Source organism: Tupaia chinensis, unplaced genomic scaffold, assembly GCF_000334495.1.
Source record: "Tupaia chinensis unplaced genomic scaffold, TupChi_1.0 Scaffold147665_1, whole genome shotgun sequence".
Taxonomy (NCBI): domain Eukaryota; kingdom Metazoa; phylum Chordata; class Mammalia; order Scandentia; family Tupaiidae; genus Tupaia; species Tupaia belangeri.
The window spans coordinates 766,069-838,157 of record NW_006207517.1 but is presented as its reverse complement, the minus strand read 5'-3'; positions in this window follow the sequence as shown (position 1 = coordinate 838,157).

The window sequence follows — 72,089 nt, the reverse complement described above, 5'->3', positions numbered from 1 at the left end:
TCTCCTACAAAGTACAGAACTCTGAGTACAACTCAATTTTCCTGATTCATTCTAAATTCCCTTTATATTTCAATGTGTGTGATTTATAGGCATGTTTTTCAAAGAAAATGAGATAATAGCAAAAATGTGTAAGTCTTTGTAACTGCTCTCAGACAGCTATGAAGGAAAGACAGTGCAGCATCTGTTGATTGAGGAAGTATTCAACCCTTGAAACTGCACATCAGGCTCTCTTAAATCATATTTAATACATACTGATACATAGTCTTCACATAGAATAATAAAGTTAAAATTCATGGGGATAGGCTTAGGCATTTGTATTTTTAAAATGTCTTAGGTTAGTATGATATATATATCCATTTTATAATGAGCCCATTTGTTAAATTACAAAAAAAAGAAACCTTGTATTTTAAGAAAAAAATTCACAACTTATTATTCAATAAATTTATATTTAAATACTGCTTATGAACTAAGATTTACTTATTGGGTAGAACTGAGTATAAGCTGACTTCCACTGCTTTCACTCCTGCACCAAAAAAGTTGAGTAACACATTATTGTAACATTGAATATTATTACTCTAATCAGAGGGAGAACTCCAGAGAGTTCTCCTTTTCTCTGTAATGATATTGATTAATATCTATTTTACCATTCAAAAATGTCTGTCTCAGGACCACGATGGTGTAGCACATTATGTCCCTGGACTCCCACATGGCCAACACACGCTGGGCATGTGTGCATGGATATTGATGATCCCAAGAGAGTGGAGAAGAAGGGATTGCAGTGTGGCCATGCCTTCAGGAGCTGATTTCTCATTTTTCCTCTCACTGTCTCTATTTATCTCTCTCTCTCACTCTCTCTCTATCTCTCTCTCTCTCATGAGTACATGTGCCATAAGGCAAAAGACTATCTCAAAAAAAAAAATTATCTCTCTGCCTTAGTTTTCCATTGCTACATCTGAATAACATAGACTGGAAAATGTTTAAGGAATAAAGGCTTATTCAACTCAAGGTCCAACGTGGAGGGATAACAACCAACTTGATAAGGGACTCCTTGCTGGTGGGGACTCTCCACAGAATCCCAATAATGTGCAGTTATTACCTAGCAAGAGGGCAAGAGTGTGTGTCAACTCTGGTTTCTCTCTTTCGCTAGTAAAAACACCAATGTCTAATCATGGTGCATACCCTGATGATTTATTATTCAGTCCTCATTACCTCCCAAAGTCCCACCTTACAATTCCACAGTCAGAGAAATTTTCTAGGCCTTTAAACTTTTACAATAGCAACAAATTTCACCACATAGATTTTGAGGGGACACTTTTCAGTTTTAGTAAGATGTCAATTTTAAGATCTTTCTTCATTAAGGAGTAACATCTATTTGTATGCACTATACTGTATCAAGAAAATCTAACGCAGTATATATCACAGGGTTCTTTTGCTTCTTATTGTTATTCTAAAAGGATATAGACTAATTAGAAATGACTTACTAATTGTGTGAAGATCACCTTTATAACAATCTCCTGGGGTTCTACTTAAAACTATATATTCTATGCCTCCACACAGTTATTGAATAAAAGTCTTTGATGGTTATATTTTTGAATCTATACTTTTGCTAAACTCAAGCACTTACATTTATATTCTTAAAATTAAGAATCACTTACTTAGAATCACTGAAGTAAAAACTCTAGCAAGTTTTTGTTATCTCCCATTTTAGCATTGTGTGTACTTCAACAAAATATTAAGTCATGGTCAGCAAACTAAACTTGATATTATTCTCTATGATCATAAAGCTCTCTCTTAAGTAGAGTAATAAAACAGCTTATTAAAAACATCGCTAGCTGAAGAGAAAGACAATAATGAAATTGGATCTTCAGATTCTCTATACATGTACATCATTAGACACTAGAATATATATTGTTTCCTTACAGCTGTCAAGTTATTCTTTTTTTTTCTTTTTTTTTGAGAGGTTTTTGCTATAGGGTGTGTGTGTGTGCTCACCAGACAGACAGAGACAGAGAGACAGAAACCGAGAAATCACCCCCAAAGGGGAATGGCCATGCCACAATCCCTTCTCCTCCATTCTCCTCTCAGGATCTTGGGCATGTACGCACACACGCTCAGCGTGACTTTAAGTCACTGGGTCCAGGACTTGAACTGTAGTGGACTACATGGGAATCCAGCAACATAGCCATTACACTGACTGCTGGTCCCCCAAGTTATTCTTTACAATATATTTTTAAAGGTTATTATACCATGTAGTATGTGCTGATTCTCCATCATACAACAGACTGCTTGAATCACCAGAGACACAGAGCCTTCCACGTAGTCACAGGGCTTATCCTTCCTCAACCTCAGTGGGGACAGGGTAAGTGAACAAGTTAAGGGTTAATTGCAATGCCATCTTAGAAAGCCTATAGGGAAACAAAAGTATTATGAGCACAGATGAGGTTTACTTAACTCTGATTTACTTAACTCTGATTTACATCCAAAAAAGCTTTTTTTTTTTTTTTTGAGAGGTTTTTGCCATAGGGAGCATGCGCTCACCAGACAGAGAGAGAAAAGAGAAGTGAGAAATAAGTGAGAAATCACCCCCCCCCCAGAGGGGATGGCCACGCCACAATTCCTTCTTCTCCATTCTCCTCTCGGGATCTTGGGCACACACGCACATGTGCCCAGCGTGGGTTTTAAGCCACCAGGTCCGGGACACGAACTGTGGTCGACCACGTGGGAGTCCAGCAACATAGTCATTATGCTAACTGCTGGTTCAAAAAAAAGCTTTTTTGGAAAAAAAATCACTAAATTTAGATATGAAAAAGTCTACCTTGTTGAGTAGAATGTTGAGAATATAGAAGAATAATTTTCATAAAATACTTTGACATAGATATTTTTATTTCCATTTATCCTCCATTTACACATAAGACACAGGGTAAATAAAGCAGTCAAGATCTTATACTTATTAACTGGTAAACTAGAAGCTAAACCTATACAATCTGCTTCTTATCATTACCAAACTACTTCCAGCAAAGCACTAGACAAGAGCAATGACACAGAATAATATGTATATATACTCACTGAGCTACCATGTTGGTTAAGGTGCTGGACTCTCATATGGCCGATCACAGCATGAGTCCCAGACCAGAAAGCTTGCTTTCTCACTTTCCCTCTCTCTACCTTAGGTCAAATTTTTAAATAAATAAATAAAATTAAATAATTAAAAAAGAAGATCAGATGGGACCAGCAGATGGCATAATGGCTCCATAGCTAGACTGCCACAGAGTCAACTGTGGTTCATGTCCCTAAAACCAAACAGCTTAAAACTCACACTGGGCATGTTTGCTTTTATGCCCAAGATCCCAAGAGGAGAATGAAGCAGAAGGGATTGAAGCATGGCCATCTCCCCTGGGGAGTGATTTCTTGCTTTCTATTTGTCTCTCCAGCAAGTACACATGCCCTATAGTAAAAATCTCTCTCTCTCTCTCAAAAAAAAAAAAAAAAAGCTTAATCAGAAACTATTTATTGTTTTTATTAATCTTGTGGGATATTTCACTGCCCAAATATTGGTTTATTTATATTGAGAATTGACTCTAAGTTCTCACATTCTTTAATAGGAGATTTAAAGATAAGTATGCTAGACAGCTTCTTGTTTTAGAACATGGGGTTTGTAAACTAACAATTATATTACTAATTATCATTGTGCTCTTTGTTGTATATTTTATCTTAGCCGAAGGGCCAAGAAATTATTCTTTGTATTATTTGTTCTGATGTGAGTACCAGAGTCACTGTTCTCTGTAGCACTTTTTTTTTCTTTTTTTGGTAGCACTTTTGAACTCTGTAACGATTTTCTGAATCTTGAACTCTACATTCATACTGAGAGGAGACTTTGCTCAACTTAAAGTTTAAATGACAGCTTATGAAATATAATTTTCAGTCTTATCTATTATGATTCTATCTATTTTGTCATAATAATTTAGAATTAATTATAATTTTCGAGAAACTCTGAAATAGATGCAATTTTCTCTAGACTCTGCTAGCATTGTTATAGTATTTATATTGTTTGTAAATTGTAGGATCACTGATAGACTTTTAACCTTTGCCCTTTTCTAGGTTCTCTATTGTGTTGCTTAAAGAAATATCTGAGACTGGATAATTTATAAAGAATATGTGTTTATTTGGCTTATGGTATTAGGGCAGGAAAATCCAAAACTGTGGACTAGCCTCATAATGAAAAGTAGAGAAGCTGAGGCATGTGCAGTCTGTGTTGTATGTAGATTTCTCACTACCTCATTTCTTCTTATAAACCACCAGAAACCATGGCCCCTGTTGAACCACCCAATCACTGTCTCTTCCCTAAGCCCACTGTTCGACACCAAAATCAGATCAAATTTCCATTCTCTTTATCTCATTACAATGGTTCAATGCATGTTTTTTTATAGTGAACATATTTAAACTCCAGCAGCTGCAGTTCCTAGAATTCAACTAAGAAAGTATCTAACTTCCCAAATATACTGTTACATTTTCTACCCTCACAACTCGCTCAGTTTGAAGAATACTTCAGGTATTTTTGCCCAAAGTAGCAATCAATGCCTTTGTTTACAAAATAATTAATGTTGGCTATACCTATATGATGATAAGACAAGTTTTTATAGGCTGAATTTTGTTCATTCTCTTCCTTCCATATTATGGATGTCCTAACCTCCAGAATCTCAGTGACTATATTTAAAAACAAGGTCTTTAAAAAGGTAATTATGATAAAATGAGTTCATTAGGTTCTGGCCTTCATCCTATATGAAAGGTGTTCCCGCAAGAAGAGGAAACCAAAATACACATACGTAATACAAAGGAAGTAGACCATGTGAACACACATGGAGAAGGTGGTTATCTGGCAAGCCAGAGAGAGAGGCCTCAGAGGAGACCAATCTCACCGACAACTTGATCTGTGATTTCTATCCTCTAGAACTGTGAAAAAATAAATTTCTATTGTTTAAATCACTCATTCTGTACTTGGCTATGACAGCCTTACACATATCAATCCTATAGCCATGCCTCAACTCACCATTCATGTCAAATTGAAACATCACTAGTAGCATCTATTACTGTTCTTATTAATTTCTTCACAAAGCTAACACGTGTTAAAAAGATTTAAAACTGGGTATATAGAAGACATTGAAATTTTCTAATATCTTTCACTTGTCCATCTCTCGGCCATACTTGTAATAACCAATGATCATCTAAATTAAGAAAAATAATGATTGACTAAAAGATATAGAAACACAATAAATGGATGTAAATACCAGATATAGTGTGTGTGAAAGAGTAGAGTCTGAAGAAGGACATTTAGAAGAAAAATAGAGAGGCCAAGCATTCATGGGACAAAGAAATGTGGTATTATCTGTTGAAGATACTTTTATAGTTTTATCAATTGGAATAGGGAGAAATGTTCACATGTTGAAATATTCAGTTTGTAAGCTAAATAACGTGATTGAATATAAAAGAGAAAATGAAATAAAAAATAAAAGAAAAAGAAAAATAATGACTCTTAAAATGGTTAATTTTGAGGGACCAGCAGATGGGGTAATGGTTATGTCACTGGACTACCATGTAGTCAATCACAGTTTGAGCCCTGGACTGAGCAGCTTAAATTCATGCCAGGCATGTGTGTGTGTGCGTGCCCACGATCTTGAAAGGAGAATGGAGGAAAAGGGATTGCGGCATGGCCATCCCCCCGGGGGCTGATTTCTCACTCTCTGTCTCTCTGTCTCTCTCTGCCTTCTTGGTGAATGCAAGCATTCTATAACAGAAACCTCTCAAAGAAAACAAAAAGGTTAATTTTGTGCAATGCAGAAGATAACCTGGTGCTTTAGGTATTTTCACTTTGATGTGATCACATTTGTAGGTATGTTTATGTGACCACACTTTTGGTATATTCACTTTGATGTGACCACACTTTGTTTGCAAAGTAAACAAAAATTTTATTTATTGTTCTTTAGTTCTTTTTTTGAGTACTCTTTATATACTTTTCAAAAATTCCTTTGAAATGTCATAGTCTAGGGGAGGCATGTAGACAGGAAGGTAGAAAAGAAAATTAGGCCCATAGGGACACAAGTTCCAACATTTCTTATTGAGTCTACCACTGGTAGGTTTTTTTAATTCTCATGTTCATATTATACTGATAAAACCTACTATTATTACACACTGATATGAGGGAGAAAAACTATAATGATCTTAATACTTCAATTAAATGCATAACAAGTATAAGTTTTAGTATATCTTTTACCCTGAAGTTGCTATTTAGTATAATAAATAACTAAAAATAATGTTACAAAATATATCTTACATCTGGAAAGTGATCAAATGTGTTATAAAATCTCAGATATTTATGAAAGTCATACTGTTTTAAGTATTTATAAGTAGAGATAAAATAAAGATAAATGCAATTCTATAGTTTTTTGCAAAATGTAAATTATTGAATAGTAACCAAGTATTTCTAAAACACTAATATAAATAGCTAATTATGACATTTTGTAAACATGTCATTTCAGAAGAAAGGCATGTTTGTGTATTTTACTAAAATATATGGATTTCAAATATATTGCTCAGAGATACTAGAACTGTGAGATTATGATATCCTAGTGCATATAAATAATTTTGATATTGTTTAAATATAGGGTATCTATTAAAATATATACTGTCTAGAAATAGAAGATGGTTTTATTATTTCACATAATACTTTTGAGGGAGGTTTTGATTTCCTCTATCAAAGTCTTCAACTCTAACAACTCCATTTGATTCTTTTTTATGGTATATATTTTTCCCCTCAAATATCATTGTTAATAAAACTGATGTAAAATTCATATGATAAAATCAACTTACAAAAATCTATAGCATGTTTTAATACAAACAACAAGCAGACAGAAGAACTGAGGAAAGAAATCTTATATACCATAGCCTCAAAAAGTATAAGATACTTAGGAATAAATCTAACCAAGGAAGTCAAAAACCTCTACAAAAAAAAACTTTGAAAATCTGTGAAAGGAAATTGAAAATGACACAAAAAAGTGGGAGGACATCCCATGTTCCTGGATTGGGAGAATTAATATAATCAAACTGGCAATCCTACCCAAGTTAATCTACATATTTAATGCAATTCCTAAAAATTTACAAGAGATATTCTTCACAGATCTAGAAAAGACAATTATATAATTTGTCTGGAATCTTTAAAGATCCCATATTGCCGAAGAAATCCTACACAAAAAGAGTAGAGTGGGTGGCATCTCACTCCCTGGCCCAAGAATTTATTATAAAAAGTATCTGCATTCAGAAAGATAAATCTGAACCCTTATCTGTCACCATTAACAAAAATCAACTCAAAATGAGTTAACAATCTAAATCTAAAACCTCAAACTATAAAACTACTGCTGAAAAACTGGGGAAAGTCTGGGAGACATAGGGATAGGTAAAAACTTCTAAAAAAAGAAAAAAAAAAAGGCAAAGAGAATAATCCCAAAAATAAACAAGTGGGATTGCATCAGATTAAGAAGTTTCTGCATGACAAAAGAAACAATAACTAGTGAGAATCAACAACCCTAAGAACTGAAGAATATTTTTGTAAACTATGCCTCAGATGAGGGACTGATAACCAGAATACATAGGGAACTCAAGCAGTTTATCCAAGGAAAAAAAGAGATTAACCTAACTAAAAGATGGAAAATGGAGCTGAATAAATAACTCTCTAAGGAAAACACGCAAACAGTCAAAGAGAATGTGAAAAACTGCTCACTACCCCTCATCATAAGGGAGATGCAGATCAACACCACAGTAAGATACCACCTAACCTTGGTCAGAATGGCAAAGATTAAAAAAAAAAAAAAAAAAAAGATAAATGCTGGCAGGGATGTGGTGCTAGGGGTATTCTCCAGACACTGTTAGTGGGAATGCAGCTTGCACAAGCTACTGTGGAGAACAATAAGGAGGTTCCTCAAAGACCTACAAATAGATCTACCATTTGATACAGCAATTCCACTTTTAGATATCTAAGCAAAGGATAGGAAAATGCTCAGATGAGAAAGTGCTTACACATCTATGTTTATTGTGGCATTATTCACGATTGCTAAAACATGGAACCAACCCCAATGTCTACAAACAGATGAATGGATTGAAAAATTGTAAAAGAATACTCTGTGGAATACTATTCAGCCATAAAAATCAAGACCCATTTGATTGATATGAAAGAGTTATTGCTGAGTGAAGAGAGTTGGGCTATGAAAGAGAGACATTATATCTCCACTTTATGTATACTGACTGTCTGCCCTGTATGGTAGAGACTGAAAGACTGGAGGATATAAAAGCGTTGATAATAGTTATGGACACTGGAGAGTGTGTAGAAGGAGGGCGGGAGAGGTGTAGGGAAGGAAATTAGGGATTAAAAATAGAGAGGTAGGACATTTGTTAGACACAAAAATGTTTTATTACCTGTTGATGAAGACATGTATAGTATTTTCAACTGGACTGGTCTGAGATGTGTTTCATATTGGGTAAATTCTCTATACAAGCTAACTGATGTATAGTGACTGAATGTATACAAATTAATTGTTATTATAATAAAAAACAAATAATACTAAAGATTATAATTCACAAACTGAAACTTAAATGGAAAATAAATTTCCAATTAAAAAAGTAAAAAAAAAAAACATGGAATTAGTGTATGAGTTTATTTTAATAACAAAAAATAAAATTGATGCATACTTTTTTCTTAATACACATTTTCTTTCCTTTTATGAAATATTTTTGATATAGGGCAAATGGGCTCACCAGAGAGACAGAGAGAGACAGAGAGATAGAAAGCAAGAAATCACCCCCTAGGAAGAATGGCTACACCACGATTCTTATTCTTCCATTCTCCTCTTGGGATTCTGGCACACAAGCAAACATGCCTGGCATAAGTTTTAAGCAGCTAGGTTTGTGATCAAACCATGATCGATTATGAGGGAGTACAGTGACATAACTATTATGATGTCCACTGCTCCCATTTAATACATATTTTCTATGAACTTTTTAAAGACCTTCATATAAATTTAGAAAATAAAAAATATATATCTATCATTCAAGATTTACTCACTTTTCATAAACTATTCAATAGACACTTTGAATACAGAGATGAACAAAATCCCACTTTAACCATTTAGATTTCTTCTATAAAATAATGGTGACAAATATCTAAGCATATATAAGCATATAAATTACAGTATAGTATGAAACTGAAAACACTAGAAATATTCAAATTACACAACATAAAAACACAAAGGGAATTATCTTTGGATTTAATTTGAGTAGAATATTTGTAAGAGTATTACTTAGGCATTTCTTAAAAAATATGTTGACTACCAACTTTAACAGTCTGGGGATATATCCAGGTCTCCTTCAATTTACATTGACATGTTTTCTTTGTGAAAAAGGTCTTGTGTGCAATGCAATCTTGGAAGTTTGAATGGTGACTCTAAAATTAAAAAGTTTTATAATCAGAGCGTTTACAAGCTTCCATGATTGGATGATTTTTGAAGGCTTCAAAAGTGGTTCCAGTGAGATCGACAGTCTATTCATTGATTAAATTCAGCAAAATGACTAACTATATAGGAAATAAAGGGATTTTTTTCAATAATAACATGTAGACAGGGTTAGCGTGGTGTTTAAGGCACTGGACACTCACATGGTGAATCGCAGTTTGAATCCTGGAACTGTCAACTTGCTTTCTCACTTTCCCTTTCTCTTTCTCTCTCTCTCTCTGGTCATACTAAATAATAATAATAATAAAATGAGATAAATAATTAATTTTTAAAATAATGACATGTAGTTGGGAACCAGCAGTTAGCGTAATGGCTATGTCACTGGACTCCCACGTAGTCGACCGCAGTTCGCGTCCCGGACCTGGTGGCTTAAAACTCATGCCGGGCGTGTGTGCGTGCATGCCCAAGATTCCAAGAGGAGAATGGAAGAGAAGGGGTTGCAGTGTGACCATCCTCTCTAGGGGGTGATTTCTCCCTTTCTGTCTCTATGTCTCTCTCTGTCTGGCAAGTGCACGCGCCCTATAGTGAAAAAATCTCTCCAAAAAAAATAATAATAAAATAAAATAATGACATGTAGGATAATGAGAATGAATAACCCAAAGTATCAGACCCCTGAAAAAATTAGAAATGTATTAGATAAAAAGGAATAGGTGAAACACCTATTAACATTATATTAATATTATTGACTAAATTATTTTTATATATGAATATCTGAACATCAGGTTTATTTTGCAGTTTGAAAAACTATTTTTGGTGTCCTTTTCTCTTGACTTCTATTTTACACATAAATGTGAATTGAGAGTAAAACAGAGTTGAGCAGTTCTTGTGATTGAAGAGAGCAGAAAATATTTTGTTACTGTGGAAAATAGAAGAAAGAATAAAGTAGAGAAATCTCTTGAGTGGATAAAAAGAGAAGCTGGAGAGACCAGCAGATAGCATAATGATTATGTCCCTGGAACCCAATCACAGTTCACATCCCAGACACAGTGGCTTAAAACTCAAGACAGGTACGTGTGTGTGTGTGTGCCCCAAATCCCGAGAGAAAAATGGAGAAGGGATTGTAGCATGGCCAACCCCCGTGGGGGGTGATTTCTCACTTTCTGCTCACTCTGTCTCTCTGGTGAGCTCATGAACCCTAAAATAAAAATCTTAAAAAAAAAAGCTAGTTCTCCCCGTTATGCTACTTGTGACCTTATAAGAATATTATTATTTCTTACCAGGAAATATAAAACATTATAAACTTGGTCTTTACAATATAGGTAGAGGTAATTTCATATGGACGTATGTCCCTCTTCAATCCTTAGGTGACATGATCCTTTCTGAGAGTTATTCAATGTCAATCTTCCCTCTAAGAGGGCTCCCTTTGTTTTTCATCACAGTACCCCATATAAATCCTTTTTAGTTTAAGCCAAATTGTAATTAGTTTTTATTAATTTATGTATTTGACACAAATTCCATAAACGGAGGAACATCATTCTCTCCTATTTTATGTTGTCTCAGCATTTATCTGAGGGCTTGAACATTTAAGAGTTTAATTTGATATATACTTGACATAATTAATGTGTGTGGTAGTTAAGGTAAATAAATTAATGTATAGTAAATCCTAGTGTGGGTCTAAACATTGTCCATTTATAAATTCAGCTGTAAATAGGCAAGACAGGCACTTTATTGAGTAGACAATCAGGTGAATTCTTGTTGAAGATTTGAGGAACATGAATGTTTTCATTAATTCAGTAAATATTGAGCGTAAGTCCAACCAAAATAATACACTACACACTGGATGCTGCTGATCATTAGACCAAGGTCACATGAGAGGCCAGGGTTTAATTCCTGGTTTATCTTTAAAGATAAGGTACAGTGGTATGTACTGGTAGTACTAGACAAAAGAGAGGGACCAAAGCAGGAGGGGATTGCAATACAGTGAGACCCTGCCTAAAACATAACACACACACACACACACACACACACACACACAAAACCATATAGGCACACACACACAATATATATATATGTATGTCTCAGTGACTATAAAATGTATAACAGAAAGTTGAACAAAGTAAGATGAGCCTTCATTAAATTTACACTCTAATTAGTGCATACAAAATTAAGAAATACAACAAATAAGCAAATTATATTATATAATGATTGTGGTATGGTAGTAACAAAGCAAAAGAAACAAAAGTAGCATGACCAGAGATTCAATGCAATTTCTTTCAAAATATCAATCAAATTCTTCAAAAAATATTTTTTAAAAATCTTAAAATTAATAGGAAATCACAAATGATACAGAATAGCCAAAGGAATCTTGAGTAAAATGAACAAAATTAGAGGAATCACAAAACCTGACTTCAAAATATTCTTGAAAGATATAGTAACCAAGACATTAAAACAAGAGAGTTTTATATAGAACTGACTAGAGAGCCTAGAGATCAATAGATGCTACCTGATTTTCTACAAAAGTGCCAAGAGCATGCAGTGTGGAAAAAATAGTGTCTTTGATAAATGTTTAGGAAAACTGGATATCCACATGCAAAAGAATAAAAATAGGCACATATATCTCACTATATATAAAAATTTCTTCAAATTGAATTAATGAATATGTGTAAGACCTGAAATTATAAAACTACTAGAAGAGAACATAGGAGGAATAATTTCATGATATTGGCCGGACCAATGACTTTTAAGAAAGAAGACCTCAAAATCACAGGCAACAAAAGCAAAAGTGAACAAAAAAATTTTTATTTTGGCAAAAAAATTAAATCCATACATAGTTTTTTATAGTATCATTTTATACATAAATTACATATTAAGAAATATTCTTGTCTTTTATGTTGCTTGTAACAGAAAATATCTGTGTCTGGGTAATCTATAACAATAGAATTTTATTCATCTGATAAAGGTTTACATGCAAACAATGTAAAAAACTCAAATTACTCAATAGTAAGCAATTGATCTTATTAAAAATCAGCAAAGTTGTGAATAGATATTTCTTAAAAGAATACATACATATGTCCAACAGGTATATGAAAAAAGTGCTCAATATCACTAATTATTAGAAACATGAAAAGAAAAACCACAATGATAAAAGCAAAACCACTCTAATTAGACTTAAAAAAAAAGATAAGTGTTGCTAAGGATATGGAGAAAAGTAAACTTGTATACACCATTGGTGGATTAGTATAGTCAATATGAAAAACAATATGGAGGTTCTTCAAAAAATTTAATCTAGAGCTACCATTTGATCCATCAATCTCCCCACAGCCTATCTATTCAAAGGAAATATAATCAGTATTTCAAAGAGTTATCTTCACTACTATATTTATTAAAGCATTATTCTCAACCACCAAGATATACAATCAACCTAAGATACCATTGATAAGTTAACAGTTTAAGAAAATGTGATATACATAAAAAGGGAACTCTCCCACACTTTTGGTGGGAATGTAAATTAGTACAACCTCTGTGGAGAGCAATATGGAGATTCTTCGAAGACCTACAAATAGAACTATTATATGATTTAGCAATTCCACTCCAACAGATAGGAAGGCACACAGTCAGAAAAACACTTGCACATCCATGTTTATTGTGGCATTATTCACAATAGTTAAAATGTGGAATCACATTGCAGCCAGGAACAGAAGAATGGATTGAAAAAGGGTGGCATATTACTCTGCCATTAAAAAATACAAAACGATGAGACCCTGGCATTAGATAGAACATAGGCAAATATGGATGATTTACTGCTAAGCAAAGCAAGCCAGAGTATAAAAGAGAAGCATTCTATGTTCCTGCTAAATATATACTGAATATCTGCCCTCTGTAGCAGAAACTGAAGAACTAGACAGTATAAAAACCTGGAGAACAACTGTGGCTACCAGAGACAGTGTGGGAGGAGGGTGGGAAATGGTAGAAGTTGAGAGGGAGGGAATCAAGTGGGTGGGGGGATAAAATATATAAGAAACTACAAAAAAAGATAAAATTTTGTCATTTACTATAACATAGTTAAACATGGAGGGCATTATATGAAATTAACTAGGAACAAAAAGAAAACACTCATGAGCCCAGTCATATTTGGAATCTGAGCAAGTTGATCTCAAGGAGACTAGAATGGTAGTTGGAGTGCATTGTGGTGGGAGAGGGGGAGGATATGTTGGTCAGAGGATACATAACTGCAGCCAGATAGAAAGAATAAATGGAAGAGATCTACCATATAGAGCAAGTTGACTGTGGTTAATGGTGATAATGTTGCACTCTTCAACAATGCAGAGTAGATATAAAGTGTTCTTACCATAAAACTAATTGCTATGTGAGATAGAACACCTGTTAATTAGCTCGATTTAACTATTGCACAACATACATACACTTCAAACATCATGTTGTGCAAGATACATACACACAATGCTATCTGTCAACTATAAAATGTAGATCTTTGGGGGCAAAAAGATAAAATGAGCTAAGGGATAATGGAAATGAGTGTAAGGTAGAAAGTTGAGGAGGAGGACTATGATAAAGATTTCATATAGCATTGCATCTCTTTTCTCTATGAATCCAATCACACTGATGATTCTAAAATAAATATTATTTATTTACTTATAATATTCTCAGTGTATTCATTGAGAGAAAGGAGAAAAGTAAAACATCAAATGAGAAAATACAATCCAAGTTTAAAGAATCAGTTTAAAACACTCTCCAAGTTTAAGCATATCAGTTAAAATAGAAAAAGTACTTCTTATATTTGAAAGATACCGCTTATATTTGTGTGATAAGAAATATTTACACTGTATTTTCAAATTCAAAACTCATTTTTAAAATGAACAAAGAGCCAGCAGGTGAGGAGATGGTTAAAGTACTGGATTCCCACATGGCCTACAGTGGTTTGAGTCCCACACCCAAAGACTGGAAAATGGATTTATATAATTTATATAATGTGCATACCAAAAATCTCAAGAGGGAAATGGAGAAGGGATTATGATATAGCCATCCCCCTGGAGGAATGATTTCTCACTTTTCCTTTCTCTCTCTGCCTGTTTTTTTTTCTATCTTTCTTCTTTGAGTACATGTTCCCTATGGCAAAACACCTAAAATAAAGAAATAAAAAAGAACTAAATGAAAAAATACAGTAAAATGTGTGTGTGTGTGTGTGTCTATTTAATTTTTGCTATAGGGTACATGTTCTCGCCAGAGACAGACAGAGACACAGAAAGAGAAGGAAAGTGAGAAAGTACCCCCTGGGGGAATGGCCACACTGCAGAACTTTCTCTTTCATTCTCCTCTTCATATTTTGAGCACACACACACGTGTCCAGCATATTTTTCAAGCTGCTTGATCTGGGGTTCAAACCATGTGGTTGACCATGTGGGATCCAGCTGCCTTTACACTCCATGCCATTTGCTGGCCCTAGTAGAATATATTTTTATAAAGGTAAGTCAAATGCTCTAATACATGAAATGCTGAATATTTCACAAATAGAATGTTGCTGCAATATGCAATAGTAAATAACAGGGCCATAATAATTAAATCCCACAGTTCAAGTGGAAATAAGAAAAGAAGTGAATGTAAAATTGAGATAGTCACATCTACTTGTAGAATATATATATTATTATAAATGAAAGATCCTTATACCATCAGAGGATGTGCATAAAATTATGTTTTATGGAAATGAATATATGCACAAGAAATGCAATAGAATTAAATATCATGGCATTCAAATGAAAGAGGGCACTTCAATATGATCCAATATTTATTACAGAGAAACCCAACACCTTATGAATATGCTTTAAGTTTTACTAATAATATTATTACAAAACATGCTGTTAACCAGTAGTTAAGCTGAGGATGCTTTCAAAAAACAATACTTTGTATAGTTTCAAAAAACATGAAACTATAATATCTTGTGGGTATACGATACAATGACATAAAATTGATCAACTGCTACAATTTTATTAAATGCATCAGTTTACTTTTATCAAAGCAATTCTGTTAGCTTTTCCATAGGTCAATAAAATAAATATATCGAATTATTCTCCAAATTAAATAAGCAGGAATTAAAGCAAAGAATGGTACTGCTGCTGATACTATATTGGGAGACCCTTTCAAGGTGAAGATATTTTGTAATATTAATTACATGTTATGGATGTGTGTCTTATGGGAAAAATGAAAAATAAAACGCCTATATGGGAAAGAAAAGCTGTGTGCTTAAGCCAGGAGTTATACCTTGGAGATTGGAAAAATCAATTCTGTGAACACGATCACCTAGTCTTTGATCTGTTTCTGCCCTTCCTACACTCTCAGCATGAAAAGGCATTAGGTGAAGAAAAAGGAACATTTTTTAATACCAATTCTAAAATTGGTTCCAAAGTGAATAGCCATTTTGGATATTTCAAAAAGTAGCCAGTAAAATTACTAAGTTAGAATATGGAGCGTTTGAAATTAATATATTTGTAATAAAACTATAATTAAATCAAATGTTTAAAATAGTGAACACATTTTATCTAAAATAACACAAGTAAGTGGGGATTATTATATAGTTATTACTCATTGGCAGATGTGGCAACTCAGTATTACCTTTATTGGGAGAAAGTATTTATTAATTTCCTTTAATATAATTTTCTAAAGAACTGTTATACTGTTTGAAAATAAAATAAAATTTCAACTTCAATATTTCCTTTGAAGAAAAGTTTAATATTACAAATTTTACTTCATGTTGTTTAAGCTTTATGAATATACTATATAGCATGTCTATTCACTTTTAGCATTCTAATATTGTCTTATTTTCTTACATCCCATAGGAATAAATGAGCACTGAATATTGTAATATCACAAATTTCTTTTTTTCTTATTATTTCAGATGATTCTCTTAAATACTCAAAATAATTGAAGAGATGCAATGCTCCACGTATTGATCTATAAAGCACTACTAAATCAGAGTTTGTCTTGAAAAGGATATATTCTGATACTTCGTTTCAGATTGAGTGACAGTATTCATGCATAATTTAAAACACAATTTAGGGACCAGCAGCTGATGTAATGGCTATGTCACTGGTCGCTCATGTAGTAGACTGCAGTTAGAGTAGAGTCCCAGACCCAGTGGCTTAAATTCATGCCGGGTGCATGTCCAAGATCCTGAGAGGAGAAGGAATTGCAGCATGGCTGTCCCCCGGGGGGGGAGGGGGGGAAGGTGATTTCTCTCTTTCTGCCTCTCTGTATTTCTGGAGAACACACGTGCCCTACAGCAAATACCTAAAAAAAAAAAAAAAGAAAAAAAAAACACAATTTAAAGGGGAATAATTCCTTGGTTCATAAAATTGTAAAACTGGAAATCTTCAACAGTACAATTTCACTTGAATTTACTTTCATCCCCTACCAGTAACACAACAAAATCTTCCTAACAGATGAACTTACATTTTTTGAAGTAGCGTTTAGTCAATTTTCCATAAGGTAAAGTGCTTTTAAAGAATTGTGATCATGTTACTTTCTAGTTTTATCCAAATTAATTAGTTCCCATTTTTTTTTCATTAAAACCAATACCCACATATTTCATAATGCCCGAAATGACAGTCCATTGTCCACCTCTGAGCCTCATTTCTTTTGTACTTTTGCCTAGTTCCAATTGCTTTCATTGGTGGGAGTGATCTCAGTTATTTTTGTAAGTAGCACCAGTTCTCCTTTGCATATCCTGAGAAGATATCCCAATTACTCTTTGGAACCAAAGAAAAACAGCATGCCTATGATTAGTAGACACATTTTTCTCTCATCTTTGGAAAGAATATGCAAGCATCTGTGAGATGTTTATTTTATGGACCACATAATGACTGCTATTTTTCAAGGAGCCTTCTAACTTAGCAAAAGTATTATTGATTTTAAAAATATGCAAAATTTTCATTTGTCTCAGAAAAAAACTTAGAAATGTTAAATAAGTTGATATAAAAATATATAATACATACATCTCAGAATATTCTTGAATGTATATTTTATAAATGGAAGATGGATGCATTTCAAATACTGTTGGACTTTTTTCATAAGTTCAATTATAAGAGGAAGCCCAAAAGTGTTTGAATTGGTGTAGATACTTGTGAAATTTACTCAATGGGTGGGGTGCCCAAGACTGGCTGGGCACACACCAACACAGACATACAGACTCTTACTCTGTTGTGCCCAGTGATGCTGAGAGCCATTTTGGGTCATTGTAGGGATACCCCATTAGCAAGAAGACCTTTATCAGATGTGGCTTTTGGACCTCCAATCCATGAGCTAAATAAACACCTATTCTTAAAAATCACCCAGTCTCAGGTATTTCTGTCATTAATTCCATGGAAGAAGAAAACAGGTTTTATCTAGTTTATTTATCATCACTCTAAATGAAAATTAAATGAGGATATGTCACATTTTAATGTCATAATTTAAAAAAATAATTGGAGTAATACATACCAACATAATTATCTTATTTATTTATATTTTGGTACATTTTGGGAGTATAGAATAGGTGGTGTGGTTATTGGAGAGTTAAGTTGCATGATTTGAGAAAAAAATTTAGTTTTAAAAATATTCATATAACTACAATAGGGAAAATATAACAAACCCATTTTAGGAAATCATGTGTATACACCACCATCACCATCTACAAAAATAGAAAAAATAAAGCATTAAAATTTTATCTATTACATTTTTTTTTAATTGATGAATGAATAGTGGAGAAAAAAGAAATATCAAAGAAAACCTTATAGTCAAAAACATCCCTGATGAACTGGATAGAGAAAAACTATTGGTAGTATCAATGTTCCTCACATTCAAACAAAATTTTAAAAAGCGGATAGCTAAAAGATATTCTTTAAAAATAGTTATTTTTGTTGATACTGTTTTTACTTGAGGATGTATGCATTTGTCAGAAAATGATGGAGACACAGAGAGAGAGAGAAAGCACATTCCCCCCTCCCCATATGAAGTGGTAATGCCACAATCCCTTCTCTACTATCTCTCCCTCCTTTTGAGACTTGGGGAACACACACACACACACACACACACACACCCCGCACACGTGCTCAACATGTTTCTCAAAATACAGCATCTGGTACTCCATCTGAATGGTATGACATGTAGGATTCTCCTGACTTCATTATCAAGCCCGGAATTAGTTTTACCACTCTCTTTAACACAGATACTTCATTTTCTGAAAATGTTGGTTTTGTTTTCTGGAATAGCCTGTACTGTGTCTTTCAACAACTCACTACAACTTTAGTATTTCTGCTTTTTACTTTACATCAGCTATGGTTTTGTGAACACAGAAGAAGCAGGAGTAGAAATTTATCTTTAGCATATGCTACTTTTTTAAAAAGTTCTAAATGTAGGGGCCAGCAGGTGACGTGGTAGTTAAGACTCCAATATGACCAACCATGGTTCAAGTCCTGGACCTGGTGGCTTGCTTTATCACTTTCCATCTTTCACTTTTCCTAGTGAGCACACACCCTCTAGGCAAATTAATAATAAATAAATAAAAATTAATTTAAAATATGTCAATAAAAAGTGTCTATCAAAAAAATCCTAAACAGTGTGGGCCAAAAGAACTAGAAACCGAAGATTCAAATATTGAACATGTTACTACTTCAGATACTACATTCAGTTGTATTTCAGAAGTATTATTAAAGAGAATATGAAAATTTCTTCTCACCCTGAGAGAGCTAGAATTTGGAGATGTACTTTAGTCTTCAGTAGATTGGTACCAAGTAAGAGTAAAACTTTCTACGCACATTGAATTAATATTCTTAGATTTAAATTACCATCACATGCACATACACAAGAAATAATATAGATAAATTTATAGATTACAGTGATTGATAGAGATATATGACTAGATTAAACTGGAGATTGTTAGTTATATTTTGGACATTAGAATTTCATCTGCATTTCAATTTAGTTATAATCACGTTTTTATTTTAGTTTGTTTACTAGAGAAATGGAATTAAAAATTTATTTGAATAATACACATGCAAAAATAAAACTAAAGAAATTGTTTTACTTTATTGGCAGGAGCAAAAATATTAAGGAATACCCTAATATTTTATAGAACTAACAGCATGTGGTGATAATACACATAATTTTTGCTTACATTTGGGAGCAGGATGCTCCTATCGATCCAACAGTGTTAGACTCTTCCTCACAATTTCTTCTTCTTGATAATGGTAAATAGGCTTACTTTCATATCAGTTAAGTGGGATAATTTTCAAAATTATTAAAATATGAAAAAAACACATCTTTGAACCCATGAAATAGGATGCGAATAATTAGAGACAAAGTTTTTTCAAGCTATGCATATGAGGGGACTTCACAGTTTGTGGAAACTGAAATTAAAGTATAAATTTACTTTTGTACAAGATATTTTGAAACTCATAGTTTTTTCTTTTTTACTTCTTTTATTTTTATTACCATTATTTATACATTAATTCATTACAGATCATTTAACTTGTAAAGAGAAATTACCCTATATGAAATACACCTCAGAACAATACAATTGAGAATACTGTATACGTTATCATCAATAGGTAATAAAGCATTTCTGTGTCCCACAAATGTCTTGCCTCTCTATTTTTTGCCCTTGATTTCCTTTCCTACACTCTCCCTCCTCCCAACCTCCTTCCACACTGTCTCCAGTGTCCATAAATATTTCCAACGCTTTCATGTCTTCCCATCTTTCAGTCTCTATCATAGAGTGTGGAACCAAGTATAGTTCTTTCATAAGCTGGGTTTTCTATGGACTTTCAAAAATAACTCTTATATATTTGTCTTGGCTGAATCCACATTTGGATTGTAGTTGTAGTGCTATCATTAGATCAAAGTGTGGGAAGTGAAGAATTAAAGACAGGTTATATCTCAACTGCCTTTACTGAGAGCATCCATGTGGGTGTAATAAATGACCCTAATACATGCAGTTCCAAACAAGTTAGTGATCCCCAACTTGATCTCTTACTGGCATAGAAAGCAAATAATATATTTAACCACAAAACAATTTTAGGAAGATTTTTGTTCAGTAAGAATAGTGTCTGTTGGGACCAGTAGGTGGCGCAATGGCTACGTCGCTGAACTTCCATGGAGTTGACCACATTTCAAGTGTCAGACCCAGTGGCTTGAAACTTACACAGGGTGCATGTGCTTGCATTCTCAAAATTCCAAGAGGAGAGTGGAGAAGAAGGGATAGCGATATGGCTGTTTCTCACTTTTTGTCTCCCTCCGTCTCTCCAGTGAGCTAACGTGCCTTATAGCAAAAATATTTCTTTTTTAAAAAAAGAATGTATCTTGGGAACCAGCAGTTAGCGTAATGGCTATGTCGCTGGACTCCCACGTAGTCGACCGCGGTTCGTGTCCTGGACCCGGTGGCTTAAAACTCACGCCGGGTGCGTGTGCATGCGTGCCCAAGATCCCGAGAGGAGAATGGAGGAGAAGGGATTGCGGCGTGACCATCCCCCCTGGGGGGTGATCTCTCGCTTTCTGTCTCTAATGTCTCTCTCTGTCTGTCTGGCGAGCGCACGCGCCCTATAGTGAAAATCTCTCCAAAAAAAAAAAGAATGTATCTTGTTAATACATAAGCCAAACAGATCTTCAGTCTTCAGAAGGAAAAGGCTATAATTTGTGGTATGTGTGTGTGTAGTGTGTGTGGGGGGGTGTGGGGGGGAGTGTCTAATATGTCTGCACTTCTTGAAGGAAAGAATGTTTTACTTGTGTTTGGTGATTCTCCATAGTTACAGAATTATTCATAAACTTTAGTGTTGAATACTGAGTTCTGTGGAGTATGTGAGTTTGAACTAACATAATATTTTAATCCTTTTTCTTGGTTCTTCAGGTTACATATGACTTTCCAAATCATCCCATCATTTTTAAGGTGGAATATGTTTGGATTACAATATAAATCTTCTCTTCATCAAACACTCTCCTAGTAAAAGAAGCCTTATAGCATATTACATTTATATTTTTATTATCATTGGTATTTTATTATATTTGCTGTTTTTATTATTTAAGTAATTGCATAATATTAAGTATAGGCTTCCATGGCTTTATATATATATTTATAATATATTCAAAACATTTAATATCTGTTTTTGATGTAACTTACAATGGATACAGCTTGTTCAAAAATATTTTGCTGTTTTTTTTTTTTTAATTTTCCTCCATGTTATTACTTTAATTAGGGCAGTTTTGACAGAAATGCAGTTGCAAAGCCATGGCTGAGTTACTTTTCAAATAAAAATTTTGCTCTACTACATTTTTAAAACTAACTCTGTGGTTTTAAAAATTGGAATGTGTGCTAGAAGATAAGTTTTAAGTAGCTGAAGATATATTCAAACCAAGACAGATTTAAACACTCACGAGCCAGAGTAACTGAACTAAAGTTACTCTGACATTCTGACTCTTTTTTCTTTATCGGTCCTGAAGGGAGAGAGCAGAGGAAATTGCCTTTAAAAGTGGAGAGCAGCTGAAACTTATCAGGTATATCTTGTATTAAAATGATCTACTATACTGCCAAGAAACTAGCAGCCTTGAATTGCTGTTCAGATTTGTTGTACTTAATAATCCTGAGTGTTATAGGGTCATCTTTGAAACATATTAACTGCACTATACTATTAAATGTCTGTAGATGAAATGTGTGTTATTATGAATGAAGAATATGGGTCTATGAGCATTTGGGGGGTAATTTGGTTTCTTTCAGCATGATTTATATGTATGCATAGAGATAACTTAATCCGCAAGAGATGTGCAAGTAATTTATTTCAAACCATTGAAGTAAAACTGGACAATAATTTATATGGCTTTTAATGGGATGCTGCAGCCAAGGCAAATATGACATTGAATGATACAGAACTCTTGTCACTGTGCTGTTTATCTTTGACTTGTGTACTTGGACTTTTTTGTTACAAAATCAAATTATTCCTCTTTCATGTGTGTAGGCACACACACACATACACACACACGCACACACACAGAATATATACGTTCTCTTGGTGTGGTTTTAAATATAAACTAAGTGATTAATGTTCAGCGGTGACTGTTTTTACTTAAAATAGTTAACCATATTTGAATAAAAAATAGACTGAGGCTGGCTCAGTAGTGCAGGAGTAGCTGCTAGAGCAATGTTGTATATATATGAAAGATTACAGGTTTTTCCTTTGGTTAGTCTGTACACAACAGCCACACACACCCATAGCACTGACTGAGAAGGCTGGGAGGGGGGTCATAGCATGAGATCCTGTTGAGAGTGCTGTCCTTCTCTCCTTCCCTCTCATGAAGAAATAAGTAAACTAGTTTTGGGGGGGCAATCTAATAGGTTGGTGATTAAGGTGACTGGATCTCACATGACTGTGTATATGGTTTGAATCCTGCACCCACTGGCTTGAAAAATTATGCAGGGTGAATGTGCATGCATGCCCAAAATCCCAATGGGAGAAATGGTGAAGAAGGGATTGTGGTGTGTCCACCTTTTTGAGGAGTGTTTTTTAATTATCTCTTTCTCTTTCTCCTACAAGCGCACCCCTATTTTAGCCATCAGATAAATAAAGTAGCAAATAAATAAATAAATAATGCATTTTAAAACCCAGAAACTCTAAAATCAAGTAAAAAATTTACCTTGGTGATGCTTTTATATAAATTAAATGTTCCTGCAATTTAACGAAATGAGTTTTACACATCATGGTGTTTGACATGTAGATATTCTAAATAAGCAAGAAAATTTGATTGTATCCATTAAATGTAGCAAATTTTCTGAAATTAATAGTAAAACTATTAGTGTACTAGAAGTCTCCAGGGAAGAATAATGTTATTGGAAATATTGCTTCAGTTTATTTATGCTGCTGGTAATCTTCCCATAGACTTCAGATAGTCTGTTATTTGAAAACTTTATAAGATCATATTTTGTTGAGTAATAAAACTTCTAGAGTCCAGGATTATATTATGTTGGGCATTATAAAAACAAAATATATACAACTCCATGTACACAGAATATGTAAAACAATTATACATTTGAGGGGATTTCAGAACATTAGTGAAAAAATGAGATTAAAGTGTGTTTATTTTGATGCAAAAAGATTCTTTTAAATCCATGCTTTGAGTTCATAATATAAAATTTCCATGAACTTTTGAAGCACACTCATTACTCTACAAATAAAAATCTCAATATATTCAACAAATATTTCACAACCCATATTTCCTGATTTTAATTTTTAAAAATTAACAATAATTCAAATGTAACAATGGCTTGAAATAACAATATTACTGGAAAAACAATACTACAGAAATCATTATCATGGATAGAAATACTTATTATATTACATAATAAAATCATTAGAATCTGTCACTCATATATACTCACAGAGAATGCATAATCTTATTTTTGTTTTTTCCTTGTCAATCTAAATATATGATAGATTGAATATAGTACTATCGTGTGTAGTATAGGCTCAGCCCAGTGACATTGTCAGTAATCTACTGAGGCTTAGTGCTGGAAGCCAAATGGCTGAGCCCAGGTTCAGATTCATGTCCCTCTGGACCTGAAACACACCAGGCATGCACATGTATGTCTATGGTCTTGACAAAATGGAGTAATGGGAGAAAACTATCTTAGTGTAGAAAGACCCTATAGGGGGTGCTTCTTCCTCTTTCTTTCTCTTGTACATATGCTCTTAATAAAGAATTTTTAAAAGCTCTAAAAATACATAATAAAATAACACCAAAAAGAGTGTAGCCAGATCTAGTAAATAAAATAAAAGAAAATAGTACATAAGAATACAAATGCATACATATATAGAGTTTACATACAAATACTATTATTCGGGACCAGCAGTTAGCATAATGGCTATGTCGCTGAACTCCCATGTAGTCGACCGCGGTTCAAGTCCTGGACCCAGTAGCTTAAACTCACGCCAGGCGCGTGTGCATGCGTGCCCAAGATCCCGAGAAGAGAATGGAGGAGAAGGGATTGCAGTGTGGCCATCCCCCCTAGGAGGTGATTTCTCGCTTTCTGTCTCTGTCTTTCTGGTGAGCGCACATGCCCTATGGCAAAGACCTCTCAAAAAAATAAAAAAATAAAAAAATACTATTATTCAATAATATCTAATTTGCAATAAAATCTATGTAATATAATAAAAATACTTGGCAAAAAGAAGTCACTTGACAATAGACATGAGAAGCATACTATAACATATGAAGGGTTTTTTGTTTTTTGTTTTTGTTTTTGTTTTTTTTTTCTTTTTTTTTTCATTTCATTTTCTTCCATACATTCAATCACATTATTATTTGTCTTACAAAATGGATATTTCAAAGGTGAACATTTCTCCTAGTACTGTTGATAAAACTACGAAATATCTTCAACAGATAATACCACACCTCTTTGTGCCATTAATGCTTTGCCTCCCTGTCCCTCCCCCAAATGTCCTTCCTCAGACCCTCCTCTTTCACACACACTGTATCTGGTATTTACATCTATATACTGCATTTCTATATCCTTTAGACAATTAGTTTCAGTCGTAGAGTGCAGACACTAGGTATATATTAAGTGGAGACATACAAGGGTTTTGAAAGTTCTAGACATACAATATCATAACTAGAAATATTTTGAAAAACATAAATGCAAAAATAAAATAATCTTTGATCCATTCATCCAGCCTCATTAGCAAAAAGGGAGATAAATATGCTATAATAGAAGTGAAAATAGAAATATTATTATACCTTCAGAATTTATCAAAATAATGGAAGGGGAGCAATTTGTAATACTCTAAAACATAATTTTATATATTGAGGAATATGTAGCAGGTATAGGAAATATTTTTAGAGGTAGGGATGTAAGTGATATATATATATTTATATGTGTGTATCTACATAAACATAAAAATGTATACATTTATTTACTTATTTAATGGGGAAGAGACAGAGAGAGAGGTGGATGGGACAGGTATCTTTGGCAAGGTCTCACCACTTCTCAAACCTCCCCTCCTGACAGTCCTCCAACCAGCCAGGATTGTGCCTGCCACCTGGATCATAATATTTTCTTGGTTTTACCATTTTTAAAGACAGTTTAATAAAAATGTCATTTAGTATTTCTGTCTTATTATGCTCACCTCCTCCTCTGTTGCCACCCTTTCTAGGTTTCCACCCCACATCTTCACCAAAGTTACTCTAAGGATTTCTAAGCTTACATCCCAGTGGTCATCTCTCTATTACCATCTATTTTTACTGCTGATCATAATTACTGAAAAAGTACAGGATAATAAAACAAAACTCTTGTCTTGATAGAGTTTACATTTTAATGGAGAAAACACTCAGTAAGCATTTACCAATTGGTTGATCTTTTCCAGACACTAGTCATTCTGTATGCAATGTTCTCAAATAACTGATAGTAGAGTCTCAGAGTCTCAAAATATATAACTAATATTGAGATTATGCAGTACCTTTTTAGTTGTAATATAAACACATGTTGAATACTATGAGTAAAAATGAGGTATTATTTGGGAACAGCAGTTAGCATAATGGCTATGTCGCTGGACTCCCACGTAGTTGACCGCGGTTCGCGTCCCGGACCCAGTGGCTTAAAACTCATGCCAGGGCATGTATGCGTGCGTGCCCAAGATCCCGAGAGGAGAACGGAGGAGAAGGGATTGCGGCGTGGCCATCCCCCCTGTGTGTGTGGGGGGGTGATTTCTCGCTTTCTGTCTCTCTGTCTCTCTCTGTCTGGCAAGTGCACATGTCCTATAGTGAAAAAACTTCTCCAAAAAAAAAATTAGGTATTATTCAAATTAATGTAATTTGCTTATGCTTTAGTCATCAGGAAACATGTATCAAGTATTTATTTAGGTTGTGTGAAATAATCAAATAGATGACTAATTATTTTGTGTGTGTTTTATCCATAAACTTTATAATTTGCTTAATTTGGAGACACACATATTTGCTGACTTTTTTGAAGGTAGAAAAAATTGAAATAAATTTGCAAGATAAAACACATCTTAACAATAGCCATTAATATGATATAGCTTTTAAAAAGTTATAAATTCTTTACATATTGAAGCTCAGGTGAATCATCTTTTCCAAAACAGTGAAAATTCTGTTATGAACTATAATTGACATTTCTGAACCTTCAGTATTAAGAACTAAATAATAATAATACATTTAATAATTAAATAATTTGTTTAACAAATGCTTATTCAATTCATAAACACTATTATATCTGTTAGGCTCTAATTATTAACAATAATAAAATTAAAGAAAAAGATGTATTCCTTAAGTTCAAAGATATTTTTCTTAGAAACTACTCTTTGTTACTAGTTTTTTTCCTTTTTTTTAGGCAGGTACCTTCTCGATTTTCTTTCTTGCCTTTTTTTTGTTTGTTTGTTAAGAGAGAGAGATTTTTGCTATAGGGCTTGTGAGAGAGAGAGACAGAAAGCAATAAATCACTCTGAAGGACGTCCATGCTGCAATCCATCCTCATCCATTCTCCTCTCAGGATTTTGGACACCCATACACACATGCTCAACTTGAGCTTTAAGCCCTGTTGTCCAGGACTTGAATCACAATCAGCCATGTGGGAGTCCAGTGATGGAACCAGTACCGTCTTCTGCTGATCCCTATGATTGTTTTTTTATTTTTATTTTATTTTTTTTGCTATAGGGAGCATGCCCTCTCTGGAGCAACAGAGACAGAGACAGAAAGCAAAAATTCATCCCCCAGGGTATATGGCCACACTGCAATCCCTTCTCCTCCAGTCTCCTCATGGGTTTTTGGGTATGTACGCACATGCTCCAGGTGTGAGTTTTAAGCTGTCAGATCTGTGACAGTCCAGCAATGTAACATAACCATTATGCCATCTGCTGGTCCTGCCTATGACTAATTCTTAAAGTTCATTTTCATTTTCTATTTTCTTTTTTTTTTTTTCCTGCTAGAGGTTCCGTGCACTTATCAGAGTGAGACAGAGATAGAAAAATATGAATAAAAACAATAGATTTTCTTCTGTTATTGAGGTTTATAATTTATGTTTGATAATTGAAGCAACATTTGTAACACTTTTAAATGTGGTTTTATTTATTTATTTATTTATTTATTTATTTTCGAGAGAGAGATTTCTGGTAGAGAGTGTTTGTGCTCCCTGGAGAGCTAGAAAGAGACAGAAAGTGAGAAATCACCCTTCGGGGGGATGGCTATGCTACAATCACTTTTCCTCTATTCTCCTCTTAAGAAAGGAACACACACATATGTTCCCGACATGAGTTTTAAGCTGCTGGGTCCAGGACTTGTACAGCATCCAACAATGCGAGAGTCCAGCAATGTAACTATTCCGCCATCTGCTGGTCCTGGCAGGCGTGTTTTTCAAGTCGCTGGGTCTGTGACTCTAACCACTCAGTCGGTGTATGGGATCTTGCTACCTTAACCAACAGGCACAGAGCTGGCCCAACCAATCCTCTATTAAGGTTCAAATTAGTCTTTTATAATCACTCAAGAAATCATATTTAAGTTATTTTTTCTCTTCTTAATAAATTAAAAATGGTAGGCATTCTATATAATAATAGTTTATAATTTATGTAGAAATACATAAATATTTACTAGTATGTTTGTTATTTTTAAGATGTTCTTAGGCTAAGAGAGTTGACATATTTACATTTCATTAAACACTAAGTGGAATGCTGGGGATGTATTTTTAACTTTAGAGGTATAGATTTATGTGGTCTGGTGCACACATTGGCACAGACTAGCAAAAATGTGGAACCTTCTAAAGAAAAGATTGAAATTCCGAAAATCATCTTATAAAAAATTTTTTTCATACGAATTGTTTCCTAACTTCCTCAGTTTCAATATAGTGGATTTTGAAGTTAAACCTTTGAACTTTAGTTTACTTAATTTCACAGAACTTGATTCCTTAATCTGAATCAAGTTTGTAGTAAATTGTGCCACCCAAACTATTGTATTCAGTCTTATATGTAATATATTTTTTTTCTTTGCAAGATTACTTGCAACTGAAACTCATTTCTTGTTTGATAGTGGATATTTTTGAGCCTTGCTTTTAAAAATATGTGTTCAGGTATAGAGAAATAGTTTCAGACTTTTTTGTTTCCAACCTTTCTTTTTTTCTTACCAATTGAAGTACCAAACTTCGAATATTGAATTCTTACTCTTATATTTTTAAGTCAAGGGTAAGAATTTTGCTTGTGCATGTTAATGTTTGTTCAGTTACCTTCAGGTATTGTATTCTCTTAACTCCCTTTCAATTCGACACTGCCACAGAAAAATTATTAAATAATTTAAATATCTATCAATTGGTGTCTTTCTAATGCCAAAACTATGCTAAAGATCTTAAGAAAACATGAACAGTATGCCTACATATTAAAGGTTCTTTTGATATGGAGAAGGAACAAAGAGTAAAACTAACAACTAAAATGTTAAAGACAATAATCTTTGATAGAAAAGAGATATTTGAATAGTAATAATAGTAATTTCTGAATATGTATCTTCTGGTTTTATTTTCTAATTGAAACTATATATTCTTATTAAGCAATCATTACCCAGGTGAAATTTTGCCTTAGATTGCTTCGACTTTCTTAGCATTTTTCGAAGTCTAAATTAAAATTAAGTAAGAACTTTAAGGATAAAGCTTACTGATGATCTCATTAAATTGGTCATGATAAAAGATGGGTTATTCTACAGTTTGAGATAAATTATGTCATTTTCAATTTAAAAACAGGAAGATAATACTTCAGTTTTTAACCAGGAGAGCGATGGCAGATTTATTACTGATCGAATCTTTCAATTTAGTATTTTTTATAGACATCAAAAAACTAATGAGAAATTACATTAATGTTTAAGTAATGTAAACTGGGATATGTGTCATAGACCTCTACTTCTGTCTTTTGCCATGGATTCACTTAATACAGCAGTACAGGAGACATGTGCTGTGAGCAGAGCTCATTGCCATGTTAATTCCTGAAGATGATCACACATGATGTGGCTACATTTTCCCATCCTCGTCCTTTTCAACATTCAATTAATACTCCATCTCTCATCCAGGACATTGCTCTTTAGGGCAGAGTAGTATGTCCTGTCTGACTATTTTGAAGAATTATTCTACCTATAGTTTAACATTTTCTTTATTATTCTCACATATGCTATTTGTTTGTTTATGTTTAGAGATTTTTTGCTTCAAGGCAAGGTTGTTTGCTGAAGAAACAGGACAGAGAGAGAGAAAGTAAGAAATCACCCCCCCACCCCCCATGGAGAACTACCAAACCACAATCCCTTTTCCTTCATTCTCCTCTCATGATTTTAGGCACATGTGCACACATGCCCGAGGTGTTTCAGGGTTCCAAGTCTGAGATTTGAGATGAGCCATGTGGGAGTGCAGTGCCTGAACCACTATATGCCCTGCTGGCCCCTCGTATGTGCTATTAAGTTCATATTCTGAATTATTTATTTGAGATATTGGTTTTCTCATGTCTAGGAATTTATTTTGGTTCTTTTTCATAGTCTTTATATCTTTTGTGTAATATCTAATGTGTTTACTCATTATGATTGCGTTTTATATTGCCTCCCTAGTTAAAGAGCTTCAATAGTAAGTTCTTTTCAGGAATATTATTTATTAATTGCCTTTCTGAAAATATTAGTAACATTTTCATTTTACCCTATGTGGAATAATTTGTCTTTGTATCCTGAGCATAAATAATGTTGGTTTGTATACTGAGTTTGTTTCCAATTATACATTATAAAAATTTGTGTTTTGTTATCTCATCAGAGGAGTGTGGACATCTTCTCATAGAAGAAAATTAACCTGGTTAGATTCAAAATCCAAATTTTATCTCCCTCTGATGGGCAGCAGTAAAAATTGCCAGTAGTTTCTTAGAAGCTAGCAGTCATCAAAACTGTTTGTTTCCTTGAATATCAGGAGTCAGGATTAGAAATTTTAGCCTGGTTTACATGCAGAACATAAGGCATCCTTTTTATCAGTTCTATCATTTCTGGAATTTCTTCCTCTTTTTCTAACTTCTGCAGTTATCCTAAATTCTGTTTCTCATTTTTCTGTCAAATGAACTGTGAAATTGGAATTTCTGTAAACTTTCAACTACCCTACCTAGTGCTGACTAGAAACTTCTCTCAGGAAAACAAGGGAGCAGACAAGCAAACTCACCCCAAAGAAAATTACCATTGAAAACTGAGGATTTACCAAGTATGGATTCCACTCCATTTTCGGCCTATTTAGGTTACTCTTTTGGTCTTTCTATTTTTTTTAATTTGTCCTAAGTTTATATTACTTTTTCCTTGAAGTAGCATTAGTAAAATAATATCAAAGTGAGAAATATTCTTTTGTTAAAAATATTCTTTCATTATTTTTAATACATTAAAATAGTTTATTATATTTAATCCAAAAGTTTTACTATTTGATTTAGTGGTCTTATTCAGATAATTCATCTACAATAATATTTGAAAATCCAAATGCATAGTTTTATACATTAAAATCATGTTAATTGTTAGAGAAATAAAGATTGTTCTGGCTCTGAACTGTTTCAAAAATATGTAGCATGGTTACTCCTGAAAATAAACTTATCAGGGTCAAATAACATCTCAATAATAAATAAAATAATTACCCGGATTTCAAATTGGGTTTGACAGTATTGGTATTACAAATAAATGTTTTGAAAGCTTCCCCAGACATCAGTTTGAAGACACACCTTCTACAGATTAAGTATTCTATACTTAAAAATAACTCCAAATCCTATAATTTATTTAAAATTAAATTAGAAGATAAGTTTTTTCTCTCCAAAAGTATTTTAAAGTACTTTCTACTATTATTCTTTTGTCATTTTGAAGTGTATATCTTTATAAACGCAGAATTCTTTTTTTTAGAGATATTTTTTGCTATAGGGCGCATGCACTTGCCAGACAGAGAGAGACAGAATAGCTGAAAAATCACTCCCCGGGGAGAATGGCCACACCACAATCCCTTCTCCTCTATTCTCTTCTCAGGATCTTAGGTACACCCGTAGACGTGCCTGGCGTGAATTTTAAGCCGCCGGGTCTGGGACTCGAACTGCGCTCGACTATATGGGAGCCCAGAGACATAACTGTTACATAACCATTACATCTGCTAGTCCCAATGCAGAATCTTAATTTCTAAGAGATGATCAATAAAACAAGAATATTCTATCTGCACTCAGATATTATTGTTTTCCCAACTAAGAACGTTTATTTTTCACTATTAAAGTCTGCATTTTAGTAAGATTTTTGTACTTGGGTCTCATAATCACCAGCTGGTTCTACACTGAATGTCTCACAGCTGCAGTAACTTTTCCAGAAGTACAGCCTTTGCCATTAGCTCTATGAGATTTCCATTCAACCCTGGGCTGCTTCTACAGTTTTGCTTCTCTAACAAATGCGTCATGCACAGAATGAATAGTTTGGTGTAACTTTGCTATGCCTTTCCCATTACTGCCTGCAACTCACAGGTCTGGATTCACATCACGTCCAATTTGGCAAGCTTCTTGTCCTGACTGCAGGAGTTCTTCTGAATCTAATTGTTGTTGTTTAATTAATCCAACAAAGAGCAGATGAACATAGAACAGAATCACACAGCATTCCTACTCTTTTCTTCCCTTATTTTTTTATTTGCATTTAAGCATTTATCATTTTTCAGTGTACAAAATGGGTTTTCAGGGCATAATAGAGTGTATTCTTAACATCTATCTATCCCATGATCAAGGTGTGTCACTTTTTAAAAGAATTATTTAATTTAATTTCATTTATTGTCCCTTCTTTTTATTTTATTTATTTATTTATTTATTTATTTTTAATTTGCTATAGGGTACACTAGCAAGAGAGAGGAGACAGAGAAAGTGAGAAAGCAAGACACCAGGTCCAGGACTCAGCCATATGGGAGTCCAGCACCTTAACTACCATGCCACCTGCTGGTTTTTAGGTGTGTCATTTTTTGATGAGGAGGAAGATTTTTTCAAGAGTAAGATCTAGGCCACATTTTCTAAAATTATGCCTGGACTTTAATTTACACAGGTGTTACTGAGTAATGACAGAGAGAGGTAGGTTAATGCCATTGTCAGGAGGTTGTCAGGAAGTGAAAGACAGGAGGGAGGCAAAAGTCTAGGCCAAATCCTTTATTAGAGTTTCTGTAGGAAAGGCAAGACAGGGCACAGAAAATAGTTTAGGAATTGCTTGTTTGAATAATTCCAGAAGGACTTGGGGTTTAGGAGTGGTTTCTAATTGTCTGGTCTGGCCCTGGGAAGATTTAGGAAAGTGATAATATTTGCTTGGTGTGTGAGATATAGACAATGAGTTCAAGGCAATATAGTCTGGAGTGACTGATCTGAACACAAAGATGTGCTCCCCAGTCCTTTACTATCTCTTTAAGAACTGACTGGCCTAGCCACAGTGACGAGAGTGGTGGTGTGCTGCTGTGTAACATCTGAGACAAAGCGGAGGTCTGGGTTCAGATTCTGAATTAACATGAAAGTATATTCCCATGTGACTGTGGTCCTGGCTGGCTGGGAGGCTGGAGAAAGGGTCTTGGAGTGAAGAGGGTATGGGTATCTCTCTTTATCAAAGAAAAATAAAAACTTTAAAAAAATAAAAAAAGAACTGACTGATACTAGAAAGAGCAGTGCCTTCTTCAGCCATAAAGCTTCTTAAGATGTCCAAACATCAGAACCAGCAGATTGCATAATGGTTACATTGTGGACTTCCACGTAGTTGACCACAGTTCAAGATCAGACCCAGCGGCTGAAAATTCATACCAGGTGTCAGTTGTGTGTGCATGCCCAAAGTCCCAAGACGGAAATGGAGGAGAAGAGAATGAGTCGTGGGGGTGACATTTTTTTGCCTTTTATCTCTGTCTCTCCAGAAATCTCAGACACTCTTTAGCAAAAATTTACCTCTTAAAAAACAAAGATGTCAAAACATCACAACATATGGGCATATTTATACATATGCTCATACACACAATTCAGTTTTTTTTTATGCTCATGCCATTTTTGAGTTCTTAGTAATTACTTCTATTTTCTTAAATACAAATTCTTCAGCTCCACATGTCTCATTTTAAAACATGATTCTCAGGACCAAAAGATAGCGTAATGGCTATCTTGCTGAACTCCCATGTAGCCAACTGTGGTTTGAGTCCTGGACCTGGTGGTTTAAACTCACACCATGTGTGTGTACAGTGTGAGTGCCCAAGATCACGCGAGGACAATGGAGGAGAAGGGATTGCAGTGTGACCATCCACCCTGGAGGATGATTTCTCGCTTTCTGTCTCTCTCTGTATGATTCGCCAGTCCTGTAGTATACTTTTTTGAAAAGAATTATTTATTTTAATATTATTTATTATCATTGTTGTTATTTTTTAATTTGCTATAGAATACTCATGGAAACCAGACAGAGAGAGAGAGAGAGAGAGAAAGAGAAAGCTACCAGGTCAAGGACTTGAACCATGGACAGTCATGTGGGAAACCAGTACCTTAGCCTCTATACCACCTGCTGACTTCCAGTGGTATAATTTTAATTCCTAGAGACATTATGTCTAGAGTTTTTTTTTTCTTAAATATTTCTTCTCTTGCACATAGTTCATGCTTTTACATTGTGTCATGCTTTCTGAGAACAGAGATGAACCATTTTTCAACTTTGCTCTGTTTTTGTCATCTTTTGTAAGATGCTTGTGCTTGCCAACACAGATAGTGAATGTAAGATTGCTATGGTATACTATTCTTTATGGAATACCATAATAGTATACCATGGTATACTATTCTTTATGGAATATGAGAGAAAATAGTTTTATGTTCTGCTAAAATTTAAGTAATGCAAATATTTTCTATACCTTTATAATTTTAAGAAACTATCAATACATTGAAACATACGTACCATGCTACCATGTTCTTCTTTGCTATTTTGATGGGTAGTTCTTTTATACAATCTATGATATTTACATGTACCTATTTTTTGGATAATGGGTATGCACACTTGGCAGAAAGAGACAGAGAGAGAGAGGCGAGAAAGCACTCCCCATGGGGAATAGTCACACCATTTCTCCAACCTGTCAGCATTTGGGGCATGCATGCACAAGTGCCAGCATGTTCCTCTAGCTGGGTGCAGAACTCAAACCATGCAACTGGCCATGTGGGATCCTGCTTACCAGTCCCCGGAGTCAACCTTATGATGCCTTTTAAGGGTTTAATTTTTTTCTCCATATTCATTCTTAAATTGTCTTAGATTTATTTCTTTTTTCTTGTATCTGGCTGTGTTTCCTCTCCCCATTTCCACTTTAAAGAATTTAAAAAACATTGCCCTCCTTTATACTTTTCTAATTAGTTGTTTATTTGTATTGTTTATTACACATTTCTGGCTGTTATACATATTCATCACCTTTTTCTGTTGTCTAAATAATTTTATCTTGATCTTTATTAAGTTTTTTGCTGGTAATTAGAATGTTTGTGACAGAAAATAAAAGCTATGATTCAATATTATTTAGACTCTAAGGAAAATATACTATTGCTTAAGAACTTCTGAGAGTTGGTGTCTGCAGGATGACTCTCTGACTCAATGATTTCATCAAAAACACTGTATTTTTTTCTATACTGTAGTGTTTGCTTTATACTCAAGTGGTTGCAAGATGTCATGGGCAGTTAAATCATTGCAAACAGAATCAATGGCATTCTGCAAAGAAGTCAACCTTTCTTACGGCTTTTTTTAAAAAAAAAAACATTTTATTAGTAAGAATCGCTACATATCTTTTCACCAACAAATAAGTAACAATAAGAAATCAAATATCTCATATTAATTCTAAGAGTAAAATTTATAGTTAAGTGCTTTGTTTTAGATTTTTCATAGAGTTTAGGAGAAGACAGGTGACTGAAGTATCTGTTATTATAGTAACTTATCTAATAACATAGTAAAGAAAATGTTCTGTATGCAATCAATAATACCCACCATTCCAGCTGGCCCTCGTGCATACTGGTTTAGGGCTCTCTGTAGGGAGTTGGTCCCAAAATGACTGACCACAATTTGAATCACAGCTCTGGAAGGTTGAAAAATATGCTGGACAAATGTGCAGGGATGCCCAAAATTCTGATGGCATGGAAAAATGGAAGAAAAGAAATTGTGGTGTTTTCTCTTTTTACTCTCTCTTTTTCTGGCAAGCACACCAGCCCTCCAGTTAAAAAAAAAAAAAAATCAACATTTTATTTTCATCAAAATGTTTCGCTATTCTCTTTTTTTCAGTTTGTTAAACAACAAATTCAGGTTAATCGTCACTAATATGATTATGTATTACTTTTAAATAAAAATGATTATTTTCTAGTGAGTACAGTTGTTTTTGAGGTATGTTTGTTTGTTTGTTTGTTTGTTTTTAATTTGGCAAAGGACATGTGCATTTGCTGGAGGGAGATAGACAGAAAAAGAGAGAGAAATGAGAAAACGTCCCTTAGGGCATATTCATTCTGAAATCCATTCTCCTCTCTCACTCCCTCATTTTAGGATTTTGGGCAACACACGTGTTTTTCTTTTCTTTCTTTCTTTCTTTTTTTTTTTTTTTTTAGAGGTGTTTGCTATAGGGCACGTGCGCTCACCAGACAGACAGAGACAGAGAGACAGAAAGCAAGAAATCACCCCCCATGGGGATGGCCATGCCGCAATCCCTTCTCTTCCCTTCTCCTACTTGGGACCTTCGGCACACACGCACACGCACCCGTGCATGAGTTTAAGCCACTGGGTCTGGGACTCAAACCGCTGTCGACTACATGGGAGTCCAGTGACATAGCCATTATGCTAACTGCTGGTCTCAGCACACATGTTTTTCCATACACCATGACTTGAACCATATGGCAGACCATGTCATATTCAGTTGTCATATTCAGACCTTAACCACTAGGCCATTGGCTGACCCATTTGTGGCTTTTAATATACATTATTTTTTGAGGTTTTTGCCTTAGGGCATGTGTACTCACCAGAGAGACAGACAGAGACAGTGAGAGGAAAATGAGATATTCTCCCCAGGAGGATGCACACAGCAATCCCTTCTCCTCCATTCTCCTCCTTCGATCTTGGGCGTCCACACACATACACCCAGCATGAGTTTCAAGCCACCAGGTCCAGGACTCACACCATAGTCAGCCATGTGGGAGTCCAGCAAAATAATAGCTACACGATCTACTGGCCTCAAAGTGATAGTTTTTGTGACCTGCTACATGTATGGTATATGGTAAGAATATCAGGCCAGCCGATGGTGGCTAAGTTGGCTGGCATCCATATGGCCAACTATGTGGTTAAAGTCTCAAACCTGATGGCTTGTGAATGTCAGGCATACGTGTGTGCGTGCCCAAAATCAGAAATGGAGGAGGAAGAATTGCAGCATGATTATTCCTTATGAAGTCTGCTTTCTCAGCTTTTCTCTCTCAGCCATTCTCTCTCTCTGTCTCTCTCCAGTGAGTATACACCTCCTCTGACAAAGTTTAGAAAAAGAAAATAGAATGTCTCAGGAGTTTCCAAGATGAAAGATTTATTTTCTTTTCCAAAGAGAATTATGTAGTATTCCTATTTCATTGCAATGGTGATTGAAATTAAAAAGCCTGCTTCCTACCCTTATTAGTTCATGTTCTATGCCATTTTCTACCCTCAAAAGAAATCCATCCACCTAGTTTTCAGTATAAATAAGAATGTCTATAAATAAAATTTGGATTTTATTTAAAATAAGTGAAGTAGATTATTTGCAGGAAAGAATTCAACATCCACATTAGCTTTGTAGAATTGTGGATCCCCTGAAAAGAGCAATTTCTTCTTTCACATTAATTTCTTCCATCTATAAGATCTTTAGCATGCTTAACACATGTCCTAAAATTCTCAGTTAAATATTTTACTGCAATTGGAGTCACATTCAATTCTGTGTATTCTATTTTGCCACTCTGGAGTCTGACAGAATTTAAGTATAACTTGGAAATAATGAGTTTTCTCACACTAACCTCATATGAATATACACTATACTATCATTCTGGTCTAAATCGTTTTATCAGGGAGAATTTGTTACAGTCCTTGCTTGCTGGCACCTCACATTAGTGTGTAAATTTTTGTTTCAAGTTTATAGCCTTTAGGAGGATTCTTAGTAGCTTCTGACACTCACACTCTGGTCAAATATTTACTGGAAATAGTGTCCACATGAACAATTCACTCTGTTTCTCTGATCTTCAAAGATATTTGGTAGAAGCACTAAGCACAGTACCCTATTTTGCATGTTCATATGCATGTCAAGTCAATTTGTACTTAGATTTTTACTGAAAGTAAGTTGCCATATTGCTTGCTGGACTTTCCCATTCTCTGTCTTTGAAAAAAAAAAAAAAAACAACAAAAAACACAACAGTTTCAGATGCCAAAACTTATCATTCTCAAGGTCCAGAGAGAAAGAAAATATCATATAAATACTCTGTAACATTCCTCATTGCTTTAATCTAAAATTAGTCAGCAAAGGGCAATATTTAGAAAGGTTTAAAAAGTAGGTGAGATAATAAGAATTGTTTCTTGGGTAGCACTTTCTAAGATCCCCGAAAGCTATACAATCCAAATTGCTTAGGAGAGACAGATTTTTTTTTTCTTTTTTGAGAGATTTTCGCTATAGGGCGTGTGCGCTCGCCAGCCAGCCAGAGAGAAAGAGAGAGACAGAAAGTGAGAAATCACCCCCCGGGGGGATGGTCACGCTGCAATCCCTTCTCCTCCATTCTCCTCTCAGGATCTTGGGCACGCACGCACACACGCCCGGCGTGAGTTTTAAGCCATCGGGTCCGGGACGCGAACCACAGTAGACTACGTGGGAGTCCAGCGACATAGCCATTACACTAACTGCTGGTTCCCAGGAGAGACAGATTTTTGAAGTGAGTGTTCATATATTGCAGATACGTGCTTCATTTCTGTCTCCTATTTCCTGAAAAAAGAGATATGCAGATTTTTTTAATGATATACAGACTTTTCAGAGTTTCAGGATAGATATAGCTAGAAACCAAATCAAAACACTGATTTAAAAATGCAGTAATTAGAACACCCATGACGACATTCAAATTGTGATGAAGATCAAAACCAGAACCCAATTGTTATAGGGGCAGCATCAGCAAAACCTCTTACAAACCTTTCACAATCCAGATACTGTGAGACTTGAGATGGTGGTTACTGGTTAATGTCTTAAAGAATATTAAAACCTTGAACCAATTTAACCCTTTGGCTCCATAGAAGTGGGCCTTCATTTCACTAGAGGATAAGACCACCCCTATACCTAAAGAATGTATACTTTATGAATACTAACTCCATAATTGAATAGATAATAAATAAATATTTTATTTACTAAGGCTTTGTGTATTTATTTTGCTTGGAAAAATAGCAATACTCTAAACAAGAGACCAAGACAGTTTTCTTCACAAAGAAAAAAAAATTGCTTCTTCTGATTTTCCTTGATTCAGTAAATAATACCAGTTCTTCTGGGATGGTAACACTGGAAATTGGGAAATTTGTTTCAAAGCATCCATTTTCCTAAACTTAGACTTACCCATCATTATTTATAAATTCTGCTTTATGGTTTATGGGTGTTTGCTCACAACATTGCCAAGACAACTACTAACTTACAATCTACAGAGTAGCTAAAGTAATATTGAGGTGATGTGCAGTGGATTACATTAAATTTTGTACTTAAAGCCCTTCAAATAAAGACAAAAAATGATTAATATATGACTTAAATGTGTGGCCTAAATTATCTTACATGAAATCATTTTGTGATGATGGTTTTCTTCTATGATTCTTCTTAACTAAAATTTCTTCTTGGTCTTTGAAATTAATATTTTCATTCAGTTTTTTAACTTCCTATATGTTAAATCTTCTGTCTAGAATTCTCACCCCTTCCTCTCACAAAATAGTTCTTCATTTAATCCACCTTTATCATTTTAGTTTCAGATAAAAAAAAATCACTTCCCTGGAAATAAAAAGGACCTCAAATAGAATCAACCCCAGGAGATCCTCTCCATGGCACATGATAGCCAGATTGGCAAAAAACACGGATAAAGACAAGATACTAAAACTGTCAAGAGAGAAATGTCAAGTGACTTACGAAGGTCATCCCATCAGGCTAACACCAGACCATTCAACAGACAAGCAAAGAAAGTAAAGGAAGAAACACTGAAAGTGTTAAGAGACAATTTCAACCAAGATTATTATATTTAGCAAGATTATCCTTCCTATGGGGAAACAAGAAAAAAATCTTCGGGACTAGCAGTTAGCATAATGGCTATGTCGCTGGACTCCCACATAGTCGACTGCGGTTTGAGACCCGGACCTTGTGGCTTAAAACTCACGCTGGGTGCGTGTACGTGTGTGCCCAAGATCCCAAGAAGAGAATGGAGGAGAAGGGATTGCAGCATGGCCATTCCCCATGGGGGGGGTGATTTCTTGCTTTCTATCTCTCTGTCTCTCTCTCTCTCTCTGTCTGGCGAGCACATGCACCCTACAGCAAAAACCTCTCCAAAAAAAAAAAAAAAATCTTCTCAGGCAAACAAATCCTGAAAGAATTTGCCAGCACCAGACTGATTCTTCAAGAAACTCTGAAGGGAGAGAGTGCTGTACCCAGAAAACTGAAAAGGAACAGATGGAAATAAGAGGATAAAAGACAATCAAGATAATGGTTAACTTAAAGGTAGGAGCAAATTCAGAAATATTAATAATAACATTAAATGTTCATAGATTAAGTGCTCCAGTCAAGAGACACAAACTGGCTGAATGGATTAAAAAAGAGACACCCTCTATATGTTGCCTTCAAGAAACACATCTCATGGGTAAAGACATACATAGACTAAAAATGAAGGGCTATAAGAAGGTATTCCATGCAAATGGGAATCAAAAAAGATCTGAGGTTTGCAATACCAATTTCAGACAAAATAGACTTTAAAGCAAAAACTGCAAGAAGAGACAAAGAAGCACATTATGTAGTAATAAAAGGGCTAATTCATCAAGGTAATCTAACACTTATAAATATCTATGCACCTAACTCAGGAGCACCCAAATAAATGAAGAAAAAAACTGTTAAATCTAAAAGGAGAGATAAACTGCAATACACTAATAGTTGGGGACCTCAACATCCCACTATCTCCTTTGGACAGATCATTGAGACAAAAAATGAACAAAGTGATATATATCTATAGAACCTTCCATCCCAGAACCATAAAATATACTTTTTTCTTACCCCCAAATGGAATCTTTTTGAAGATTGACCCCATGATAAAACACAAAACAAGCCTTTACAGATTTAAAGGCATGGAAATTATATCCAACATCTTCTCCAACCATGATGGAATTAAACTTGATATTAATTTCAGGGGAAAAAACCCTGGGAAATGCACAAACACATGGGAGCTAAATAACCTACTTCTGAATGATTTCTAAACTACCAAAGAAATTAAGACTGAGATTAAAAGATTCATGGAAACTAATGATAATGAGTACACAATTTCCAAATCTTTGGGACACCACAAAAACAGATATAAGGGAATTTCCAAATCTTTGGGACACCACAAAAACAGACATAAGGGAGGAGTTTATAGCAATTAGTGTGCATAAGAAAAAAAAAATGGGAAGTTGGCAAATGGACAACCTAAAATTATGCCTCAGAGAATTGGAAAAAACAATAACCAAACAATCCAAAAAAAATTCCAGGAGTAAAAGAGTAATAAAGATACGAGCAGAAATAAATGAAATAAAAATAAATGAACTTGGGACTGGCAGTTGGTGTAATGGCTATGTCATTGGACTCCCATATAATAGACCATGGTCCGAGTCCCTGACCTGATGGCTTAAACTCACACTGGATGCATGTGCGTGTGTGCCCAAGATCCTGAGAAGAGAATGGAAGAGAAGGGATTGCTGTGTGACCATCCCCCCGGGGGGTGATTTCTCACTTTCTGCCTCTCTGTCTTTCTGGCAAGTGCACACATTCTATAGTATAAACCTTTCCAAAACAAAACAAAACAAAGAAAAACTATACTGAAAATAAAAGCTGGTTCCTTGAAAAGATAAACAAAAATGACACACTACTACCTAGATTAATTAAGAAGAGAGAAAGGAATCAGAGAAATCAAATTCATAATGAAGTAGGCAATATAAACAGAAATAAAAGAAATACAAAAGATCATTTGAGGATATTATTAGCAACTCTACACCAACAAACAAACAAACAAACAAAAAACTAGATGAGACATACAAGATACTAGAGCAACTCTACACCAACAAACAAACAAACAAAAAAAAAACTAGATGAGAAATACAATAAACTAAACACATATAATCCACAAAAAAATTGATTAAGAAGGACATAGAAAGCCTGGATAGGCCCATTACAAGCAATGAGATTGAATCAGTAGTAAATAAACTCCCAACAAATAAAAGCCCTGGTCCTGATGGTTTCACTCCTGAAGTCTACAAAACTTTTAAAGAAGAGCTAACCCCCATTCAAATCAAGTTATTTATAAAGATCCAAAATGGTGGAACACTCTAAAGTTCATTTGATGAAACCTCCATCACTCTTATCCTTAAGACAGACAAGGACAGAACAAGGAAGGAAACTATAGACAGGGAAGGAAACTATAGACAATATCTCTGATGAATATAGATGCAAAAATTCTCAAGAAAATACTAACAAATTGTATCCAATAACATTAAAAAATTATACATCATACCAGGTAGGGTTTATTATAGGAATGCAAGAATGTTTCAACATATACAATACCATAAACATAATACACTGTATTAACAGAAACAAAGAAAAAAACCATATGATCATAACAATTGATGTAGAAAAAGTGTTTGATAAAATACAACATCCCTTCATAATAAAGACTCAGAAAAATCGGCATAGAAGCGTCATTCCTCAACACAATAAAAGATATCTATGGAAAATCCACAGCTAACAATCATTCTGAGTGGGGAAAAGCTGAAAGTTTTCCCACTAAGAACTCGAAGTCCTTGCCAATGAAGTCATAAAAGAGGATAAAATAAAAGGCATTCAAATAGGAAATAAGAGGTAAAATGATCTCTATTTGTAGATGACATGATTGTATACATAGAAGATCCAATGGCATCCACAAAAAAATTCCTGGAAGTAATAAATGAATACAATAAATTTGCAGAATACAGAATCAACATACAGAAATCTATAGCATTTCTATATGTGAACAGCAAGCAGACTGAAATAGAACTGGAAATAATTCCATTTACCATAGCTCAAAATGTTTAAGATACCCTAGGCATAAAGCTAACCAAAGATGTCAAAAATTGCTACAAGGAATACTATGTAAATGAAAAAAAAAAAAGTGGAAGGAAGGACATCCCATGTTCCTGGATCAAAAGAATTAATATCATCAAAATGGCAATTCTACCCAAATTAATCTACATATTTAACACAATCCCAATCAAAATACCAGAGACATTCTTCTCATATCTAGAAAAGACAATTATAGACTGTCTGGAATCATAAAAGACCTCACATTGTCAAAGCAATTCTGTGCAAGAAGAGTGAGTAGCATCTCACTTCCTGTCCCCAAAATATACTATGAGGCTGTGATAACAAAACAGCATGGTATTGGCACTAAACAGACAGATGGACAATGGAACCGAATAGAGACTTTAGAAATAAAACTCATAAAAAAACAGCCTACTGGTTTTTAACAAAGAGTACCAGCCAAGTCAGTGGGAAAAAGAAACCTTTTTAGGAAATGGTGCTGGAAAAACAGGGTATCTATCTGCAGAAAAATTAATCTGAACTTCTACCTCTCACCATTGACAAAAATCAACTCAAAGTAGATCAGAGATCTAAACCTAAGACCATCAACTGTAATATTACTGCTGGAAAACACTGGAGATACTCTGGAGACGTTGGAGTAGGCAAAGGCTTCTTAAATAAAACCCCAAAGGACAACTAATAATCTCGAAAATAAACAAATGGTATTACATCAGAATAAGAAGTTTCTACATGGCAAAAGACACAGTAATTAATGTGAATCAACAGCCCGCAGAATGGGAGAATTTTTTTTTTTTTTTTGTAAACTATACCTCAAATAAGATACTGACAACTAGAATACACAGGGAACTCAAGTAGCTTACTCCCCCTAAAAAGAAAGTGATCAACCCAATTAAAAGATGTGAAAGGAGTTATGGATAAATAAGCAATTCTCTAAAGAAGGCATATGAACAGCCAAAGGGCATATGGAAAAATATTCAACATCCCTCATAAGGGAGTTGCAAATTAAAACCACAATGAGACAACACCTAACCCCAGTGAGAATGATGAAAATTAAAAAAAAAAAATGATAAGTGCTGGTGGGGATGTGGTGAAAGGGGAACTCTTCTACACTGTTTGTAGGAATGTAAATTGGTCTGGCCACTGTGGAGAACAATATGGAGATTACTCAAAGATTTACAAATTGAACTACCATATGATCCAGCATTCCCACTCCTGGGTATCGACCCAAAGGACAGAAGAATGCTTAGTTAGAAAAGTGCTTGCACATCTATGTTTATTGTGGCATTATTCACAATTGCTAAGACATGAAACCAACCCAAATACCCATAAACAGAAGAATGGATCAAAAAAGTGTGGCACATATACTCTATGGAATACTATTCAGCCATAAAAAACAAGACCCTTACTTTTACAGAAAGTGGATGATTACAGATTTACTGCTGAGTGAAGCAAGTCAGGAATATACATCTATGTTTATTGTGGCATTATTCACAATTGCTAAGACATGAAACCAACCCAAATACCCATAAACAGAAGAATGGATCAAAAAAGTGTGGCACATATACTCTATGGAATACTATTCAGCCATAAAAAACAAGACCCTTACTTTTACAGAAAGTGGATGATTACAGATTTACTGCTGAGTGAAGCAAGTCAGGAATATAAGGAGAGACATTGCATATCTCTACTTAATATATACTGAGTGTCTGCGCTCTATGGCTGAAACTGAATGTCTAGAGGATACAGAAACATACAAAATGGTTATAGATACCAGATACAGTGTAAGAAGAGGTTGGGAGAAGAAGAGTCTGAGGAAAGACATTAGGAGAAAAATAGAGAGGCAAGACATGTATGGAACACAGAAATGGATTATTCTCTGTTGTTGATAATGTGTATAGTATTTCCAAATGGACTGGTGAGAAATGTATTCATGTTGAAACATTCACTTTACAAGCTAAGTGATGTATGCAATTTAATGTATAAAAAATTTAAAATAAAATAAAAAAACAATAATTGGTGGCTAAAAAATGATGTGCCAACAAATATGTTATTCCTTGAAAGTTGACAGTATATTGTCTAGCTTTATTTCTTTTTATAAATAAAAATATGGTTCTTAGAATCTACTGAATTATTTAAAATAATAATAATAGACAAATTAATAAAGGTAAAAATAACATTTAAAATTTTTTTTAAAAATCACTTCCCATTTCAACATTTGTAAATATACAATTGCTTACAAGCTATACTTTGTTTAGTGTATATTTTACACATTTTAATGAGACACAGAAGACTGGTCCCACAGACTAGTGGTTAAAAGAGCCAAATCCCACATATTGGCCCCCACAGCTTATAAAACATGCCAGGTGTATGTATATACATTCCCCTAATCTTGTTAGGTTGGAGAAATGGAGGTTCCCCTCCACTGTGAGATTCTGGAGGGATCAAGGCCCATTGGAGGGCAGGTTGCTTTCTTCTCTACCTTTGTCTGTCCGTCTCTGGTGAACACATGCACACTCTGGCAATTTAAAAAAAAAAAACATGGAAAAGTTCCACTTTTTAATCTAATCTATCCTGAGCATTAAGCACAGTACACAGAAAAAGCTCAATAGTTTTTTCTATTGTTGCTACTAATTCACAGAAAATGTGTTTTGGGAGCTTTGAATTATTTAACTATGGCAGCTACATTTATTAAATATAATTCATCACTCTCTAGCATCAACACATTTTTTTTCTGCATACCAATTTATTTATTCAAAGGAATTACTTTATTTAACTTTATTTTGCATTCCAATTTCTTAAAGCTATCTGTATTGTTTAACATAAATGGTATAAATTTTTTTGAAAATCAAGTATGTTATTTCATAACTGAGTGGTGGGGAATTGAGAGAACACAATGTATTTACTCTGCCACTTAGAAACTTTTGCAAGATATATGAAACTATGTAAGAAAAAGAAATGTTCATTTGCTGAGCAGAGAAAACATTAACATTTGTATATGTCTTCAGAGAAAATGGTTTGATACATTTTTTTGGCACCAATATAAGTATCTGAACAAATCTGGCTATAAACAAAACTCACACTTACTCATTTACTCACAAGGACTCCAAAGGAGAACATAGAATTGAGAGATACTTTTTTGAAAATGCTTCAACACAATATAAACTGACTTAAATTTTGAATCACTAAGATTAATCCCATATAGTAATTATGTGACAAACCAAAAATGAAAACAAGTAGTAATCACTATTCTTTCCATGGAAAAACACAAATATGTCACATTGGTTAATCAAAATGTAACGGAGACAAAAATGACAGAAAAGGGTTAGAGAGAAATACCTCTGTCTGAAGCAGCTCTGTGGTATCATGACTGAGGGAGCCAGGTCTCACAGGGTTAATGATGCAGTTTGAATCTAACCTCCCCGGCTTAAAAACCACTTCATATGTGTGCATGCTCCAAATTCCAACAAAATGTAGAAATGAAGGAGAAGGGATTGGGACATGAGTACATTTCATGAGGGGATACTCTCTCTCTCTCTTGAGTACAAACACATTCTGATCCAAAAAAAAAAATATGTTACTGTTAAAATATTAATGATTGCCCCATTTCACACAATTACTCAACTTCAGTTTAAAATAAAAATGCTGACTCCTTTATAATTTACAACATTCAGAATAATACGACAGCAGGTCTCTCCAGATCATTGCAAATCTAAAGTGAAAGATTTTAACATCTAATGAGAGGAACTTGAAAAGAATATTGTGTGCTGTCATAATTTCATAACTCACAAAAGAAATGTGATAACTTAGTCGTCTTTTCGATTTACCAAATCACACTATGTCTTAATCAATTATGATTTTAGAGCTTATCACACTCTGACATGTATTGTGATTAGATGTATATGTGTTCTTTTCTCTAAGTAAAGTGTGAGCAACTTGAGGGATTGAACTGTATCTTACTCATTTTTCACATCACAGGGTACTTTTATGTGAAAAGGGTGGAGTATATTTTGAATATTTAAATATGGGAAAAACTGCACAGATATACCCTGTGGACATTCTCTCGTACTCCACCCAACCAGCACTCCTTTCCCCTCCTTCAGTACCTCATCCCAGTCCTTGACAGCGGTCTTTGTACTGCATGCAGTAATCTTTTTACTGCTTCCATTTTGTAATATGCACTCTGTGTCATTTTGTGGTTTGAAGGCTTCTCTATTTATATCTGAGTAAAACACACCGTAAGGATCTACCAAGGTTTATATAACCAAGGTTTATATATCCTCTCTCCTACTGAAGGACAGCTTGGTTGATTCCTAGCTGTAGCATTATAGACTAAACCTATTGTAAAAATCATAGTTAGCTCTGTGTGGACCTGTTTTCGACTCATTTGAATGAATGCCGATGAAACAGATTGCTGCCCCTGCAGTGATTGCTGGTTACATGATGGGTTCCGCATTTCTTCCTAATTCTTGAAGTTCAATCTGCGTGCAGAATATACATGCAGATTATACATGCAGAATATACATGCAGGATATACATCTTTCTTCTGTTCCATATTTAACTTTTTGTGCATCAGATTCAGTGGGAATTGAGAAATATTTTGACCCTAATAGTATTCAGATGTTTGGATACTGTTCACTTAGGCCTGTCTAGACACTCAGTGTGTGGAGGCTGAGAAGCCAAGGGTTAGAGTTAAAAAAAAAAAAAAAAAAAAAAGAAAGAAAAAAAGAGAGAGATAAGAAGAAAATAAAAATTAAGACAAAAAAAGGCAATAATGAATGTATATTTTAATTTTAAAAAGTAAAAAATGAAATCCACATGGCATGTACATTTCACAGCTCAAGTTCAGTAGCCATCTCAGAACCGGCCTGGGTTTGTGCCTCTCCCCTCTAGAAATGAATCTGGAGGCCGATGACTCAGCAGATCTTTATTTTTAGTCCCTGAAAGCAGTATTTCACAGCTCAAACTCAGTAGCCATTTGCCATCTTGCATAACTTTTTTCCACTCCTAGTTAATTTTATCGAAGATTAACTCTATCTTTACTGTTTTGTTTCAGTTTTTATTTATGAGTTCCTATAATCTCTGGGGTCATGTGTTGCTGTTATGTCAAGATAAAGTGTTTCACTTATTGAGATTCACTTTTTTCACCATAACTTTTAATAGGAGTTAACAAAATTTCACCGTGATGGGAACCAGCAGTTAGAGTAATGACTATGTCACTGGATTCCCACGTAGTTGACCACGGTTCCCATCCCGGACCCAGTGGCTTAGAACTCACGCTGGGCGCGAGTGAGTGCGTGCCCAAGATCCCGAGAGGAGAATGGAGGAGAAGGGATTGCGGTGTGGCCATCCCCCCTGGGGGGTGATTTCTCGTTTTCTGTCTCTATGTCTCTCTCTGTCTGTCTGGCGAGCGCACGCGCCCTATAGCGAAAACCTCTCAAAAAAAAAAAAATTCACCCCGATGAGATATAACCTATATATTTTCATTCTCTCATTCTTTTCACTATATGTAAAAAATCAACATACATATTACATTGTATTTTCTATTTTTTCATTTTTTAAACTTTTTGTCATCGATAGTATTCATTTCTTTAAGCTTTCAGTTCTTTAGCAAAGATTTCTCCCACTAATTACTATTTTATTTAGGTATATGTTACTTCTGTTGAAAGAATATTAAATATTATTTTAAACTGCAGCATTCTGGAATTTTCTTTTTACTTTAGGACTTAACATTTTTTTTCCCTTCATTACAGTATGAGACTTCATAATCACAGATCATTCTATAATGATCAATTTTTGCTTTTAGCATTCATAAATTCATTGGTAATGTGTATAAATTACTGTATTTTGGGCCAGTATTTTCATCTTTAACTCAATAGTTCTCAAATATTATCAACATAATCTATTGAAAATTGAAATGTCTGCAGATTATCAGAGGGAACAGATATCTTGGGCTAAAGGATTTACAGTAGGCTTTTAGTGTATAATTGATGTAACTTTGAAAAGGATCTGTTAAAAGTAACAGAAATGTGATTCAAACTACTTAAGGTATGTAAGGACCATTTATTTATGTGATAGTGGGTTATCTTTCTAACCACAAGAGCACAGTTGATAGTTTGATAGCATCTTCCCTAAGAAAGTAAGAACCAGATATCAACTGTCCTGGAAATTCATTTGCAATTTTCTTTTTAATTATGTAAGGGATTTATTCCTCACTATAAGAGAAAGGTTGTAATTGATTAATGATCTCTATATCACATGATTTAATACACTAATAATTCAAATACTGTAACATCTTCATTGGCTGAAAGTAAGTGCCTCTGTGTCTGTGCCATTGTATAAAAACATAATGTAGGGACCAGCAATTAGCATAATGGCTATGTCGCTGGACTCCCATGTAGTTGACTACGGTTCGAGTCCTGGACCCAGTGGCTTAAACTCACACTGGGCACATGTGCATGCATGCCCAAGATCCTGAGAGGAGAATGGAGGAGAAGGGATTGTGGTGTGGCCATCCCCCCTGGGGGGTGATTTCCTGCTTTCTGTCTATCTGTCTCTCTCTGTCTGGCGAGTGCACGCGCCCTATAGCAAAAACCTCTCCAAAAAAAAAAAATATAATGTAGAAAAATTCTGACTGAATTGCCATGGGTCAATTAGCCATGATCTGAAGACTATTTTGGACCATAAATAACTGCAAAGGCACACACGCTTTATTAAAGCAGATCCAAGAAAACAAACAAAAAACATATAAAGAGAAAACACTGGGACAATTAGATTTTCCTTCTGTTTTTAGTCTTCAAACTTAGTAATGATACTAATATTATCTACTTCATAGAATAGATTTAAAAACTAAAGGAACCAGCAGTCAGCGTAATGGCTATGTCGCTGGACTCCCATGTAGTTGACTACGGTTCGAGTCCTGGACCCAGTGGCTTAAACTCACACTGGGCACATGTGCATGCATGCCCAAGATCCTGAGAGGAGAATGGAGGAGAAGGGATTGTGGCGTGGCCATCACCCATGGGGTTGATTTCTTGCTTTCTGTCTCTCTTTCTCTGTCTTTCTGGCAAGCACACATGCCCTATAGCAAAAAACTTTACAAAAATAAGAAAAAAAATTAAATGAAACATTACATTTATTATTACTCTCACATCTCAGAAAATACTCTATGTCCCAAACCCTACCCTAATCCCATTTTGATGTAAAGTTGATAAATTTTTGCTGGAGCTCTCTTTGACCAGGAGCATGGTTTTGAAACTGGTCATTCCTGGGGAATAATTCTATATAAATTCAAATGTGAAAATGTTAGATAAACTCCTTTTAGTCCCAAGTTAGTATTGTTTATATGGCACAGCATAAGAAAAAGAAAAAAAAAACCTTTATATTTTATGTCTAGATGCTAGTAATATAAATTACATAATGACTAAGATCTCCACCACTCTAGAGGTAAATATTTTGTTTTATTTTTTTCCATTGTTGTTTTCTCTATTTATTTATTTAATTATTATTATTATTTGCTTAGCTATTTTAAAAGCTAGCTCCAGGAATAATTTCTTTTATTTTTGGAAGGTCAAGAAATTTTATTTTTTATCAAAAGAAAAAAAAAGCACTCAGTAAAAATTGAGTGGGAACAATTAAGACTTTGAATTTGGAATTAGTTTACTGCATCAAATTTAAAATTTAAATAACATTTCTGTAAATTATGTTTAACTGAATTCCTGAATTGCTTTTAGATTTATCACCAAAGATGATAAGGATGGCCATGTTAGAGTGGAAAATAATGACTATCGGGGCCAGCAATCATGGTAGTTAAGGCGTTGGATTCCCACATTGCCAACTATGGTTCAAGTCCTGGACATGGTGGTTTGCTTTCTCACTTTCTCTCTCTTTCTCTCAATTTCTCCTTCATGAGTGCATCTATAATGTAGCAAATCAAAAAATAATAATAGTAATAATTAAAATTAAATAAATAATTATTAAGAAAGGAAAATTCTAATTGTTGTCTAGTTAAGTGAATGATTGTCTGGTTTAGTAATCCTGGCTTTAAATCCTGGGTCATTCTCTGTCTTTGACAACTTGAAAATAACTTTTAATCTTCTTTTAGTCTCTAGTTTTTTCAGCTTCTTCATTGACTATTATCATAATTAAATGACTTAATGTATGTAATTTTTTTTGTAAGGGAATTGATTTGTCTTATGTTCAGTTTTAAAAGTATAGCTTTTAAAAAATGTACTATTCTATTTTAAAACTGTATTGTACTATGGTTCAATATTTCCACAATAAGAACCAAAATCATGATTCTTTACCAGTCAGTAAAGTCTGGTAATCTATTTAAGAGCTTAGAGTAAGACTTAAGGTTCACTTAGGTCTCAGAAGATATCCCTGACATGGCCTGTGATTAAATGTGCCTACTGACAAGTCTCACCTCTGATGATACAAGGAGTGAGCAGTAGTCCCAAGAGACCTCAGAGGGCAAAAGTTCTTTGTTCTACTTGGCAGTATTAGTAGTCTCACAGAAAAGGTGAAAATGAGTTCACACACAAAAAAAGGGCGTTTGTGGGATATGTGTTAAAGAATTTATTACTGTAGAGTGTGTATTCTTTAGAAAAGTATATTTCTATACTTTTGGTTTTAATTCTTTCAGAAATACTATTTTTACACAATTTTTTGCATTATTGGGTAAACATTTGTTCATGAGCACCATGATTCAAAGCATTAAGTTTATTTTTATTCACACTGAAAGTCAAAGAAATTAGAAAATCTTATTAATAAACTTCTGAGGATAAACTACATTTTAACTCATGATTCTTTTAAATGAAATTGTCTGTATAAATACATGTGAATGGTATTTAAGAGAAAAAATATTTTTCCAAAAGTATATGTAACCGATAAAATCAATTTTAGTTGAATAGTCCTTGACTAATTGTAGTTTCATAAACTATGCACAATATACTTCATGTTAATTTCATTTTAAGGTATTTAAAATGAGATGGTTAGATATCTACTATGGTTTAAACGTGTCCCCAAAAAAATACATGTGATGAAATTTGATTTTGATGGGATTAATAGAACAAAATCTGACTATGGGATTAAGAAATGGGGCCTTTGGGAGGTGATTAATATTAAGGTCATCAGGGTGGGTTCCCTCATTATTACATCCTGTGAGTTTATAAGAAGAGAGAATGAGATAGACTCACCCACACATCAGTTTTTTAGCTCATATGGTATTTCTCCTTTTAATTTTTTGAAGGAATTGAAAATATTCAAAATATTCTAGTCTAACTCAGTGATGTCATCCCCTATTGTTATCTGTAATTTCACAGGATAGACACACTGAACTTCTTAAGGTAATGAGTTTTCTTTATCATGACATTCTTTATTGTACCAAAAATGAAAATGTCTTTTGGGTCTTGCTGAGAAATAAGCAGGTGGTGATTTTTATGGTTTCATATAATCAATTCATTCTGACATACCTCTCTCTGTTTTTCCTATTTTTCCTCAATTTTTTACTACTCCCCTCTAATCACTTATGTCACTTATTGTAGCCAATAAATACAGTCAGATTTTAAGAATCAATTTCATAAGTTTAATATCATAAATCCTAGATTTTTGAAAAGTCATTAATTCCTCATTAATGAGAGAGTAAAACTATTTAGGAATATAAGAATTCTGAGACATTCTTGAAAAAATAACTTGACAATATATAATCGACAAATTTGTGAACCACAAGACAAAAATAAACACTTAGTGAATGCTTGATGCTTGTAACTATGCGATCAAGATTTATGAGATATTAAAATAATGGCTCCTAAAGAGAATAAAATATTATAACTTTCACACTGATATTTAGATAAGCAACTTTATAACCAACAGACAGCCTGAAATTGAAGGTGTATGATAATGCAAAAAAATATATTATTTTAATGTGATACCTCGGAAAATTAAAAGAAAAAAAAACAGGTAACTTTGATGTATCAAAATTTGTCACATTTGTTTGTATGTATGTTTAATGTACATTGGGGTATATGTGTGTATATACATACAAAGTATCATATTTTAGAAAATAATTCCTATAAAATTATTTTCATGAATTTAATAAATGTTTTCAATTGACATGAAGATTTTGCTGTTGTAAGGGGCAAGAGTGTTACATTCAAGAATGATCAGTTTGGGTCAAATTATTTGTTTAGTCTTTATTTTTGGAAGGGCTATTGTTCTTTCTACATCACCAACCTGGTGATCATTTTAGTAATAACTTCAGAATAATTCTCTGGATGGCCTTGGAACAATCAAGTTATTTCCCCTTTCTTACTTGTAGGTTTTAAGAAGAGCTACAGAATGTTCTAAGACTATGATAGTCTCAGGGAGAAACTTCCTAGTATGGCCTGTATTTTATTCTCTGCTCCCAGGAATTCAGTTGTTCTTCAAACCTTTGCCCAGTGAGTCATGTTACTCATAATGTATATAACCCAGGGCTGATTGTCTATAATTCAGCAATTCCATTTCTCTTCAGATTAATTTTAGTTTCTAATAATGGGAGCCATTTAAAATGGAAAAAATAAATATGTAGTATGTCTAGTGATGTTGCATGACTCAGCAATTGGCTGAGTTCTCATTTGGTTAATAAACTCCTGCAGCTATTTTTAGAGATCTGACTGAAGCGTCTGTTTAAACATTTAAGTCATTTTTCTTAATTCTCCATAGTAGTCATTTTTTTTGTTTTTGGTGGTCATTTCTTTTACTTATTTTGTTTTGAAGTATGTATCTACATAGGTGATCATTTTCATATTTCTATTCATAGTTGGGCAAGTAGAGTACATTGAATGTCTACCCTCATAGCTTCTAGAAGCTAAAAGAGAGTGCTAATTTGAAAGAACACCTAAGCTAGTCTAGGTATAACATATCCAAAGACAGAATCACTCTCAGAAATAGTTAATAATTTTCTATATGAATTTAATATCCATTTTACCAACCCAGGTATACTTCTTTTCATCAAAACCAGCAATGCACATATACAACTATAAAGTGTATGTATCTCCATTTCTTTTTGTCACTCTCAGGCTAGTGGATCTTACTGAACATTGAAAAACTTAATTGAAACATTTTAATCAGACAAGAAATTAAAATTGTTCCAAGGGTCCATTGAATCATTTAGCTAATGTAGGCTTCAGTGTTAATATGAAATAAAAGAAGGCGAAGTATCACAGGGAAGCTTTTGAAGGCTATAGGAACTGAGAGGTGGAGAAGCTCTAAGTATGTTAGCTCTGTAGGTTCTACCTTTCACATCACCATTCTCTCCTCACCACCCACAATGCAATGGCTCAGGAACATATTTAAATGTACACATATTAAAGAATTACCAATGCCTATCATTTAATACTGATATCATTAAATTTGATAATGTATATTCCAAAATAAATTTTAGGGGTAGGTCCATGGAGCCAAGTTAGAGATAACTACAAGAAGGAAAAAGCGAAACCCATTTTTATTGTCTAATTAGTATGAACACCCATAATAAGATTTAATAGATGTTTTTTAAAAGTTGTCATCAATAAAATTCAGCAGCTCTATTTCATTAGGTGTTTTGGGTTTAGTGTGCTTTAGATCAAAATGATGAATGGGATATGGTAAGTCTTAGAGAAATGCCTGATAAGTTTTGGCATATTATTGCTACCTATTATATAAATCTGTAGAACCATTCATTTTAACATAGGCATGATTTTCAAGTTGCCAGGTGCAGGGTTTGGAATGTAGTTGGCCATGTGGGAATCAGCACCTTAACCACTATGCCACCTAATGGCCCGACTTTGTTTATAAACATAATAATTTCAGTAATAACTTCAGGTCAGTTATATGAGTGGCTTTGGATCAATGCATCCCCCCGCCCTGCTTCTTGCCTTTAATTCTCAAAAATAAATATTAGATGCTCTTGAAATGCAATATCCTCAGGAAGGAATTAGCTGGGAAAGTCCAGGTTTTATTATTCTCTCCCAGAGAATGAGTATGCTCGTCAAAGCTTTGCCCAGTGAGTCATGTCACCCCTGAGGTGGGTAACCCAAGGAGGGCTCCCTCTGGGGGTTTTTCATCTGCAGTGCAAAGGGGCAGAAGTAATAGAAACTCTGTCCACCCAAGGAAATTTTCCAGAGCTTTGAGGGATCAGTTTGCAATGAATCCTAGACTTGGTTTGCCCCTTGCAGCCTATCTGTTAGTAAGGCATCCCATTCACATAACTTGTTGCACAGAGCATATTCTATCAATATCTGATAAGGCTCCTGCATGAGTTGGTAACTAGTTTACAATAAGCCTGCTTTGTAGTAAAATCTAGAGGAGTCCGCGATATGAACATCATGGTAGATAGTATAGTTCTTGACTAGAAATAAGTTTTCTTCTCAGGGATGCTTGGTAAAGTCTGGAGACATTTTTGGTTATCAAAATTAGGTTGGAGTTGTTACTGACTTCTGGTGGGAAAAACTGGGGTCACTGCCCAATTTCCTAAGATGCTCATGATAGTACTTCCTTCTCCCTGCTCACCCCTCACAACAAGAGACTTGTCCAGTCCAATCTATCGGTATTACCAAGGTTCAGGAATTCTGGTATAGAGCAATATGATTTTATAGACAATGTTAATAATACTGGAGGGAAAAAAAAATGAGAGAAGTTGGCCAGACAAGGTTCTAGTGCTTTGGGGAAAACCACAAGAGGAAGATAGGTTAAAAATCTAATGATACAGGAAGAAGCAATCTTAGCAATTCTAAAGAAGAAATTTAAGACACAGGCAAAAACAGAGATAGCAAAAATACAGAAAAATCACTTAATCAGCCCCAGAGGTACAGACACTGAAATCAGACAGATAACACAAACAGTGGAAAATATGATCTAGAGGGATGAAACCTACATAAGATATAAACTTCTAACAAAGCAGTTTTGTTTTTGACTCTCTAAGGCATTTTTTTTCCGCTAAATCTCAAGTTCTTAGAGAAAAGTTGTTAAATAGATTGTCTCAAACCTATACAACATGGAAGAAAGAAAACAAAGTTCAGAAACAACAAACAATAATTAAATGCTCTGTGCCTTACCAAATTTAAGCAATAACTATCCCTACTTCAAATATAATTAGCTTATTTTTTTTTATAAATATAGTCATTCAGCTTTTCATTTTCTCACAGGATATGTTAGCGTGTCTTGAAAATTTCTTCAAAAATTAGTTTGGAATCATCTCATAGTCTTGGTAAGAATAATTTTATATATTACATTGTTTCTTGTTTCTATAGAAAACAATAGCCACTAGAAAGCAAAATGATAAAAATGAACTTATTTATAATTTATCTGTAACTCTATCCTCACTTTATTTGAGACTAAACTATATTTCAATGTTTCTGTATTTTCTTAATAGAAGATTAAATTCATTTAAAAATATGTAATTTCCAAGATAGTATTTATCAATCAATGACTTTAATTCAGTGTAATTCCAGTCTCAATTACTTTGTAGAAATTCAAACGCTTTCTATTTTAAACAATTTATATCTCCTATGTGACAGCAATGTCAACTCGTGAAAATATCCTCCTACAAATAGAAGGTATTATAAGGGTCATCCTGATCTAGGGCCAATAGGAGGACTAAATTAACCTTGCCAGTAATGCTGATGCTGTAGAGGCAATTACCACATAACATCTAGGGGAATTATACTGTGCGAGCATTTTCCTACAGAGCTGATTACCACCTGGATGCACTGTGCTATAACTGTTTAAGTAGTGATAAGCAATATTTGAAGAACACAGAAAGTAGCTTGCATTCATTTAAGGATACCTAAAAGACATGATCTCTGAGAAAAAAGTAACAGAAATATATTCCCATCTAGAACATGAACATTATGAAAGTAGTAATGGATATTACGTTTTCAGAATATGTGTATCATTTAATGTGTAAATGAGTAAATGACGAGTCTCTAATGAAGTTTTGGCAAAATATTACATACCTCTGAGGGATATGTTTGTCCTAATTTTTTAATTGTCTTATACTACTGCCCAATCATTGCTGCTTTATTTATTTATTTTAGGTTTTTGCTAGAAGGCATATTTGCTTGCCAGACAGACAGTGAGAGGGAAAATGAGAAATTGCCTCCTAGGGGAATGGCCATACCACAATTCCTTCTCCTCCCATTCCTCCTGCCCTGAGATTTTTGGACCCACACTTGCAAACATGCTAAGCATGATTTTCAAGCCACTGGGTCTCAGATTTGAACCATGGTCAACCATGTGGGAGTCTAGTCGTCTTAACAACCGTACCACTTTCTAGCTCCTGCTTTATTTTAAAATTTTAAAATAAAGGTATTGTATTAAATATGTAGATTGCTTTTATTGCTTTCTTTAATAATGCAATTCTTCAAATATTAAGAAACATATATATAAAATGTGAAGCTTTTTTATTGTGTTTATAATATTTTCTATGTTGCAATACTAAAAAAGTTATTTAAATTATAGTTATCAGGGGCCTGTTGAACTAAAAATGTCATATAAATTTCTGCAAGTCTAGATGTCAAGATAGCCTATATGTAAAATATAAATCTGTATTTGAATAGTTATTGTGTGTGTAAAATAACAAAACATAATATAACTATCTGATATAAGCTTCCCATGTCATTTAAATATATATGAATTTTACTTTATAAACATTCAGTAAAAATGATATAAACATTATCTTTCCAAAAGTGATGTCAAGATACATGAGAAATTACTTTAAAACCAGTTATTATGCATTATAATATTCAGTATAAAATAATCATGTTTCAAAGAAGGAAATTTGTTTTCTTTGAGCATTTATTATGCTTAGAAATGAAATCATATAATTTGTTTCTACTATTTCCTTAATCCATCACATAGGTACTAGATCTCATCTCGTAAAAGGGGCAATAACTACTTTGAATATATAAATTATCTTTTTTTCATTTTTCAAAGATAGCAAGAGAACAAATAGAGAGGTAGGACGTTAGTGGGAAACAGATATGGCTTATTACCTGTTGATAATGACGTGTATAGTATTCTCAACTGGATTGGTCTAAGAAGTATTTCATGATGGGTAAAGTCTTTTTTACAAGCAAAATGAGAAATAGTGATTGGCTGTTTAAAAAAACTAATTGGAATAATAATAATGATTGGGAAAAACAATGAAAAGATATTGAATGGTGAAATGGGGAGATTAATGTCTCTGTATTGACTGACATGCATGGCATTCCCTTTTGAAAAAACAATGTAATGCACTGTAAAGTTATATGCAATTCAATGTAATATAAACAAGATTAGGATGATAATAAAAAAAATTTAAAAAATTAAAAATTACTATAATGGAATACCCTATTCACCTTAAATTAAATGTAATTAACTTTATATTTTCAATTATATTGATACATCAGTTGTATTTCAATTTTTTTACATTTTTTATTTCATTTTCTTTTTTACATTCAATCACATTATTTAGCTTGCAAAATGAATATTTCAGCAGGTGAACATTTCTTCCTATTCCAGTTGATAAAACTATAAAATATCTTTAACAAATAATACCACATTTCTTTGTCCCACTAATGCATTGCCTCCCTATTTTTCTTCTTAATGTCCTTCCTCTGACCCTCCTCTTTCACACACACTATATCTGGTATTTACATCTATATACTGTGTTTCTATATCCTTAAGTCAATCAGTTTCAGTCAATTATTTTTATTTGAATTTTTGGAGATAGTCATTCACAGTGAACATACTTAAACAGACAAGATAAACCTTATTGTCTCAGTACCAATAAATAAATACATACAAGCTGACCAGATTTTCAGAAAATAGTCTTAATTTACTGTCAAAGATATTAACTTAAATCACTATAAAACTGATCAAAACTAAATTAGCATCCCTGTATTTGCATCCCACCTTTGGTCATAAATCATTATCAGTAAATACAAAACACAACCATGCCTAAATACACTCGGATATATACATACACAGAAAAATGACAAGGAAACATCAAGATCTTTTCTTTTTTGCTTTATAAATGTAGTTATCAGGACCAGCAGATGGTGTAATGCTTTTGTTGCTGGACTCCCACATAGTCTACTGCAAGTTGAGTCTTGGACCCAGAGCATAAAACTCACAATAGGCACATGTATGTATGGGCCCAAAATCCCAAGAGGAGAATGAAGGAGAAGGGATTGTGGTGTGGCCATGCCCCCGGGGGAGTGATTTCTCACTTTTTGTCTCTCTGTCCCTTTCTGTCTCTCCGGGAAGCACACACACCGGATAGCAAATATTTTTCTGGAAAAAAAAAAAAAGATAAGTTAGCATAGTTTGTAGATCCCTGGTGTATATATATATATATATATATATACATACTCTCTTTTTTCTTTGTTTTATCTTGTTTTAGAGGCTTTTGTCTTAGGGCACATGTGCTAGCTGGAGAGAGAAAGAGTGAGGGGAAAGTAAGAAATCACCCCCAGGGAAAATGGCCATGCTGTGGTCCTTCTCCTTCTCCCAGTATGTGGGCGCATACATACACACACACACACACAATCAAATGTGCCTCTCCAAGTTCACTACTTTTATTTTAAAAGGCAATCTTATAATAAAATTTCAAAAAGCTTCCTTACACAAGAGAACAAAGATGAATTTTATCTCATTTTAACCCTCACTATGCCATCATACCAAAGTATAATTCAAGAGAAGTAGTTCTGCTGCAATATACTGTGGAAGTAAGGAATGGGTATTTTTCAGAAATTTGTACAACAGGCTAGATGTTGGGGTACTTAATTGTATAAAATATGTGTGTCCCACTTGTCTTTTAAATAGTTGTCCCTAAATAAGTTGTCTTTCTACAAAACTTCTGTTTTGCTATAGGGCACATGTGGTTGTCAGAGAAAGACAGAGAGAGGGAGGCAAAGTAAGAAGTCACCCCTGCCCCAGGGAGGGTGCTGAAGCCCAAATCCCTTCTCAATTTTCCTCTTAGGACTCTGTTCTTCTTTTTTGATTTATTTATTTTTACACTCAATTACTGTGTATCATTACAGCATATCAAATAAATTTTCCCATCATGAGTACACTCCTCTTTAGAGCTCAGGAACACACACACATTCAACCAGTATTATTTCCAAGCCGATGAGTCTGGAGCTTGAATCTATGAGTCATCTATAAACTGATATATATTGGTTGCATGCAACTAATCCTATATTATAATTAAAACTTAGAATTAAACTTTGCACAGTCTGTTAACTTACAGTTTGCTTCTAAATAGTTAACTATTAACTTGAGGAACTTTTTATTTTATTTTATTTATTTTTAAGCCTTTTGCCATAAAGTTGTTTGAGCTCACAGGAGAGAGACAGAAAAAGACAGAGGGATTATAAATGAGAAATCACCCACTTGAGGGATGCATGCTACAATCCCTTTTCCAGTCTCCTGAGATTTGGGGCATGCACACAAACATGATGCAATTTCCAAGCTGCCAGGTCAAGGACTCAAACTGTGGTAGGCCATGTGGGAGTCCAACACTTTACTCACCCTGCCACCTGCTGGCCCACAGTGTGTAATGTTTTAAATAAGATATCCATTTTTTGTAAAAAGTTATTTATTTAATTTTATTTATTAATTAATTTTAAATTGACCAGAGAGACAGAGAGTAGAAGTGAGAAAGCAAACCACCAGTCTGGGACTCAAACCATGGCCCACCAAGTGAGAGTGTCCAGCACCTTAATCACCTATGGTGGTCTAAAATATGATATCTTTAACAAAATGGAACTAAAGTCATTACTTTTTCCTTCTTTGGCTCAATTTCTATCACTAAAATACTCATGGTAATAATAAAAATGTATAATATTTTTTATTACAGCAAACAGTATCTGTACTCTATTTTCGTTTTCACTTGAATCACTGCGTGTAATTTCCTTTTTTTTTTTTTTTTTTTTACAATTCTGAATCAAAAGCAAACAGGTGTGCAACAGGAAAACACAACACTCCACAAGGCATTACCACATAGGAAGGTTCCTGAATCAAGTCTGGAGACTCTTCTGAGTATGCTGTATATGTTCTTGTACATGATTTAGGGCTGGCTGAAGGCTAGAGGTGGATTATAACATTGTACCCCGATGGAAGTGATTTCTGTTTCTCTTACTCATAGAAGATGTATATAAACAAACTTTTAAAAATGTTTAAAAATAAAATACTAAAGCAATTTCTAAGTTATGAGCATATTATTTGATTTTTCAAAGACAGTAAAAATATGTAAATGATTATGCTGAAATTCTTGATCCTAAATTTGAAGTTTATATATTCTAATCATACAGACTCAAACTATAAATAATAAATATCTAAATCATTTTTAATATTCTTTGACTTAAATTTACATTTCCCAATCATCAAATAACTTTATTTTCCTAAAATGACACATTTATTAAATATTCTTAGAAGTCTAATTACTCATGTAAGTTCCAAAGTCATTCCATTTCAAAACGTATCCATAAATATAATTTCCTATTGGCCATTTGAGTGTCTTCTTTGAAAATTATCTATTAAAACTCTACTAAGTAGGGACCAGCAGTTAGTGTAATGGCTATGTTGCTAAACTTCCATGTAGTCGACTGAGGTTCAAGTCCCAGACAGGGTGGCTTAAACTCACGCTGGGCGCATGTGCACACAGGCTCAAGATCCTGAGAGAAGAATGAAGGAGAAGGGATTGCAGTGTGGCCATCCCCCCTGGGGGGTGATTTCTTGCTTTCTGTCTCTCTGTCTCTCTCTGTCTTTCTGGTGAGTGCATACACGCCCTATAGCAAAAACCTCTCAAAAACAAAACAAAACAAAACAAAACAAAAAAAGTCTACTAAGTTAATTTTCCTTCCATTTTTTCCCTTAATATTTTCAGAAGGTAAGTGTGCTTGCTGGAGAGAGACAGAGAGATAGAGAGGAAATCAGAGAAAGCTGTCCAGTGGGGAATGGGCACTCACAATCCCTCTTTCTTCATTTCTCTCTTTTTGGGATTTTGGGCACATACGCATGTTTTTCCCAAGACACTAGTTTTGGAGCTTGACCAGCACAGTTGGCATGTGGGACTCATATGCCCTAACAATCATGCCATGGACTGGCCCACATAGTTGATATTTTTGATGTTATTATTTCATTTTGGAGGGATTTTTTTTGTTTATTTTTGGGAGGGGGATTGTCATTAATTGTGTCAATTCATTTTGTATATCAGGTATTAGTATCATAACAGACGTATTGTTTGAAAATGTTTTTTTTCAATTTGTAGGTTACCTTTCTTCTCGATTATTTCCTATTTTGTACAGAAGTTTTAGTCTGATTTCCCACTTATTCATTTTGTTTTTAATGTTTGTGCTTTTGGTGTAATATAAAAGAAATAATTGCCAAAACTAAAGCCTATGTTTTCTTCTAGGTACTTTACAATTTTAGGTCTTATGTTTAATCTTTATGTATTTTGAGTTGACATTTTGCATACAGTATGAGAAAAGGCTCTAATTTTGCTAAAAGATTACTTTTTTTTCTTCCATGAGAGAGACAGAGAGAAGCAGAGAAAAGACAGGAACAGGAACCCTCCAAGGTTTCTCACGTTGTGATACACACCAAGCCTCAGTTGATTCAATCTCAGGCATACATACGTGTGCCTGATATTCTCATCCTTGATTTCATTATCACAGACTCTATGTATGCTTTGAAAAATCATACTGTACCACACAAAGATATACAATGTTTATATTTAAGCCAGAAATTATAATAAAATAATATGTAAACCACCCAAATTTCTAATGACAGATTAATGAAGAAAGAAGATATAATATCTACCTACAGAATGGCATTCTGCCATATATGACAACATGGACGAAACTTTAGAGCATTGTGTTAAGTAAAATAAGCCAATTACTGAATGACAAATAATGCATGATTACATGAATCTAAATGATCAATCTCAGAGGAGCAGAAAATAGATTGAGAGTGACTAAGAACTAGAGTAAGTATGAAACTGGAAATTGTTGGTCAGCAGGTATAGTTTCACTTATATATAAACACATTTCTGAAGATCTCTGTACAACATACTTAAAAGTCGTATGTTGTGCACTTAGAAAAATGTCAAGACGATAGACCTCAAGTTATCTGTTTTTATCACAATAAAAATGTAAGTGCTATCATTTAAATTTCCAAATAATTGTATAAAAGTTTATTTTCTAAGAGAAATTGTAATTATTGTGGATAACAATTAATTGAAAATTGGTGCCTACTTTTTACTTCAGTTATGTAAGTACTATTTCTTTTTTCTTTTTTTTGAGAGGTTTTTGCTATAGGGCACATCGCCAGACAGACAGAGAGAGACAGAGAGACAGAAAGCGAAAAATCACCCCCCAGGGGGGATGGCCACGCCGCAATCCCTTCTCCTCCATTCTCTTTTTGGGATCTTGGGGGCACGCACACACGTCCGGTGTGAGTTTAAGCCGCCGGGTCCGGGACTTGAATCGCGGTCGACTACGTGGGAGTCCAGTGACACAGACATTACGCTAATTGCTCATGCCTGTAAGTATTATTTCTCAATGTATTTTTTTTTTTTGGGGGGGGGGGGTTTTTGCTAGAGTGCACGTGTACTCACCAGAGACACAGAAAGCAAGAAATCACTCCCTATGGTGGATGGTCATGCTGCAATCCCTTCTTGAGTCTTCTCAGGATTTGGGGTATGCACTAGCATGTAATCAGTATGAGTTTCAAGACACTGGGTCCAGAACTTGAACTATGGTCAATTATGTGAGAGACCAGTGATGTAACCATTACACTGTCTGATAATACTTCAGTATCTTTTATTAATGCCTGACTTTTTATTTATTTTTATTTTTATTTTTGTTCAATTCATTTTATTTATATTTATTTTAATAAAAATAATTTAATTTTTATTTATATTTATATCTTTACAGTATATAACATAGTTTTTCCCAGCATGAATATCATGTATATTAATTAAGGCAAAGGCATTACTATATACATTATCGTAGACAGATACCTTTTCATTTTTGTGGTTTTTAAATGTTTTCCCCTGATTCCTCCTTCCACCCCTTATTCCCCACTCCCTATTACTCACCCCTTCTATACTGTCTGAATTATCTACAGTTGGCCTCTCTGCTATTATACATTCCAATCTTTCAGTTTCTGCTATAGAGTATGACATTTGATATATATTAAGTGTGGACCTAAAACCCCTGGGGAGTGATTTCTCGTTTTCTATCTCTCTGTCTTTGTCTGTCTTTCTGGCATGTGCATGTGCCTTATAGCAGAAACCTCTAAAAAAAATGATCAATTAAATAGGCATTATTGTAATGGACATAGCAAAAATGCAAATGTCATCAGACAATATTATGAGCAATTATAAGCCAGCAACAAGAAAATGTATATGAGATGGACAAATTTCTGGACACGTGTAACTTACCAAGATTGAACCAGCAAGGAGTAGAAAGTCTGAACGGACCCATAACAAGCAGAGATTGAATCAGTAATAAATAATCTCCCAACAAAGAAGAGCCCAGGTCCTGATAACTTTATTTCTGAATTCCACAAAACTTCCAGAAAATCAAAGGAAGGAACTCTCCTGAATTCATTCTACAAAGTCTCCATCATCTCCATTCCAACACCGAAAGGAGTATGAGAAAAAATGATAACTTCAGGCCAATATCTCTGATAAATACAAATACAAAAATTCCCAACAAAATACTAGCAAATCATATTCAACAATATATTAGAAAGGTTATACCCCATGACAAAGTAAGCTTTATTCCAGGGATGCAAGGATGGTTCAACATACACAAAGCAATATATGGACTATATTACATCATCAAAATGAAATATAAAAACCATATGATCATATCTATCAATGAAGAAAAGCATTCAATAAAATACAACAACCCTTCATGATTGAGACTCTTAGCAAAATCAACATAGAAGAGACATTCCTCAACACAATAAAAATTATCTATGAAAAAACCCATAACTGGGGCCAGCAGTTAGCGTAATGGCTATGTCGCTGGACTCCCACGTAGTCAACTGCAGTTCGTGTCCCGAACCCGGTGGCTTGAAACGCATGCCGGGTGTGTGTGCGCGTGCGTGCCCAAGATCGCGAGAGGAGAATGGAGGAGAAGGGATTGCGGCATGGCCATCCCCCCTGGAGGGTGATTTCTCGCTTTCTGTCTCTCTGTCTGGCGAGTGCATGCTCCCTAAAGCAAAAACCTCTCAAAAAAACAAAAACAAAAACAAAAACAAAAACAAAACAAAAAACCACATAACTAATATCATACTGAATAAGGAAAAGCTGAAAGCTTTTCGATTAAAAACTGGAACAAGACACGGCTGCACATTTTCCCTTCTCCTTTTGAACGTAATACTGGAGGTTCTAGCCAATGCAATTAGACAAGAGAGTCAAATAAAAGGTATCTAAAGAGAAAAAGACATTGAATTATCTCTATTTGCAGATGTTATGATGTTATACATAGAAAATCCAAAAGAATCGACCCAAAGAAAACTCCTAAAAGTGACAAATGAATATAGTAATGTGGCAGGATACCAAAACCAACATACAAAAATCTATAGCATTTTTATTTACCAAGAATGGACAAACTGAGACAGAATTGAAGAAAGCAAACCCATTTACAATAGCCACAAAACCAATAAGATATCTAGGAACAAACCTTACCAAAGAAATCAAAGATCTCTGTAAGGAAAACTGTAAAATACTTAAAAAAGAAATTAAAAATCATAAAAAGAAGTGCAACAACATCCTATATTCCTGGATTGGAAGAATTTATATAATGAATATATCAATTCTACCCAAATTCATCTACAAATTTAATGTAATCCCAATCAAACTACCGGAGATACTCCCCACAGAAAAAGAAATATATAAAATTTGTCTGGAATTATGAAAGGTCCCGTATCATCAAAGCAATACTGTTCAATCAGAATAAAGTAGGAGGCATCTCACTTCCTGACTTCAAAACATATTATAAAGCGGTGATAATTAAAACACCATGGATTGGCACAAAAACAGACAGGTAGATCAAAAGAACAGAATTGAGCAATCCCGAATAAACCCCAAAACATAGAGTAAACTGATCCTTGACAAAGGGCACAAGGCGACAAAGTGGGAATAAGAACATCTCTTCAGCAAATCGTACTGGCAGAACTGTATATTGACCTGCAGAAGAATGAAACTGGACCCTTATCTCTCAACACTAACAAAAATCAACTGAAAATGTATTGAGGATCTAAAGGTAAAAACCTCAAACTAATAATATTGGTAGGAAAACTTTTGGACACCTTGTAGTAGGCAAAGATTTTTTCAAGAAGACCCCCAAAACACAGACAATAGTCCCCAAAACAGCTAATTGGAACTATATTAGTCTGAGAAGCTTTTGCACAGCAAAGTAAACAGTAATCAGAGTGATAAGACCACTCTAAGTGGGAAAATATGCTTGCAAAGTATACCCGAGATAAGGGACTGATAACCAGAATATACAGGAAACTCAAGCAGCTTACCCACAAAAATATAAATCCAATTAAAAGATAGGAAAATGATCTAAACAGATGATTCTCCAAGGAAGACTTACAAACAGCCAAAAGGCATGTAAAAACAAGCTCAACATCTCTGATAGTAAGGGAAATGCAAATCAAAACCACAGTGAGATAGGACTTAGCCCCAGTCAGAATGGCTCAAGTTAGAAAAATGAATAATGATAAGTGCTGACAAGGCTGTGATCAAAATGGTAGTCTCCCACACCGTTGGTGAGAATGCAAAGTAGTACAACCACTTTGGAGAACTATACACAGATTCCTCAGAAACCCACAAATAGAGCTGTCATATGACCCAGTAATTCCACTCTTAGGTATTTACCCAAAGGATAGAAAAACCCTCTGTTTGAAAAACACTTGCACATTCATGCTTATTGCAGCATTATTTGCAATCCACAAGGAGATGGAATCAACCCAAATGTCCCAAAACAGATGATTGGATTGAAAAAAATGTTATATATGTATTCTATGGAATCCTACACAGCCATTAAAAAATGAGATCCTGATATTTAAAAGAAAATGGATGAATATGGAAGACTTACTGGTTAGCAAAGCAAACTAGACTATGAAAGACAGATTTCGTATGTTCCCACTCAATATATACCAAATGTCTACACTGTATAGCAGAAACTGAAAGTTTGGAAGGTATAGTAGCTGGGACAATAACTGTAGATACTAGAGATAGTAAGAATAGGGGTAATACAGGGGTGAATAATGTAGGGAAGGTGGAAGGAGAATATGGGAAAAATGCATTTAATTAACAGAAAATGAAAAGCTATTTGCTGATGACAATGAATATAGTAATGTCTTTTTCTTAACTGATATGCATGGTATTCATGCTGGGGAAAAAATAGGGTACACTGTGAACGATGTGTCTCATATTGATTAAATGTAAATTAAAAAGATAAATGAAGGTCAAATAATTTCAATGACTCATCATAGGCCACTATGCAGAACTATCTGAAAAAGAAGTTAGCATTCCTAGTTTTTAATTTCCTGATTTATCTTGAAAGTTGTTATTTAGTGTTATTAATGCAATTATGAGGAAAGTCTTGTGAACTACAGTTTTTATAAAATTGCAAGATATGTAAAGTATATCATTCTTCCATATAAAACTATATAGTCTAAAATATAATGACCCAAACTGTTTCTATCCCTATATTATATTCCTTTTTGGCCTTAAAATTTAATACTTAAATTTCATCAATTTAAAATTGCATATACATTTGAAATATGTCCCAAATATCTTTACTTTATAATTCTGTAGTTCCACTTATAATTGTAGAAGAGGAGCTGGTATATGTCAGTCATATCACTGAGATATAAAATCCATTTCATTATTTGATACTTATAATGTGACTCCAGTAAGAAGACATGCTTTATTTTCTCAAATGAGACAGATATTTTCTGCCTGTACTAGGAATGTGAACACTTTTCTGTTTTTAATATAGTATCCCTGTCCTTTTCTCATTTTTAATCAGCTTCCAAATTGATACTCATTTGTCCCTTCTTTATTCAAGCTTCAGTAAATACAATTCGTAACCTAAATAGTACTGAGAAATAATAGATTGTCTGGGCTTTGGGACTTTGAGATTTTCACATTCAGAAGATCAAAGGCATCTGACTCCTGGGCTCTCAGTTTATTTGGCATTGCTTTATTCTATTATTTTTGCCTTGTTTTTCTTGTACTGCTGTCTCTTTATCAAGTCCTTAAGGGAAGACACATTGTTCAGATCTAGTTTACTGCTAGTGTTTTGTTTCAATTTACTTTTGTTGTTATTATTCTTCAGAATAATATAAATTGTTAATGTTCTGATGGGCTGTTTTTATATTTATCATAAATGCCTTTTGTTCTTGTTCTGTTATTATGTATTTGCATTCAATATCATTACAAATATGAAAAATGAATTATTTCATTGCCTGATAAATGAGTGACAATATCCAAACTATATCTTGTAGATAATATTTTATTTTAAATTATTGAAATATTTACAAGACAAATTATGATTTGCTTGAGATTTGCTACAAAATGATACATGAAAGGGAAAGTAGATGGAAGAATGTAGAAAAAAGTTTGGTATGTTGAGGGTTTGTGTACATGAGGGTTCAGTCCAGTAATATCCCTTTGCTTTTCTTCTGAGTTTGAAATTCGTAAGAAGCCAGAGTAAGGGAAATGACCAAAGCTAAAGAGAGAGAGATGATTTACGTAAAGGAATGGAAATTGTGGAAAAAAATATATAAATCTATGTAAAATATACTAACTACAAATTATTTTGGTGAAGTTCAAATATAATTTAGCTCATAACAAATAACATTTATCTTATTGATTTTCAAGTTCTATACTTCTATACTTTTTTTTTTCCTACTGTTTTCTGCTGTAGGGCACATGAGCTTACAGGAAAGAGAGAGGGAAAGTGAAAAATCACCATCCCTCTTACCTCATTCTGCTGCAGGGGATGACCAAGATGCAATCCCTCCTCCTCCATTCTCCTCTTGGAATTGTGGGTATGCATGAACACACACAGTTTATATTCATGCTACCTTCCAGGACTTTAGTGGCAGTCTGCTATGGGGGGTCCAGCACCTTAACCACCATGCCACCTGTTGGCCCTATTTGATCTTTTCAGGGAGTATGTAACACAGTTACACCCATTCTCTTTTTTCTTTTTTAATCGTCTCCTCTCTCTTACTTCCAACATATGTGAAGGTGGTTGGTTATCATGGCAGAGTCCTTTTTACTTAATTTTTGTCTGCATTGTTTCATATTTGTTTCCCAGGTTATTCTTAAATTTGAAATTACTTTTAGTACTTAAATTTTATTTGTAATGTTTAGAGGATTGCTCACAGCCAGACACCAAGACAGCGCCAGTGTTTATAATTGTCTAAATTTTTTTCATTTATTTACAAAATATCACTGACACTAAAAAAGGTTTAGATTTAAATAATTACTGACTAAAATAGCCTTGAACAATCCCCTCAGCTTGTGTAAACTTTAGACAGCTTTCTTCCTGAATCTGGGCCCCATACTGTCTCTTTTCTCAGAGCATTTACGTTAGAAAACTTGCAATTGCAAATTGCTTTTCTGTCTTTTTGAAATGTAAATCTTCTCCAGCCTCTTGCCAATTTTACAACCCAGGAGTGTCTTTCTCAAGAACCTGAAAACTCTCCCTTTAAAATGTAAGCATCAGGAAAGATAGGCTCCTATGTCCTAATCTCTGTAGGAGTTTAACTTCTATAGGCACAATTAGCAAACACAGGTGGGCTATTCACATACACTAGCCTCCTGCTAAGGTCCTTCAGTACTTTCCTATTAGTTCACCCCAGGGCTTAAAAAGTCTCCTAACTTTTTAAGTAGAGTTGGATTAAATCTCTTTCCTCTGTTACAATAGTCTTGAAGAATGGTCTTCCCTGTCCATTTTATCTATATAGTGTGATTTTTCCCTGACATTCAAAAATACTGTAAAGCAGAAGAAAACAATAACAATCATTTGAACATTCATTACAAATACATACTTGTGATAGTACTGAGGTTATCTTCAGTAGCTTTACATTCTTTTTATAACAGAATAATTGAGATATAACTCACATTCTACTAAATTCACCCTATTAAAGTGCACATATTGGGACCAGCAGTTAGCATCATAGCTATGTCACTGGACTCCCATGTAGTTGACCGTGATTCGAGTCCTGGATCCAGTGGTTTAAACTCATGCTGGGCGCGTGTGCGTGTGTACCCAGGATCCCTAGAGGAGAATGGAGGAGAAGAGATTATGGCATGGCCATCCCCCCAGTGGGGATGATTTCTCACTTTCCGTCTCTATGTCTCTCTCTCTGACGAGCGCACGTGCCCTGTAGCAAACCACCCCCCCAAAAAAATGCACCTATCAGGTTTTTTTTTTTAATGTATTCATAGAGTTGTGCAACCATCACCACCCTAATTTTAATCTCAAAAAGAAACACTATTGTTATTAGCAGATAGTCCTTATCCCCCTCAACCTTATCTACTGGCAACTACAGATCTACAGTTCATTTAGTCTGGACATGTCATATAAATGGAATTATAAAATGTGTGGCACTTGGTGACTGGCTTCCTTCATTTGTTTTTAGGGTTCATCCATGTTGTTACATGTTTGCGTACTCATCAACTTATTTCTGAAAAATTAACATAGGATTTAAATACATGTTTTCCCCAGTAGATTTTTTTTTTTTTGAGAGGTTTTTGCTATAGGGCAGGTGTGTTCACCAGAAAGAGAGAGCAAGCTAGAGGGACAGAAAGCCATAAATCACCCCCTACAGGGGATGGCCACACTGCAATCCCTTCTCTACCATTCTTCTCTCAGGATCTTGGGCACGCACGCATACACACCTGGCATGAGTTTAAACCATGGGGTCCAGGACTCAAACCGCTGTCGACTACATGGGATCCAGCAACATAAGCATTGGTTTTACCACAGTATGTTTTCTTTTTCTCTGCTCTTCATACTCTCTTGAGCTATCTCCCATCTTTCTTAACAGAAGTAGATACACATCTGCTGGTCCCTCCAGTAGATTTCTATGACAGACTCCTGCATACTTCACACCCAAGTCCTTTCCAGCCTATTTTGAGTGGAATGACATGAACTGTTTGAATTATAGTTTAAATAGAACAAAGCTTATCACTATGAAACAGAAGAGTTAGTTATTATAAGATATGAGGGACATGACTGAATCAAATTTTTTAAAAAATGAGAAAATTCAATTTTCTACCTGTGCTTTACACCCATTATTTTTTTAATATATATTTTGTACTTTTTTTGGTTTGCTCCTTTTGTTTTGCCAGAAGGTGTGTGACCTTACCAAAGAGACACAGAGAGGAGGAGATGGAGAAAATAATTTCGAAGGGCATGGTCATGTTGTAATCCCTTCCCAGGCCTTACCCCATACTATGGAGAATTGGCACATAAGGTACACATGCCTAGTGTGATTTTCAATCCTCTGGGTCCAGGACTCAAACTGCAGGGTCAGTCTGTGGGATCCAGCTGCTGTAAACTCTAATTAAAGACCAGAACTACACATAAATTTTTAATAACTATGGATTTGGTTAATTGGACTGAAATAGAATTCATTCTCTGTTGAATCTGAGCAGGTGGAGAAAAATGATAGATCACTGCATGTACCTTAACAATATGCAGAGATTCTCACACCATGTGGTTCCCTTGATCAATGGTATAAAAACTACAAAATAAAGTATTGGAAACTTAAAGAAAAATCAATATTTATCAGCAAAATGATTTCTACAGTGTTACAATCTTCTGTCAATATGTCTCCATCTTCACCTTAATCATTATTTCTAGTAGAAGTAGACAAATTTTCTATTATGTTTATCTTAAAAATAGTCCTCTGTGTACCAGAGTGATTGTCAAATTACAGTACTGTTAGTGTTGTTAGCAGAATAATTTGCTTTTCCTAGTAAATAAGGATGGTTTCTGTGAATCAAATTAGTACAACAAATTTATTAATTTCTAAAATTTTCTAAACTTAGGCTCCAATTTTCTATCATTTTCTTTTGTAATTTAATAAAGCACAGATCTGTAGATGTCTTATTATACCACAATCTATAGCATTGTCTTTTGTTTTTAGAATTTCTATGTCCCTCACTTTTACACTAGTTTTTGTCAAAAATTACCTTTCTGCTTTATTTTTTTTTTCCA